The sequence below is a fragment of the Euphorbia lathyris genome, chromosome 2 (genome assembly GCF_963576675.1).
Source record: "Euphorbia lathyris chromosome 2, ddEupLath1.1, whole genome shotgun sequence".
Taxonomy (NCBI): Eukaryota; Viridiplantae; Streptophyta; class Magnoliopsida; order Malpighiales; family Euphorbiaceae; genus Euphorbia; species Euphorbia lathyris.
In genome coordinates, this window is record NC_088911.1 from 6276321 (window position 1) to 6348409 (window position 72089).

General features: G+C 34.4%; 1 protein-coding gene, 1 long non-coding RNA gene and 2 pseudogenes across 2 annotated transcripts; all 4 read left to right on the forward strand.

Moving 5' to 3' along the window:
• Positions 1-26074: 26074 nt before the first annotated feature.
• Positions 26075-27859, forward strand: LOC136220308 (cytochrome P450 76T24-like). The gene is made up of 2 exons (XM_066008116.1): positions 26075-26974; positions 27216-27859. The coding sequence occupies exons 1-2, from the start codon at positions 26099-26101 to the stop codon at positions 27807-27809; spliced, it is 1470 nt and encodes a 489-aa protein (XP_065864188.1). The 5' UTR covers positions 26075-26098; the 3' UTR covers positions 27810-27859.
• A 19475-nt stretch (positions 27860-47334) lies between these two features.
• Positions 47335-48525, forward strand: LOC136217377 (uncharacterized). Its single transcript, XR_010683474.1, has 3 exons — positions 47335-47348; positions 47436-47576; positions 48261-48525. It is a non-coding gene; the product is annotated as an uncharacterized lncRNA (long non-coding RNA).
• A 12431-nt stretch (positions 48526-60956) lies between these two features.
• Positions 60957-62733, forward strand: LOC136216630 (cytochrome P450 76T24-like; annotated as a pseudogene).
• Positions 62734-65848: 3115 nt separating this feature from the next.
• On the forward strand, positions 65849-67600 carry LOC136216631 (cytochrome P450 76T24-like; annotated as a pseudogene).
• The last annotated feature ends 4489 nt before the right edge of the window (positions 67601-72089 follow it).

A 72089-nucleotide genomic window follows, 5' to 3' on the forward strand; every position in this document is an offset into this window, starting at 1 on the left:
ACATTTGGACAAGTTTTCAAGGATTATATGTGTATTAGGCCTTTTATAAATTAATCCTCTTATTATGTAATTATCACAAACAAATCCCAAAATGAAAAATACAAAGCAAATATACCATCTTTTTTTTCTTTCTTGGGTAATTAATTTATTAGTCCCTATATTTTGACAAAAAATAATGTTTAATCCTTGTATTTTTAAAAACACATGGTAGATCCCTAACCTTTTTCTCAGTGAACTGTTTAGTCATTCCGTTTGTTGATTAGATTTTTTACCGTTTATGACTTCGGAAATGACTAAATTACCCTTTACTATTTACCTTCAAACTTCAGAAGAGGAAATCCAATTTAGAAGAAGAAGCTATTTGCATGGAGAACAAGAAAAAGAACAGACCCAATGCTTACGGATTTGAACGATTAAGAAGAAAATCTAGAAGAAGCATTCAAAGTTAATTTCAGATGCATTAGAGTTTAAAGGAAAAGAAAATAAAGGAAAAGAAGAACGCAAATCAAAATTGACTAACAGAATCTTCATGAGAGTCTAACGACAGAGACTAAACAGACTTTACTGTGTGTTTTTAAAATACATGACTAAACAGTATGTTTTGTCAAAATATAGGGACTAATAAATTAATTACCCTTCTTTTTTTAATTTCTTATTTTTCTTCTTTATCTCTCCTCTTTTTTGTTAATTTATCTCTCCAAAATCAATCGTAATCACCAATCTACAACTAATTAACATCCCACAATCCAACAAAACTAGTACTTAATCACCATCATCAAAAATTCTCAAAATCACTCAACAATGGAGAATCAATCCCCAAATCAACACCAAAACACCACCCCTTACCGATCTCTGAAAATCTGTTGTGCATTTACCGCCATTGTTATAATCTTACTAGTTCTAGTTTTCATCATCCTCTACTTCATACTCTTCAAACCAAAAGAACCAACAAATTTAACTTAATCAGCAACTTCAGAAGGATTCAGGTTAAAAATTGGCCGGCGTTTTACTTAAATGTTACATTAGGAATGGGGTTAACGATCATAACAAGAACTACGACAGATTCCGATATGAAACACGACCACTTATATTAATTATGAGGAAATTATAGTCGGGGAAGCTCCGGTTTCGGCGGACACAGTTAAAGCTCGGCAACACACATGATGTAGATCTGGGCATGGGCCGGACTGAACCGGACCTGTCGGGTTTTTAATAAAGCCTGACGAGCCCAAGCTCAGCTCAGCCCGCAAGGAATTTAATCGGGCTCGGGCTCGGATATAAGATGTGAATCCCAAGCCCGTCCGTCCAAGCCCATTTATATTTATATATAATAATTTATATATATATATATATATATATATATATATATATATATTTATATGGGGTTGTTTTCAATGGTGAGCACTAAATTATCTCCATGGATGGTGAGTGTTTAATATCTATTGGATCAAGATCTAATGGTCCATGATTTAAGTTGTGATTTAATATTAAAATGAGCTTTACCTGATGACATGTCAGTTGTAACTTGGAATATTGTGCTTTGAAAAATGTTTTCTCTTTCCTCAAGATATAAACAACTTCCAAGAAATAATTTTTTTCCCGGTTGTTTTTATTTTACATAAGAAGACGTCTTCTTTTAAGTAATTTTGTATCCGTCTAATCAATGTTATATGCATTAAATCTTAATAAATGATTATTCATTGGGAACATGAAAAGCTTGACATTGAGAATGTACAACATTATTTATTATAACTAAATTAAACATTAATGATGTTCTAATTAATGGTGTTGTCCCCCTATTTATTACCTTAGAATTGTAAGCTCAATTTATAAATTTTTAGGATTGTAAACTCAATTTGTAAATCCTTAGGATTCCAAGATCAATTTGTAAATCCTTATTTTTTTTTATTTCTTTAAGCATTCATTTATTTATAAACAATCATTAAACTTACAATCTCTATAATTCATATATTCTAATGCCACACTAATGACAATAATAAATTTCTAATGTCATTCATTTAGATGTCGTATTAAATACTACTCCCTTCATGCAATTGATTTATATTCTCACACAAACGTAATGTAAATATCACTGAACAGAAAATTTTACGGAACTCAAACATCACTGAACTGAAACATTACTGAACTGAAATATTACTGAACCGAAACATCAGTGAACTGAAATATTTTGAATTGAAACATCACTCAACTGAAACATCACTCAACTGAAACATCACTGAACTGAAACATTACTGAACTGAAACATCACTAAACTGAAATATTACTGAACTCAAATATTACTGAACTGAAACATCACGAAACTGAAATATCACTGAGATGAAATATTATTGAACTCAAACATTACTGGATTGAAACGTTACTAAACTAAAACATTATTAAACTGAAACTTGAATTATTACTGAACTGAAACATTACTGAACTGAAACACCACTAAACTGAAACACCACTGAACTGAAATATTATTAAACTGAAACATTACTAAACTGAAATGTCACTAAAATGAAATATTAATTAATTGAATATCACTGAACCGAAACATCACTCAACTGAAACATTACTGAACTGAAATATTACTGAACTGAAACATTACTGAACTAAAACATAACTGAACTGAAATACTACTAAACTGAAACATTACTCAACTGAAACATTACTGAACTGAAACCTCACTAAACTAAAACATTGTCGAATTGAAGCATTACTAAACAGAAACATTACTGAACTGAAACATTACTGAACTGAAACATCACTGAACTGAAATATTACTAAACTGAATATCACTGAACCAAAACATCACTGAACAGAAACATCACTGAACTAAAATATCACTAAACTTAAACATCACTTAACTGAAATATTACTAAACGGAAACCTTACTCAACTGAAACATTACTGAACTGAAACATCATTGAACTGAAACATTACCGAATTAAAACATTACTAAACTGAAATATTACTGAACTAAAATATTACTAAACTAAAACATCACTGAACTGAAATATTACTAAATTGAAACATCACTAAACTGAAACATCACAGAACCGTAACATCACTAAATTGAAACATTACTGAACTAAAAGATTACTAAACTGAAACATCACTGAACTGAAATATTACTAAACTAAAACATCACTGAACTGAAATATTATTGAACTGAAACATCACTGAACTGAAACATCACTGTACTAAAATATTACTGAACTGAAATGTCACTGAACTGAAACATTACTGAACTCAAAGATTACTTAACTGAAACATTACTAACTTCAAATATTACTGAACTGAAATATTACTGACTTCAAACATAACTGAACTCAAACATCACTCAACTGAAGTATTACTGAACAAAAACATTACTAACCTGAAACATTATTAAACTGAAACATTACTGAACTGAAATATCACTGAACTGAAATATTACTGAACTGAAATATTACTGAACTGAAATATTACTGAACTAAAACATCACTGAACTGAAATATTACTAAATTGAAACATTAATCAATTAAAACATCACTGAACTGAAATATTACTAAACTCAAATATTACTGAACTGAAATATTACTTACTTCAAACATAACTGAACTCAAACATCACTCAACTAAAACATTACTGAACTGAAACATTACTGAACTGAAACATTACTAACCTGAAACATTACTAAACTAAAATATTACTGAACTGAAACATCACTAAAACATTACTGAACTGAAATATTTCAGTTCAGTAATGTCTGAAATATTTCAGTTCAGTAATGTTTCAGTTCAGTGATGTTTCAGTTTAGTAATGTTTCAATTTAGTAATATTTCAGTTAAGTGATGTTTAAGTTTAGTGATATTTTAGTTCAGTGATGTTTCTGTTCAGTGATGTTTTGGTTCAATGATGTTTTAGTTCAGTAATGTTTCAATTTAGTAATGTTTCAATTCAGTGATGTTTCAGTTCAGTGATGTTTCAATTCAGTAATGTTGCTGTTTAGTAATATTTAAGTTCAGTGATGTTTTAGTTCAGTAATGTTTTAGTTCAGTGATATTTTAGTTCAATAATATTTCGCCTTTGTAATGTTTTAGTTTAGTAATGTTTGAGTTTAGTAATATTTTATTTTAGTGACGTTTCAGTTCAGTGATATTTCAGTTTAGTAATATTTAGTTCTAGTGATGTTTCAGTTCAGTGATGTTTTAGCTTAGTAATTTTCGGTTTAGTAATGTTTCAGTTCAGTAATATTTCAGTTTAGTAATGTTTCTATTAAGTGATGTTTCAGTTCAGTAATGTTTCAGTTCAGTGATGTTTTAGTTTAAAGATGTTTCAGTTCAGTGATGTTTCAATTTAGTAATGTTTCAATTCAGTGATGTAATGTTTCAGTTCAGTGATGTTTTAGTTTAAAGATGTTTCAGTTCAGTGATGTTTCAATTTAGTAATGTTTCAATTCAGTGATGTTTCAGTTCAGTGATGTTTCAATTCAGTGATGTTGCTATTTAGTAATATTTAAGTTCAGTGATGTTTTAGTTCAGTAATGTTTCAGTTCATTGATGTTTTAGTTCAATAATGTTTCGCCTTAGTAATGTTTTAGTTTAGTAATGTTTGAGTTTAGTAATATTTTAATTTAGTGGTGTTTCAGTTTAGTGATATTTCAGCTTAGTAATATTTAGTTCTAGTGATGTTTTAGTTCAGTGATGTTTTAGCTTAGTAATTTTTGGTTTAGTAATGTTTCAGTTCAGTAATATTTCAGTTTAGTAATGTTTCTATTAAGTGATGTTTCAGTTCAGTAATGTTTCACTTTAGTAATGTTTCGGTTCAGTGATTTTTCATGTCAGTAATGTTTCAGTTTAGTCATGGTACGATTCAGTTATGCTTCAGTTAAGTGATTGTTTCAGTTCAGTAATGTTTCAGTTCAGTGATGTGTCAGTTGAGTAATGTTTAAGTTTAGTAATATTTCAGTTCAATGATATTTTAGTTCAGTAATGTTTCAGTTTAGTAATGTTTCAGTTCAGTAATGTTTCAGTTCAGTGATGTTTTAATGTAGTAATATTTCAGTTTCGTGATGTTTTAGTTTAGTAATATTTCGGTTTAGTGATGTTTTAGTTTAGTAATGTTTTGGTTCAATGATGTTTCAGTTCGGTGATGTTTCATTTCAGTGATGTTTAAGTTTAGTGATGTTTCAATTCAGTGATATTTCAGTTTATTAATATTTCAGTATAGTGATGTTTCAATTCAGCTATGTTTCAGTTTATGTAATGTTTAAGTTTAGTGATGTTTCAGTTTAATGATGTGTCATTTCAGTAATGTTTCAATTTAGTGATATTTTAGTTCAGTAATATTTTAGTTTAGTAATATTTCAGTTTAGTGATGTTTTAGTTTAGTAATGTTTCAATTTAGTAATATTTGAGTTTAGTGATATTTGAGTTCAGTGATGTTTCAGTTTAGTAATATTTCAATTCAGTAATGTTTCAGTTCATTAATATTTCAGTGTAGTAATATTTCAGTTCAGCGATATTTCAGTTCACTGATGTTTCTATTTAGTAATGTTTCAGTTGAGTATTGTTTTAGTTCAGTGATGTTTCAGTTTAGTAATGTTTCGGTTTAGTGATGTTTTAGTTTAGTAATGTTTCGGTTTAGTGATGTTTCAGTTTAATGATGTTTCAGTTCGGTGATGTTTCAGTTCAGTGATATTTCAGTTTAATGATGTTTCAGTTTAGTAATATTTCAGTTCAGTGATATTTCAGTTCAGCTATGTTTCAATTTATTAATGTTTCGGATTAGTGATGTTTTAGTTTAATGATGTGTCAGTTCAGTAATGTTTCAATTCAGTAATGTTCCAGTTTAATGATGTTTTAGTTCAGTGATATTTCAGTTCAGTAATATTTCAGTTTAGTGATGTTACGGTTTAATAATGTTTCAGTTCAGTAATGTTTCATTTTAATAATGTTTCAGTTTAGTAATGTTTCACTTCAGTGATGTTTCAGTTCAATGATGTTTCAGTTGAGTGATGTTTCAGTTTTGTAAAGTTTTAGTTTAGTAATGTTTCAATTTTGTAATATTTCAGTTCAGTGATGTTTCAGTTTTGTAATGTTTCAGATTTGTAATATTTCAGTTCAGTGATGTTTCAGTTCATTGATATTTCAGTTCAGTGATGTTTCAGTTCAGTGATGTTTCAGTTCAGTGATGTGCTAGTTTAGTAATATTTCAGTTCAGTGATGTGCTAGTTTAGTAATATTTCAGTTCAGTAATATTTCAGTTCAGTAATATTTCGGTTTAGTAATATTTCAGTTTAGTATACCTATAAATTATTAGGATTGTAAGCTCAATTTATAAATCCTTAGGATTATGAGCTCAATTTGTAAATCCTTAGTTTTTTTGGTTTCTTTAAGCTTTCATTTATTTATAAACAATCATTGAGCTTACAATCCATAACGTAACGTAATAAATATAAGCTCAATTTATAAATCCTTAGGATTGTAAGCTTAATTTGTAAATCCTGAGGATTGTAAGCTCAATTTATCTATAAATAGCCATTGAGCTGTCAATCTGTAACGTAACATAACGTAACATAATGTAACGTAATTTGACACGACGTAATGTAACTTGGCATGGCATAACATATTATAACGTGATGTAACCTAGCGTAACGTAACATAATATAATGTTACATAACGTGAATAACGTAACGTAACGTAACGTAACGTAATGTAACGTAACGTAACATAACGTAACGTAATATGATGTAACGTAACATAATGTGATGTAACATAATGTAATGTGACGTAACGTAACGTAATGTAATGCAACATATACCATAACGTAACGTAACATAACATAACGTAACGTAGATCACTAACTTTCACGAAAAATATTACTTTCATGTAAAAATTTTGAACTTTACGTAAATCTCATATCTTTAGAGATAATTTACGTAAAATTGGACTTAATTAACATAAACTTGTATTTTTACAAAAAAAAAAAAAATAGTAACATTGCAAAAAATCAAGTTTTACGTAAAACATTTGAATTTTATATAAATCTTATATGTTTAGGTGACATGACGTAACGTAACGTGACATAAGCTCAATTTATAAATCTTTAGGATTGTAAGCTCAATTTATAAATCCTTAGGATTGTAAGCTCAATTTGTAAATCTTTCGGCTTTTATTTTTATTTTTTCAAACTTTTATTTATAAACAATCATTGAACTTGCAATCCTTAATGCAACGTAACGTAACATAATGTAAGTAACGTAACATAACATAATAAATATAAGCTCAATTTATAAATCCTTATGATTTGAAGATGAATTTGTAAATCCTTAGGTTTTTTTATTTCTTTAAACTTTTATGGGATAAGGTACCAAAATAGGCCTAAGGTTTTTGAGGAAGTACCAATTTAGGCTCAACGTTCAAAATAGCACCAATATAGGTTTAACGTTTACAACATAATATCAATTTAAGCCTAATGTTTACAATATAGCATCAATTTAGGACTCACGTACAAAATAGCACCAATATAAGCTTAATGTTTACAAAATAATACGAATTTAAGCTTAACATTTACAAAATATATCTAATTTAAGCCAAACGTCACAATTAAATTAACCATATTATATTCTTTTCTTATTAACTTTATATGTTTTTTTATTTAGTTCTATTTTATTATTTATTATAATAAAATTAATTAGTTTTCTTGCCCATTAAAACCTTATATTTATTTTTCATCAACCATTCCATGACTCCGAAATTCCATGACTCATGTAATATATGCAAACTAAAAGTAATTGAATATCCACAATATTTTGAACACTAGTAAATATAATATTGATACTCAATTACTTTTAGTTTGCATATATTACATAAGCAATGAAATTTAGTAGTCATTGAATCATTTATGAAAAACAAATATAAGATTTTAATGGACAAGAATACTAATTAATTGTATTATAATAAATAAGGATATAGAACTAAATAAAAAAGATAACATATAAAGTTAATAGGGAAAGAATATAATATGATTAATTTAATTATCACGTTTAGCTTAAATTGTATATATTTTGTAACACGTTAAGCTTAAATTCGTATTATTTTGTAAACGTTAAGCCTATATTGGTGCTATTTTGTACGTGAGGCCTAAATTGATGCTATATTGTAAACGTTAAGCCTAAATTGATATTATGTTGTAAACGTTAAGCCTATATTGGTGCTATTTTAAACGTTGAGCCTAAATTGGTACTTCCCCAAAAACCTTAGGCCTATTTTGGTAGCTTATCCCAACTTTTATTTATAAACAATCATTGAGCTTACAATCCTTAACACATCGTAACCCAACGCAACGTAAGTAAAGTAACGTAATAAATATAAGCTCAATTTAGAAATCCTTAGAATTATAAGCTCAATTAATAATTGAGTGGTCATCGGTGTTATAAAAGTGTAAAGTTCAGTGACCATACCGGGAAGAATTGAAGTTCAGTGGTCATAATGTGAAAATTGATAAAGTTCAATGGCCATGGGTGTAATTTACCCAAATAAAATCATTCACCAAAGCTGGAGACAACGATTTTTTTTATTGATTTATTATTTATTGATTTATTGATTTATTTATTTTTAATGTTTTATGAATTTATTATAGAAAGAGTAAGTATTTTTTGGAAAATGTGGACAATCATTTATTATAGAGAGAGAAATATGCATTTAGGTAACCTGCTATAGCAGGTCATTTATTTAGAATATAATAGTCTCCATGGATGGAGACTCACCATTGAGAACTCTTCCATATATATATATATATATATATATATATATATATATATAAATATCACAGAAGTTATAATTTATAAATTTATATAAAATATATATATTATATATTATATAAAGTATATCGGGCCGGGCCGATGTAAAATTCGTAAAGTCCAAACCCGTCCAGTTTTTAACAGGCTTATACGGGTTTGGACCGGGCCAGACTTGGCAACATTTTCATGTATCCAAACTCAACTAAATGGCCTGGGTCTAGGCGGGTTCGCCGGCCCATGCCCAGGTCTAGATATAGCTATGTATGTAACAATTATCGCTGATAAATTGTTGCTTGAGAATAAGAATTTTAGTAGAGATTTCTGAGTTCTAGTTTGAGAGGGAAAGTGATTTTGTTTAACAATTTGATTAAGGTGAAAGCTGTTAGTGAGACTAGGTGTGAGTTATCTCTCCGTATATTAAGGTTAATTCAATTGATTTTAGAGAAAGAAAAATTAATAAAGAGGAGAGAGAAGAGAGAGAAAGAAGAAAAAAAAAGAAAAATTAAAGATAGAGGGAGAAGATGGTGTATTTGATTTTTATTTTTTATTTTGGGGTTTGTTTATGATAATTAGATAATAATGAGATTAATTTATAAAATAAATAAATATAAGGACAAAATTAACTTTTTTTCCTTTTGATTTTTGACTTTTTTTTAAACTCCGTTAGTCAATTTCGACTGCGTTTGACAACGGAATGAACCTCAAGGTATCTGTTTGCCAACTTTTAAACCACATAGGTTATGTTTGAAAATGATCCAAATCACAAGGTTTATTTTTGTACTTTCCCCTAAATTATGTACATAGTGTATAATATTTGCATTATTTCATAATTTAGTGTATAATTTTCAATTTGGAATATAAAACTGTACAACCATTTCCCACTAAAATGTACAATCGGTATTTGTGACCGATCAACACGCCATGTCAGTAATTTGACCTTCCTAAAAGTCAAAGGTTGATCAGTCAACATGCCATATTAACAATATTAACTTCTAGAGAGGTTAAACTGTCAACGTATCGTGTTGATCAGTCATAATTACCGGTCGTACATTTTAATAGAAGGTAACCTAAAGGGTGTATAATTTTACGTGTAAAATTGATAGTTGTATCAAAGTGTGAAAAAAGACAAAAAAAAAAAAAAAAAAAATTCAACATCACGTATGTATTTTACCTCATTAGTTAGTCCTTAAGTCTTGATCTATTTAATAGTCGGTTCCTCCAAATTTTGAATCTATTATTATTATATATATAAAAGGAGAATACTAACTAAGCCATGTGTCAAATTCTTAGACAATTAGCTGATGTGTAATTTTCTTATAAAATTGATTGATTTATAATTTTATTAATTATTTAGAATTATTATATTTTTTATATTTTTTATTTTACCATTCTTTATAGTTATCACTTGCTAATTTTTCGCCCCATTTCTCTCAACTGCTTTGCATTCCTACTCTCTTTATACGATTGCACGATTTCCAACTCCGAATTAGCTGCCAACTCCATCTCTCGTCAGGAACACCTCCTTCAGTCTCTCCGTTGTTCTATGTATCATGCTTTTTACTGGTATTCATATTCATATTATTGTTTAGAGGATTTACAGTTACCTTGGCATTTACAATAGCTTAATTTTTCATTATAGGTTTTCTAATTCCCAATTGCATGTTCAGATCTCAATATTTACCAATTGAGAAATTGTGCAAATTACAAAAATTGTCTTCCTCAACTGTGGAAATTCATATATCTGATTGTTGAAAGGATTACAGTGCAATGAACTAAACTATACATTCATATTTCCAGGATGCCCTATCTTTTTATTTATTGAATTTATAGATACACATGTTTAGGAATTGCATATCGTGTTCATGGAAATTGAATTTTTTTTTAAGAATTCATTGCCAACCAAGTAGGAAAAATAAATTTATGAATGGTTTGTACCTGATTATTTATTTCTGTGGAAGCATCATAAATAAAAATGGTGTGGAAAGCTCATAATTGTTTGTTTCTATGTTTTTCTATTATAGTTTAGAAAACAATATGAATATATATTCAAGTTATAGATGATTTGTTATTTTTTAAAGGGTAAATTCTAAAAACAACCTCTGTGGTTTCATGGATTTCAAAAAAAAAAACATGTGGTTTGTTTTTACAAAAAAAAAAAAAAAAGAAGGACCGTGTTATACGTCGTTACTCAAAAACGGAAAATGGCTTAACACCGTTAAAAAAGCTGACGTGACACAGGGACAATTTAGGAAATTCGATTTTTTAATTTTTTGTTTATAAGATAATTCACTAATGTAAATATAATTTAATTTTTATGTTGTTATTAATAGGTAATTTTTAATAAATAATAAAATTATATTTTATGAGTTTGTACACTAAACCATTAGATTTGTATTTCAGATCTAAAACAAAACAATACGTTCATTATTAGAAAACGGAGCCAGTGAAACAGCAATGGCAATCTCGAATGCCAGAAACTTCATTCCATTACAATATTACAATTTTACAGTTGTAGCTAAAAATAAATTTATTTTATGGGTTTCATAATACACAATAATAATTAGTAATTTTAAAACACAAGACACGAGTTGTAATAATTGCAAGCAATTATAAAATTTTAAAAGGAAAAACCGTATATTTAAGTCACTAATTAATTTAATATTTAAGATTAAGCATTTGATCTTTTAAATTGATACGTTAAGTTTCTAATTAGTAATTATTTTTAGGCAAATGATATATACAGCCCTTAGGGTTGTATATAAGCATTAATTATTCACATATAACAATAAAAAAGAAAATTTTAATTCTAAAATAAGTATTTATTTGTATTGGAAATATAACAATCTATTATGAATATATGCATTTAAATATTTAAGCAATTAAGTATTTAAGCAATTAAGTATCAATAAATTTTATGTATTGAAAAACTAAATGAATACTAATAATATGAATTTTTTAGTTTTATTTACAGCCCTAAGGGCTGTAAATATCGGAACCCTTATTTTTAACACATTAAACCCATAATCTTATAAATGAAGTCTTTGCTTATTTGCTTTTTAATACATTAAGCCTCTATTGGAAGATTCATGTATGTGTGTGTGACTCAAACTCTATTGTTGACGTGTAAATGTAACTGTCAACATTTCACTATTTTATCACGTCAATTAACTTATAGACTATCACATCAGATAATTTCTTAATTGTACATTATCACATTAGATAATTTCTTAACTGTATATTATAATCTTAAGTGTACATTGTAAATTTAAAGTAACCATGATATTATGACAGTTTTATGGATACTTAAACATATTTTAAAATATTTAAAGGCTTATTATATCTATTTAAAAATCAGGAGCTTAATGGGTTGAAAAAATAATTAATCAAAAACTTAATATATTGATTTTTTTAATGAAAACTTAATATGTTGATATATTTGAAAGATTAAGGGCTAATTAATAAAAAAAATAAAATCATTAGAGATTTTAATATGAATTTTACTTTTTAAATGCGTCTAACGACATAAAACTATATATTTAATTAAATAATTTTTCTTAATAAATCCTAACAACATAAAATATAATAATTGTAAAAGTTGTGTTGTAAAAAAATATATTCAAAAAAGTATTTTTCAAAAAAAATATTAATAACATAGAGTGAATAAAAAAAACATAGAGTGAATAATTAATAATTTAGCAGAACACATTTTATTACTTCAATTTAAATTAAAAATAGTATTTGATTCCTTTTTCTAATTTATATATTCAATAATATTATACTAATGGAATCTTTATATATGCAAAATTGATAAATAATATACTAACAATATCCGTGCAATGCACGGGCCTGTATCTAGTTATTAAACAAACTGGAACTAAACTGTTAAATAAAATAAAAGTTCGTGACTAAACAATATATTATTATTTAAATACGAGGACTAAATAGATTGTTAAAGAAAAATATAGGGATTAATAAAATATTTATTCTAAAACATATGCATAATACATCTATTGCCCCCTGTATTTAATCCAAAATATAAACTGCCTCCTAAACTTTTAAGAGTTTCAAATGACTCATATTATTGTCCAACTATGTACATCAATAACCCCCTATTTCTCAATATAATTTATGTAGCAAATGCGAGATACAATCTACCACATGTCAAAGTGCTAACTACGTGTCAAATAAACAAATAATTAGGAGGTTTTCACGAGACAGTTAAAGTTTTGGAGTTATTGAATGCAATAGGATAAGAATAGAGGGTTATTGAATGCAATTGAACAAAAATATGAGGTAATTTGAATCTTTTAAAATTTTAATGGGCGGATAAAGTTTTGAGCCAAGTACATATGAGGCAACAAATGTATCAAACCTAAAAATTAGGATTAAACCCTCGTTTGGGTTATGTGGTATCTAAAATCTTATCGTTTGTTATCCGTAGTATTATTTAATAACATTTACCCTTAAAGTATTTTCATATGTGACATTTAACAAATTTCGGATAAAAAATTATATTTAGTTAACTTTTGTTACACGGCACAATTTTTAACACGTGTCACGTATGGATAACATTTATTTTAATTGTTTTTCCATATAGCTATAATATATAGAAAATATTGAATAATTTTTTTTATCCACGTATTAATTCTATATGAAAAAAATATTAAAAGAATTGTTATGTGTACATGTCATGCGTCAAAAATTGTGAAATTTGTCAAGAATTAATAAATGAGTTAACTTTTCCATCCAAAATTGGCTGGTGATGTTTGTTTACTCCATTTCCATCTCCTGTTTGCCTTTTCATGTTAAAAATAAGAGTTTTAGATGCTTGGTTAGAAGTTATTGTTCGCCTTTTCATACATGAAAAATAGTTTTTTTACAAAAGTATGGAAACTCTGCTTTTCCAACAGTAAACAACAGCAAACAGTAAACAATAACAAATAACCAGTAAACCAAGCGTACCCTAAATATCACATTTGTGAATACCTCACGAATAAATGATATAAAATGAAATACTGCAGAAGACAAATGACAATATTTTGGACACCACCAAATAAGCATTTATTCCTTAGAAAAACCTAGGGGTTTCATCATGTGAATTTTTTTTAACAAAACGACACATGTGGTTTTCAATATTACACAAAAATTAGTGACACTCTTAAAATTAAAGAGAAATTTTAATATTACTATTTAATTAATGACTTTGTATTTTCTTTTCAATTAATATTCTCTAATGCAATATATCTCTATAAATAAAAGAAAAAATAATCCACAATAAGAATTTTTTTTAAAACAATAGTTAAGATAAAACTCACGACGTGTTTGTTAGAAGGTATATAGGAGGTGAGATAAAGATAAAAAATACGAGATAAATTATCCCATATTTGTTTGGGAGATAAAAGAGTGAGACGGATGAGGGCTAAACCTCTTGTCCCTCAAATCCTATACCCAAGAGGGGATGGTATAAGAAAGTGGGATAAGCTCCTGCGATTTTAATAGGATGAAAAAGTCCATCTTATCCCTTTATGTAGTTTAAATAAGAGGTAAATTACATACGTGGTGTACAACCTTTACCCCAAATCACACTTTGGTGTACAACCAAAATTTTATCACACTAAACCGTACGAACTTCAGGTGACCTCCTACTAAAGTGTACAACCAGTTTTTGTGACCGGTCAACGCTGGTCAACTATGCCACGTTAGCATTTTTCATCGAAAACACGAGTTCCATTTCCGGATTTGGAGACAGAACTCGTCATCCGCCTGCCCTTTGGATAGGCGGGATTTTCTCCCGTGGAGGCCAAATACGAGTATAATTTTTGTTTTTCTAAATCGTCCATTTCCAGAGTTCTCGAGTTTATTTTTTTAGAATTTCGGTTTTGCTCGGAAGAGAAAAAGAATTTTCAATTTTTGATCAAAATAAAATGAGAAGGGCAAAATTGTTAAATAGGGGACGGTGATAAGTAAAACAGAGGCAGTAGATAATAACACTCTAATTTTAATGATTAGATTCTTGATTATTTAATTTTTCAAAGTAAGTCCTTATTCTTTACAATTTTAAGAATTAAGTCTTCAATTTTTAATTTGTAACACATTAAGTATTTGTTTGTTTCCATTTTTCGGAACTACCTTTCTACTATTAAAAAGAGGATTAGGGTCCTCAGCGTTAGTAAAATTAAAAATATTTAGGACGATGTTATCAATTTTAACCATTAATAACATGTAATTAGAAAACTCTAAGAATTAAAAATGTTCATATTAGCTATTTTACTTGCTAATAGCAAAAGTTTACTTAATAAAAGTTGATTAAAAAAATTCATCATAATTTTACCAAACATTAATAATTAACCAGCTAATAACAACAATGGAGTTTATACCTGCAAGTCTGTCTTTGAGGCTTTCAATCTAAATGGGACGAATCCTCACTCTGAAGTTTGGAAAATCATTTGGGCTTTAAAAATTCCTTACCGAATTAGGAGCTTTCTGTGGCTAGGTGTTAAGGATAGACTGCTCACTAATTCAGATAGAAATAGACGGCATCTGGTGGATTCAGGTGCTTGCAGCAGATGCAGAGGGCATGTTGAAACTATTTGCCATGCTCTTAGGGATTGTACTAGGAGTAAAGAGGTGTGGAGAAAAGTTCTCCCTCACCACATGCTTTTTACTTTCTTGGCTCACTCTGATCATGACTGGTTTACTGATGGAGTTAGTGGGAAAGCTATTGGCTAACCTTGAGCATGGTGATATTTTCTTTGCTATTGTCTGTCACCAGATTTGGAAGTGGAGGAATGAGGAGATCTTTGGAAGGAAAACTGTTTCTATTCCTAATTTAGTTGAGTTCTTCTCGGAAAAATTATTCAATATTACTGATAGCTTCAAAGGAGATTCTCTTGCTAGGACGACCCAGAAGAAGACTGTTCACCTCCTTGGTTGGTGCAGGCCTAGGGAAGGGGTGGTGAAATTAAACACGGATGGTTCATGCCTGAAGGACAGTAAGATTGCTGCAGGAGGTGTTCTCAGAGATTATGGGGGTGCCTGGTTGTCTGGGTTTGCTCATAATCTGGGTATGGGTTCGTCCTTCTCGGCTGAGTTTTGGGGGATTTTTTCTGGCATTAAACTTGCCAAGAGTCTGGGTTTGAAAAAATTGATTGTAGAATCTGACAACCTTGAGGCTATCAAAATGATTTCCGATAAAAATGCTATTTGTTTAGATAGCCAAAATCTAATCAAAGGTATTAGAAGGTTTTGCTCTTCCTTTGATTTCATTAATTTCAGCCATATCTTCAGAGAACAGAACCGGGTAGTGGATCGTTTGGCGGCTGCTGGTCATGAGGGGAGGTTGGGCGTCACAACCTTTTCGTATCCTCCTGATTATCTTTCCTCTCTTCTTATGGAAGATATGGTAGGGGTTAGCTTCCCTAGGCTGATCCCAGACTAGGTCTTTGGTTTTTGTTTTTTCTTTTCTTTTCCTGTTTCTACCAAAAAAAATCAGCTAATAACAACAAATAACTAATTAGAATAGCTAAATGCTAATCGTAATAACAATAATTATTGTATTATGTATTACTCCCTCCATTTCAAAATAATTGTCACTTTTGATCAAAATTTTTCATTTCATATTATTTGTCAGGTTTAGTTTCCAATGCAACTTTTTCCTATTTTATCCCTATTAATGAGCTTAATATTAATTACACTTTTTGCTATTTTAAGTTTTGAATGTATGGAGAGAGGTTCAATTTAATGAGAGACATAAAAAATGATAATTATTAATGAAGAGAGATAGAGGGTATTCTAGTCCATGTTACATAAATTTAATGCAAATCAATCATTTCCTTAATATGTGTGCTTTGGTCAAATGTGACAATTATTTTGAAATGGAGGGAGTAATTAATAGCTGAACCAAATAGACATTATATATATGTATTAATTAATTTTGAGTTTTTTAAACTATTTTTTGTTTTAAATTCGAGACAAATTAATTACTCCTCAATCAGTCCTAATAAAAATGATAAAAGTGACAGTTATAATGGAACGGAAAATAATAATATATACAATTTTTTTTTTAAAGATTGTATCAAATATTCATGCCCACAGCTCATTATTTAAGATATGGACATTAAATTTAAGATATGGACAAAAATTAGATATATCAAATTTTAGGTGATGGGACAATTAGCTTAATTCCATCCAAGAAGCTTTTGCTTAGAAGCTTTTGCTTTTTCTTGCTTTTTCTCTCCCTGTTGAGAGGTTTTCGCTTTTCTCTCCCTGTTGAGAGGTTTTGGGTTTTTCTGTCTGTAAAGATTCTTGATCCTTTGTGATTCTTTGCAATTCTTGATCCTTGTTTTCTTAAGTGTTCATGCTTGGCTGTTTGGTTTTAGTTTGTGTTTGAGTTTTTTGATTTATTTTTGGGGGATCTGAGATTGTTTGTTGGGTCTGAAGTGATGGAAAATCTTATGGATAACCTTTCAATGGAAGATGATGAGAAGGAGGAGGTTGCCATCCCGGAGATTCAATTAGACAGACAATCTATAGGATCGAATCTTTTCCTTGTTGGAAGGCTTTTGACTGATCGCTCAATTCATTTTCCGGCGATGGAACACCGATTAGCGAGTATATGGAGGCCGTGAAGGGGTCTTTGCATTCAAAAATTACCAGATAAAAGGTACCTTTTCCAATTTTACCATTCGGTAGATATTGATCGAGTAATGGAGGGAGGGCCATGGGCTTTTGATAGTCATTTGTTAATCCTTCATCGTTTAAAGCCAGGGGAGGATCCTTTGGAAGTGGAATTAAATGAAGTATCAATATGAGTTCAGGTCCATAATCTTCCAGTCGGATGTATGTCTGAGGTTGTAGGAAGGCTTCTTGGTAATTTCGTGGGATCTTTCTTATCTTATGATCCGAATAATAATGCAGGTGGATGGCGAAACTACATGCGAATCAGAATCTTGATGGATGTACGGAGGGTTCTAAAAAGGTGGAAACGAATAAAAACGATGGATGGAACTTCACATATTGTTCAGTTTAAATATGAGAGACTTACATATTTCTGTTACTACTGTGGGATGCTAGGGCATACTGATATTTTTTGCCACAAGCTTTTTAACCTTTCACCTGAACAAATGAAGAAAGATTGGGGACCGTGGTTAAAGGTCCAGCCTCGAAGACTAATTGGTGGTGGCGGGGAGCAATGGTTAAGAAGTGCTGATGGGAGTCCTTTATTAGCAGACAGAGGTGGAGTTTTCTTTTCACCAATTTCCTTGGGGAGGGGCTGTAATATGGTGAATGGTATTCAGGAAGATACATCCATTGGGATGTCAGAAGATAGTGATATCGAATTGGACGAAATTATTGACAAGAAAAGGAGAAGGGGGAAAGAGAATTCCAAGATTTCAACTGAAATTATATCGGCCGGACTCATTTCGGAGTCCCGCCGGGAATCATGATTGGCGTTTGTTGGAACTGCCGTGGGTTGGGCAATCCACGGGCAGTGCTTACTCTTAAGAATATTTTTAAGAGTATTAAGCCGGATTTTATGTTTTTGATTGAAACTTTGGTTCACCAAAATAAGTTGGAACAGTTAAAGAAGACGGTGGGTTTCGAAAATGTCTTTTGTGTTGATAGGGAAGGAAGAGGAGGAGGTCTTGCTTTTGTTTGGAATAATAATCTCAATGCTACTGTGTTGAGTTTTTCAGTAAGTCATATTGATTTGGGTTTAAAGGATAGTGAATGGAGGGTTTGGAGATGCACCGGGTTCTACGGTCAGCCGGACAGATCAAAGCACATGATGTCTTGGGATTTACTTCGTGAGCTTCATTCCCGATCCTCTCTCCCATGGTGTGTTATTGGGGACATGAACTGTATTTTGAGCCAGGATGAGAAGAGAGGAGGGTGCAGCTATCCGCAATCTTTAATACATGATTTTCAGGAAGCATTGGGTGATTGTGGTTTATCTGATATGTATATGGAGGGCTATCCGTTTACGTGGGAGCGAGGTAGGGGGAATGTTAACTTTGTTGAGGAAAGACTGGACCGCTGTTTGGTATCCCAAGCGTGGAGGGAGCTTTTTCCATTGGCTGAATTTGGTGCGTCACACTTTAGTTCTTCCGATCATTTACCTATCATCATTAATACATCACCACTGGCTAAGGGTTCGGGTTCCCCTTATGAATTCCGATTCGAAATGTCATGGTGCAGGGAGCCAGATTTTATGGCTTTAGTTAAGGAAAATTGGCAGAAATCGGTTGGTTTGGACTTGTTGACTCGTCTTGGGTTATGTAGGGAGGAGATGATCAAGTGGGGGAATGCTTTTAGGGGTCAGTTCTCCTCCAAAATAAAGAAATTGAAAGCAAGATTAGCTCAGTTGATTAGCAGGGTTCAGGGGAGTGCTGATGATGAAATTATTGAATGTCGAAAGGAGTTACATGACTTGCTGGAACAGGAAAACCTCTATTGGAAACAACGTTCGAAATCGGCATGGCTGAAGGGTGGGGATAGGAACAGTAAGTTTTTCCATGCGTGTGCGTCCCAGCGGAATAAGGTAAATAAAATCTCTAGATTAATTCAGTCTAATGGGGAATGGTGTGATGATAGCAAGGTGATTGAAGGAAAATTTTTTGATTACTACAAAAATCTGTTTACTGCTGTTGAAACTTGTGAGCTTGATATGGTGAATTATGTTCCGCCCCGTATTGGTTCTGAGGAAAACGAGAGTTTAATGAGGTCGTTCACGTTAGATGAGTTTAAAGAGGCAGTTTTCCAAATGAATCCTGATAAGTCTCCGGGGCCTGACGGTTTGGGGCCGGGTTTTTTTCAAAAATTCTGGAGAATCATTGGGATGGATGTATTCAATGCCAGTATCAAATGGTTGGAGGAGGGTTTTTTCCCTAGCGATTTAACAAGCACGAATATAGTTCTGATTCCAAAAGTTGAATCGCCTTCGGATGTGGGGGATTTTCGACCGATTGCCTTGTGTAATGTTGTTTATAAGATCATATCAAAAGTTCTTGCTAACCGGTTAAAAGGTTTTCTTCCTGGTATCATTTCTGAGGAGCAATCTGCATTTGTTCCAGGTAGACTCATTGTCGATAATGTAATTGCTGCCTATGAAACTATTCACTCAATGAAGACTAAGCAAAAGGGGAGTGTGGGCTCAGTTGCTATAAAGATTGACATCCGGAAAGCTTACGATAGTGTGCGGTGGGATTTCTTGGAGCTGATGCTGCGGAAATTGGGTTTCCATGAGAATTGGGTAAAGTGGATGCTGATGTGCATAATGTCAGTTACTTATATGGTTCGTGTAAATGGTTCCAAGGTTGGCCCTATTACTCCGGGACGAGGTATTCGGCAAGGCGATCCACTGTCGCCGTATCTCTATATTATATGCGCTGAGGGATTGTCTGGCTTGCTGGCGCAGGCTCAAAACGCGAATTTTTTGACGGGTTGCAAAGTATCTAGAGGAGCACCGGAATTATCCCATTTGCTGTTCGCTGATGACAGCATACTGTTTTGTAAGGCAAACATTAATGAGTCACATTGTTTGAAAGGTATTTTGGATCGGTATGAAGCTGATTCGGGTCAGGCCATCAATTTACAAAAATCAAGCATTTTGTTTAGTCGTAAGGTGGAAGAGGTGGAAAAAAACAGAATTTGTGGGATTCTTGGTATTCATCAACCAATGGAAATAAACAGATATTTAGGAATGCCTATCTGTATAGGGCGAAGGAAGAGGGCTGTTTTTGGTTTTTTAAAGAATAAATTATGGAGGCGTCTTTTTGGTTGGTCGGGTAAGTTGTTAGCTCAAGCGGGGAAGGAAGTTTTGTTGAAAGCTGTTGCGCAGGCCATTCCTACCTATTGTATGAGTGCGTTTTTGATTCCCATTACGCTTTGTGAAGAACTTCAAAAAATGATGAATTCATTTTGGTGGGGATCGAGCCCAACGGGGAAAAAACGAATTCATTGGGCTTCATGGGAAAAACTCTGTGTTAGAAAGGAATTTGGGGGTATTGGTTTTAGACATCTGCAGTCGTTTAACTTGGCAATGTTGGCCAAGCAAGCATGGTTTCTTGTCTATCATCCAAATACGTTATTTTGTCGAATTCTCAAAGCAAAATATTTCTCAAGGGGAGATTTCTTATCATCAAATTTGGGTTCAAGTCCGAGTATGATCTGGCGTAGTATTTGGAATTCAAGGGCTATGTTAAGGCAAGGTCTTCGTTGGAGAGTTGGTAATGGTCTGCAAATTAATATTTGGGAGGATCCCTGGTTAATTGATACACCAAATTTTAAAATTCAATCTGCTATTGCTTCGGGTTGTGAGAGAATGTCTGTGGCGGACCTGTTTCGGGAAGGCAATGATTGTTGGGATATGGATTTGATGAGGTCGATTTTTAATGAGGAGGATATCAGGTCTATTCTTCATGTAAATCGTGGGGTAAGGGGAGAAAATGATATTCTTATTTGGCATCATGATAAAAAGGGGTTATATTCTGTAAAATCCGGATATCGTGTAGCTTGGGACGAATGGCGAGGGAACTCTCAAAATGATCAGAGGATGGGTTGGTCGAGAATGTGGTCTTTCTCTATTCCACCTAGAGTAAAACTTTTGGTCTGGAGAATATGCAGGGAGTTTATTCCTCTCAAAGACGTCTTGTGGACTAAAGGTTTAACTAATGATAATATTTGTGGGTTGTGTAAAGAGGAAGGCGAGCACTCGGTGCATTTGTTTATTGATTGCCCTTATGCGGTTCAATTTTGGGATGCCATGGGGATCAATCAACATATTCCTGGTACTGATTTCTTCCTTCAGTGGTTTGGCAATTTTCTTCAAACCAGGAACCTCCAGGAATGTCAGCAGGTATGTATGGGGTTATGGGAGTTGTGGTGTCAGCGGAATTCGTGTTTGTGGGAGGGGGTCTTTATTGCCCCGGCTGTTGCGGCTCGGTTGTGTAAAGAATTTTTGCAGCAATATTCTCTGGCGTTAAAAGGAGGGGCTGTACCATTTTTTAAAACTCGAGCTGATCGCTGGTTGTGTCCACCGTCGGGTTTTGTTAAATTGAATGTGGATGCGGCCGTCAGACCGGGTGGGGATAAAATTGGTTTAAGGGGTGTTCTCAGGGACCATTTGGGCGGGTTTATATGCTGTTACTCTCTCCCTTTTACTGGTATTTTTGCTCCCAGGCTTGCGGAAGTGTTGGGCTTAAGAAAGGCGCTGGAAATGATAAAAGAAGCGGGTCGGGCTCAGGTGGTGATTGAAATGGATGCGGAAGAGGTGGTTATTGCTGTTCAAAAGGGGCTGGAGGATAGATCAGAGTTTGGGGCTGTAGTTAGCTACTGTAGGAGGCTTTTATCTGTCCTACATGAGGTGTCTATTATTTTTTCCAATAGGTCTACCAACCAAGTTGCTCATTTGCTTGCAAATGAAGCCTTGTCTTTGGTCACGCCTTGTTTTTGGCAATTGGAACCCGAGTTTATTCGGCCCTTTTTGTCAAAAGATGTAAATGCTATTCATTAATAAATTTTAGTGATTCTTTGTCAAAAAAAAAGCTTAATTCCATCCAAGTTGTTTTTTTTTTTTTTTTTTTTTTTTTTTTTTTTTGTCAAGGGTGATATGACCGTTACATAATAGTCAAATCAATAATTTTAAATTTTCGGTAGTGTAAAGAGTAAAATTAATCTTACTTGGAAACGTTATGATTAAATTTAGATCATTTCATACGTTGAAGTCAAATATACACTTTGCCAAAAATATTAGGATTAAAAATTTGACCATTATCCCTTATTATTATTTGGATTTGAAATTTGTACGAAACATACTTATCTATTTTCATTCTATTATTTGTTAAATTTCATTAATAATTAAAGTTGTCAGTATGTTGAGAAATCAGTTGACCTAAAAAGATTTAGGGTCGAAATTCTAACCATTTCATTTGTTAAACTATCAAACTAGCTCCGACGATAATAACATTTTGTATGTTATCACTGTTACAATTTAATCATCCCAGTATCATTAACATGAATCAAAATTATATAATTAACCATATTAAACAATAATTGACAAACTATGTAAACTGTTTAAATATTTCTTGTAGATTTTTAAGTATGTTATTTCGATTACTTCGTTTACAAAGAAACAACGGATAAAAGAAATAAAAAATCGAAAGATAGAATTTTGTGTTTTCTTATTAGAGAAAGAGGGAAAAAACTTACATTTTTCTAAAAGTGAAGTTATCTTTTATCGTTCTAATTTTTTTCATATTTATATAAACCATATTGGATTTGACCAGGTCGGATCCCATCAAGAATGATATGAGTGAAATATCCAGGGCCGTCTCTGAGTATGAGCAGGAGGAGCATCTGCGCTGGGCCTAAGAGATGGAGGGGTTCAAAAATAATTATTTTTCAAACAAAAAAATAATATACAGAAATTAAATCTTAAAAGATACAATGGTTACAGAAATAATTTTAGACCTAGACAATTCGTAACACACATCTAGGCATAAGGGAAGGAGGGACCCAAAAATAATTTATTTATCAATAAATACAAAAATTAAAATCTCAAAAATTACAATAAATATAATTTACAGAACTAAACAGTCACAACACTTAAATTTATAACTATATTTGCTTGTAATAATTTTTTGCATGCTGATGCATATGATATTCTTTAAGAAATGAAAGTCTTACAAATGCTTTGGCTAAAATTATTGATGTCAGCATTTGACATTCTTGAGTTTGTCAAAGCAGATTGTTATCCAAATATTTAAACTCCGTTTATGTCAGTGACCATTGTGTCATGCGGTGGTTTTCACCTGGTCAGTCACTGGTCAATCACCATTAGATCTGGTGATTGACCAAATTCACTTGATCAGTCACTGACTAGGTAAAAATTACTGTGAGAAAGAGAATATTCATGTAGACACCATTTTTAGTGATTCTGCATCTAGAAATTCTTGTAGATAATATTTTATACAAGTAATTGAGTTTTTAATGCGAAATAAAATATTTTTTATTTGAAATTCGATATTTTTTTTATTAGATCCATTGTCAAGTGTAATAAAAATGTATCATTTTTAAGTATTTTTTCACTTGTATTTAGGTCCCTCATTTAGTACTTCACCTCTAGGCCTCTAGAATCTCAAGATCGGTCCTGGAAATATCCAACAATCATATTAGTAGAAAAGGAAGAAATATATAATTTAGGCTTAATACATCATTTGCCCCCTAAAATTGTCCAAAACATTTGATTGACCCCTGAACTTTTAAAGTTTCTCAATAGTCCCCTTAACTTGCATAAAATGTTCAGTTAGCCCCATGAACTTGCACAAAATGTAATCAATTGATCACTCGGTTGTAAAAAAGTAAGTTAAATACGGAAGATGTATTACACGCGTCTTAAAATAAGTAAAACGGCAAAGATTGGAGTTATACGGTTTTAATATTAGCGGATACACGTTTTATAGTTGAACAACTAATAACTTCCTTTTTAATCTATTTTTGAATTATATGTAATAACATTATAAGATGCGTGGAATACATCTTCCGCATTTATTTTACTTTTTTTTTTTGCAACCGAGTGATTAATTGATTATATTTTATGAAAGTTCAAGGAACTAACTAAACATTTTATGCAAGTTGAGGAAGTTACTGGAACACTTTGAAAGTTCAGAATGCGAATTAAGTTTTTGACAAGTTGAGGAGTGAAATAATATATTAAGTTTTTGACAAGTTCAGAATGCCCAGAGCCTAAGAGATGGAGGGGCCGAAAAATAATTATTTTTCAAACAAAAAGAATCATATATAGAAATTAAATCTTAAAAGATGCAATAGTTGCAGAAATAATCTTAGACCTAAACAATTCGCAACACACATCTAGGCACAAGGGAAGGAGGGGCCCAAAAATGATTTTTTATAAAAAAATATAAAAATTAAAATCTCAAAAAATTACAATAAATATAATTTACAGACCTAAACACTGACAACACTTAAATTTATGTCTATATTTGCTTGTAATAATTTTTCGCCTCTTTCAGAAACGAAAGTCTTGCAAATGCTTAACCAAAATTATTGATGTCAGCATTTGACATTCTTGAGTTTGTCAAAGTAGATTGTTATCCAAATATTTAAACTCCGTTTCAAATCCTCTTAACTATGTCAGTGACCATTGTATCTGTTGAAAGAATTTTTTCGAAGTTAAAATTATTGAAAAACTATTTGAGATCATCAATGTCTCAAGAAATATTAAATGATTTAGTAATTTTATGTATTGAGAAAGAGAATATTCATGTAAACACCATTTTTAGTGTTCTTGTAGATAATGTTTTATATGAGTAATTAAGTCTTTAATGCGAAATAAAATATTTTTTATTTGAAATTCCATATTTTTATTAGATCGCTTGTTAAGTGTAATAAAAATGTGTCATTTTTAAGTAATTTTTTTTAATTGATTTTTTCACTTTATTTTTCACTTGTATTTAGGCCCCTCATTTAGTACTTCTCCCCTAGGCCTCCACAATCTCAAGATCGGTCCTGGAAATATCCAACAATCACATTAGTAGAAAAGGAAGAAATATATATTTTAGGCTTAATACATCATTTGCCCCCTTAAACTTGTCCAAAAAGCTTGATTGACCCCTGAACTTTTCAAAGTGTCCCAATACCCCCTCAACTTGCTTAAAATATTCAGTTAGCCCCTGAATTTTGATCACTCGATTGCAAAAAAGTAAGTTAAATGCAGAAGATGTATTGCACGCGTCTTAAAAAAACGTAAAACGACCAGGATCGTAGTTATACAGTCTTAAAATTAGCGAATACAAGTTTTATAGTTGAACAAGTAATAACTTCTTTTTTAATCTATTTTTCAATTATGTAATAACATTCTAAGATACGTAGAATATATCTTCCACATTTAATTTACTTTTTTTTTTCAACGAGTGATCAATTGATTAGATTTTACAGAAGTTTGAAAGAGCTAACTGGACATTTTATACAAGTTGAAAGGAATCAAACTTTTGGACAAGTTCACAACCCAAATAATGTATTAAGCCCATATTTTAACTCACATCTTCATCAAGAATCCGCCTGAAATACCAACAATTTTGATATTTGTGGACAAAGCATTAATGACAAGTAATGTTAAAAAGCTAATCTTGCCTTATCAAGTTATTGAGTTGTTAGCAATAATGAGAAAAAAGAAATTAAATGTTTGATTGGGACATATATAGCCCATACTGTAAAACTAAATGTAAGAGTTTCCTCTTTCCATTATTTAAGCATACACAAAGAAAGTATTTTATAAAACTCATCTCAATGGATTATCTGAGTATCCTGTTAGTATTTTCCTTCACATCAGCAATATTCATCTATGTTTTCAAATCCAAACCCCTCTCCCTTCCACCCGGTCCGAAACCGTTTCCGATCATCGGAAACATATTAGAAATGGGCATAAATCCACACCACTCCCTCACTAATCTCTCTAAAAAATTCGGACCTTTAATGACACTCAAATTAGGAACAATAACAACCATAGTCATATCTTCCCCTGAATATGCCAAAGAAGCATTACAAAAACATGACCAAGCCTTATCTAGCCGAACCATCCCAAATTCTGCTCTTGCACATGACCACTACAAGTTCTCAGTGGCATGGCTACCTGTTTCAGATCAATGGAGGAGCCTCAGAAAAGTCATGACCATAGAATTATTCACATTGAAAAAGTTGGAATCAAGCCAGAATCTTCGGCAGAAAAAAGTGCAGGAGTTGTTAGGGTTTGTGGGAGAGAAGTGTAAGATTGGGGAAGTTGTTGATATTGCTCAAGCTGCTTTTACTACTGTGCTGAATCTGATATCGAACACCTTCTTTTCTATTGATTTAGGGAGTTATGATTCTGATTTATGTCTGCAGTTTTATGAGGCAGTTGTTGATATAATGGAAGAAGCAGGAAAGCCTAATGTTGCAGATTATTTTCCGTTGATTCAGATGATGGATCCTCAAGGAATTCGGAGGCGGACGAAGATTTGTTTGGATGTTTTGTTTGAGAAATTTGATGGAATTATCAGAAAGAGATTGCAATCTTCATCCAGAATAGTTGAGGAGAGGCAAGATCTACTTGATTTCCTTCTTAATATGAGCCAAGAGGAAAATGATTCTGATTTGAGTCTTGTTGAGATAAAGCATTTGCTTTTGGTGAGTACTTAATTTTAATTTCTCTCTAATTTTTGTCATCTAGATGACACGTGACTGCCATCTAGCCGACTGAAACGACACGTGTTAGCTAGGTGACAGCCACCACCTATCGTTTTGATCAGCTGTTTATTATTTTTAGATTCCCCTTTTAGAAGGGAATGGGGAAAGAAGTGTCTTCATCTTGCCCCATTTGTCACCTATTTAAACAAAAATTGATGGTCTCTAATGAATTCATCTGTAGGATCTTTTCGTAGCGGGCACCGATACAACTGCAAAAACATTAGAATGGGGAATGGCAGAGCTACTTCGTAATCCCGAGAAGCTTTTGAAACTCAAAAAAGAGCTCAAAGAAGTAGAAGGAGAAATTCAAGAATCTGATATTAAGAAGTTGCCTTATCTACAAGCAACGGTTAAAGAAATCTTTAGATTGCATCCGCCAGCCCCATTCTTGGTACCCCATAAAGCTGAATCTGACGTGGAGATTGGTGGGTTTAAGATACCAAAAAATGCACAGATACTTGTCAATGTATGGGCTATGGGAAGAGATGGAAAGATATGGGAGAACCCGGATAGGTTCGAGCCAGAAAGATTTTTAGCAAGCAAAATTGACATGAAGGGAAGAGATTTCGAGTTGATCCCATTTGGAGCGGGGAGAAGGATTTGTCCAGGTTTGCCATTAGCGCATAGAATGTTGCATCTAATGTTGGCTTCTCTCGTCCACTCATTTAATTGGAAGTTAGCACATAACATTCAACCAAATGAATTGAATATGACTGAAAAGTTTGGCTTGTCACTCGCCAAAGCACAACCTCTACTAGCTATTCCTTATTTTTGAGACTTGTATTGCCTTTCATTTTAATAATATTTATTGATTTTCTATTATAACTTCTTTTTTGGATAAATAATTTATTAATCCCCACATTGTTTAGTCTTTGTTTTTAATATTACAATATTTGGTCATTAACAGTAAAAAAAGAGCTTTTAGTAATGAAAACCATTGTTATTAAAAGTCCAAATACCCTTAATAAAAGCTTTTAATAAGTAGAAACGCCTCTTATGGACCCTTGTTAAACGTTACCTTACTAATTGTTTTTAATAACGAAAATGAGTCCGTTTATTATTAAACTTACAATAATGGGAAATCTACTAATATTAATAAATGTTTATAATAATTAATTATCCGCTTTTTAAAATTAATTAGAATAATACAAAAAATTCTTATTAAGAACGAATTTAGATGATTAAAAAGCCCCTTATTACAAACTAATTATAGTGATTAAAAACTCTTATTAAAATTATTATTAATAATAAAAAAATCCCATATTAAAAGTATTTATAATGATAACTGAAAACCGTAATCATCAAGCAAACTAGGAGCAAGGAAACCTAGAGGAATCAAAGTGAGAGGAAGTAAAGGAGATACTCTTTCTAGTTTCTAAGATAAACAATAAATTTGGATGTTCAAACGAGCTCCAATAGGTGAAAGTGTTTCAAAAAGTACGTGCTTCTACATCTTCAAGTGATGGCCATCAGAGCTGATATGGTGGTCTACGTTGTGTGACTAGTCACACAGTTGAATTAGGGATTGTGAGCAGCTCGCGCAAATTGAGCAACAGTTGAGAAATTTTGAAAGGAAACAGTTTCAACTAGGATTTTGGTGTGAAATTTTGGAGCATTTAACGAAAACCAAATTTGAGGAGAAAACGATTTCCATTAGGGTTTTGATTTGACATTTTTGAAGGGAAACGAGGAGCTGGAAATGAAATTTGAGGATGGAAACCTAATTAGTGTTTGGCGGTAAAACCAAAACCTTTTATTAAGTGGTTTGTTTGTTACTCTTCCAAATAAGGGGTTTTACTTTTTGCTATCAAAAAAATTAATAACGGGTTTATTTGTTACCATTACAATTTATAATTATTTACATTTTTCTAATATAATTATTAAGAGTTTTACTTTTGCTATTAAAACGTTTTAATAAATGATTTATTTGTTACTATTACAATTAATAAGTATTTACCTTTTTTTCATGGTTTTAATTTTAATAAAGAAATAAAAATAAAAATATTTTAATTTAGAGTGAACTAATAAGGGAAAATTTTAATAAAATTTAACAAAAAAAAGAAGAAGGGTTTTTCTAATTAATAGTATATTAATAGAATTTAACATTATTATATGTATGAAAAATATACTTTTAATAAGTGTATTTTACATCTTTACTAAATTTTGCATATTAGTACTCGTTTTTTTGTAGTGTAACTTTTGTTTTATTCAACAGTTTAGTTCTTCAAATATTTAAATTATTGAACAACTTAGTCCCTTTGTAAGGGACTAAACTGTAGAATAGAACAAAAATTGTAAACTAAACAATATATTATTAAGTATATGAAAACTAAACAAAATGTTAGGTAAAAAATATAGTAACTAATAAATATGTGTTATATTCTTAAAAAAAAAATAAAAAAAAATAAATATGTGTTATATAAGGGTTTTTTTTTTGATGAAGTTATACAAGTCTATTCTTATTTTATTTTATTTTAGATATTTAAGTTGTCAAATATTCATGTCCACAAGTCTATTATTTAATATACTTTTCAAAACAAAATCTATTATTTTTAATATATGGACATTAATTAGATATCTTACGGTCCTTATCAAATATTGGGTGATGTAACAATTCACAATCACTACAGGAAAACAAATTTTTTGTGGGAGAGAATATATATATATATTTTTTTTATTTAGAAAATACAATAATAAGTAGATATGAGCCCTGAAAAGCATTTAAGGTAGAATTTTAGGTTTTTATAAACATTTTGATAGGTCCCAGTCAGAACAAATAGAATAATGTTCTTTTAGGGTAAGAATTCACCACAATTTGTTTAGTTGAATGATCATACCTTTCCATTAACTTCAAGAGATTTAAATACAAAAGCAAATAACAACTGCATCCTATTTTCTAGGAAAGTAAATAACATCAGATAATGACTTCAACAGTCATATTCTATTCACTCAACTAACTCCTTAAATCAAGGATCCCTTAATACCCACTAAAACAAACACTAACAGTTGCACTAATTAAATAACATAAACAAATACTAATAAAAGGAAATGGTCCACGTGAAACTTGACTTGTGGAATATCAGTCCATGTCTTCTTTCTTCAACTTAATCCAAATACTTAGGATTCTTCTTAGGCACCCTTTGTGATTTTTGAATCCTAACATTACCCTCCCCATTAAGAGCAACCTTGTCCTCAAGGTTGGTGACAACAAATTTTTCAAGTAATTCTTCCGTATTTTCCCACGTGGCGTCTTCAATAGGTAAGCCTTTCCACTGAACGAGGCTTTCCTCAACATCGGCACTCCCTTGCTGAACCCACCGGTTTTCAATTATTGCTGCAGGTTGAGGTGCTATTTCTCCATTAACTGTCAATAGAGGAAGAGTAGGATTGGTTTGCATATGATCGCCCACAAATTTTCTGAGCAGAGAAACATGAAAAACATTGTGAATTCTAGCTCCATCTAGCAACTTTAGTCGATATGCTACTGTCCCAATTTTGTCGATAATCTGGAATGGCCCATAGTAGATGCTAGCTAGCTTGTGACAAGCTCTTTTGTATACGAAAGTTTAGCGAAATGGATGCAACTTCAGAAACACATATTCTCCAACTTGGAAATCTATGTCACGTCTTTTCAGATCAACCCTCTGTTTCATCTGGTTGCGATCATCATAGAGGTTTACCTTTAGCTGCTGTAAGATCACATCCCTATCAGCTAGCATTTGATCCACTTCATCCATCTTAGACGTGTTGTACCAATATTCTGCCCAGGGTAGGAAGGTGGTCCATTTGCGGGGCTGTTGAGCAGTGAAGCATCAGAGGTATTGTTCAAGACATCGATTTGTGACCTCTGTTTGGCCATCAGTTTGGGGGTGGTAGGAAGAGCTCATATTTAATTTGGTACCGGAAAGGTTAAAAAATTCTCGCCAGAAATTACTAGTAAAAGTTGGATCACGATCACTTACAATTGAACGTGGCAGACCATGCAACTTGATCACATGATCAATAAATTTCTTAGCGATGGCCTTTGCAGTATAGGGGTAGGAAATTGGAATGAAGTGGCTATATTTGGTAAGGCGGTCAACTACTACGAGAATCGTATTGAAGCCATGGGAAGGGGGCAGGCCTTCAATGAAATCCATGGAAATATCTTCCCACACTGACAAGGGATAGGGAGGGGTTGTAATAGGCCGGTGGGGTGTTGGGTAAGGACTTTGTTTCGTTGGCAGATGTCACAAGAGGTGATGTATTTCTTTATAGTTTGATGCATGGATGGCCAATAAAATTGGCTGGCAATTCTTTTGTAAGTTCGCAAAGTACCTGAATGACCACCGAAGGGCGAGTCGTGGAATTCTTTCAGTAAAAGCTCAATAAGTGTGGACTGTGGTGGAATAACAACTAGGTTTTTGTAATAAACCAGACCATTCCTCCATGAATATGGTTCTCCTGGTTTCTCATGGGCATGCTTGGTAATAGATAGCATATATGGGTGGTTCTCTGCTTCCTTCTTCAACATGTCCCATATGGAAGTCATGGGTATAGAGATGTTGTTCAAACACGGGCTGCCATTCACCCTTGACAATGCATCAGCAGCTTTATTTTCTATCCCTGGCTTATATATTATTTCATAGTCGTACCCTAAAAGCTTGGCCACCCACTTTTGTTGTTCTGGTGTTGCTACTCGCTGCTCCAACAGAAATTTCAAGGCTCGTTGATCAGTATGAATAAAAAATTTCCTTCCAAGCAAGTAGGGACGCCATGTGCGGATTGCTTCGATAATTGCCAACATTTCCTTGGCATAGACCGACCAGGTCTGTTTCGCAATTCCAAGGGCGCGACTCATGTAGGCAATTGGCCAGGATTGCTGCATAAGGACTGCTCCGATTCCGCCATGGGATGCATTAGTCTCTAAAATGAAGGGCTGCTCAAAATCTGGCATGGCTAGTGTTGGGGTGCTGGTCATAGCATTTTTCAACTCCAAGAATGCATGATCTACTTCTTGTCCCCATGTGAATTGCCCTTTTTTCAATAAGTTGGTCAAGGGTCGGGCGATAACTCCATAATTCCGCACAAATTTGCGATAGTAACCTGCCAAGCCTAAAAATCCACGCAATTTTGAAACATTAGTAGGACGGGGCCATTTTACCATGGCCTGAATTTTTTATTCATCCACCTTCACACCATGGGAAGTGACAATATGGCCAAGATACTCAATTTCTTGTTGCCCAAAAGCACATTTTTTTAGTTTCACATACATCTCATTATGCCTCAAAATTTCAAAAACCTTTTTTACATGTTCAATATGCTGGGACCAATTGGGGCTATAAATAAGGATGTCATCAAAGAATACGAGGATGAATTTTCTGAGATACGGATAAAAAATGGAATTCATAAGGGCTTGGAAAGTTGAAGGTGCATTGCAAAGGCCAAACGACATAAGTAAGTATTCGTAATGGCCATTATGGGTTCTAAATGCAGTTTTAGTAATGTCAAAGGGATGAACTCGTACCTGGTGATATCTCGCCCTCAAATCGAGTTTGGTAAAGTAAGAAGCTCCATGTAGCTCATCTAACATGTCATCAATTGTAGGGATAGGAAAACGATCTTTAATAGTAACAACGTTCAAAGCTCTATAATCCGTGCAAAAACGCCAGGAACCATCCTTTTTTTAACAAGTAAAACAGGATAGGAAAATGGACTAGTACTAGGACGGATTAACCCCAATTGTAGCATATTATGAACTTGTTTTTCAATTTCAGATTTTTGAAAGTAGGAAAACCTGTATGGGCGCACGTTCACTGGCTCAGCTCCTTCTTTGAGAGTAATTTTGTGCTCAATTTCTCGTTGGGGGGGGGGGGGGGAAGCTTATTTGGTTCTGCAAAGATATCCCCAAATGCATCCAATAAATTCTGCATATCTGTGGCAATTTGTTGTTCTCCGCTGTCATGAACTGTCTAGATGCTTATGGCATAGACAGAGCATCCATATTTTGAATTCTTCAGCACTGACTTGGTAGTAGATACCCCAAGAGGAGGACTGTCCAACCCGTGGAGCTGATGTTGTTTCCCACCCCACATAAAATCCATGGTCATCTTCTTCCAATCACATGTTACTTTCCCCAATAACTCCAACCAATGTATTCCCAAAACCATATCCAAACCCATCAAAGGCAGGGCATAAAGAGTAATTGAGAATGGAATACCTTGAACAATGATCTTCACATTGTCAAAACGACGTTCACACGTCAAGTTGTTGCCATTAGCAATTTTCATAGCAAAAGGGTGTGTGGCTAGGATAGGTAATTGTAGAAATTGGGCCACTTTATCATTGATGAAGTTGTGTGTGGATCCACTGTCAATGAGAGCATTCAGCACATGTGAGCCAATCTTTGCCTTGACCCTCATAGTTCTGTTCCCTTCGCAACCTGATAAGGCATGTAAAGAAATCTCTGGCAATCCCTCCTAAACTTCCAAGTCATCAGTGCCCAGATTGTCGTTATCCTCAACTGTTAGTAGCAATATTTTAGGAGATTGACATCGATGGCCTGGTGTGAATCTCTCATCGCAATTAAAACATAAACCTCGTGCCCTCCTTTTCTGCATTTCTTCCTAAGTGAGGCGCTTAGTAGGCGTGGTTATAGCCTTCTTGAGTGGATAAGTCTCAAAGGATGCTTGGTTGAATGGTTTTGAAAATTGACGTTGTTTCTGTAGCTGTTGATCTTTCATTCTAGCATATTCAATCGCATCTTTGAGAGTTTTTGGTTTAAATAACCGGATTGGATCCGCTATTTCTGGTTTGAGACCTCCCATAAACATCCCTACCAAAGCCCTTCGTGTCCATCTATGAACCCTGTTCCCCAGCTTCTCAAACTGCCTCTGATATTCCCGCAACGAACCTGTCTGCTTTATTTTTGATAAAGCTTCATCGAAATTTTCTACCTCTGCTAGACCGAACCTCATCCATAGCTCTTCAACGAATGTTTCCCATATGACCACCCTGCCATCATTTTTGTATGCCTTCTTAAGCCACTGCCACCATTCATTAGCTTCACCTTCTAAATGATAAGAGGCCAGGGGCACCTTTTTGGACTCAGCTGTCATTTGAAAGTCGAAGTATTGTTCAGCTCTGGTGTGCCACATAGTTGGATCATCTCCTTGGAATTTTGGAAATTCTAGTTTAGCTGGTCTGGATTCGAACATCGGCCTGTGTTCGTCATATGTTCCTTCTTTTTTGAGTTACGAGGTCTCCGGGTCGGTTGCTTTTTCTTCCAATATCACGTTGGACAGTTTAGTGATAGTGGACTCCAGCCTTTGCAATCTCTTCACGAGACTATTTTCCATGGAATTGAACCATTGCTGTAAGAGCTCAATTTTCTCTTCTGCTCTCTCAATTCTTTCTCTGTTTGATGCCATAGTAACCGGCTCTGATACCAATGATAGGTCCCAGTTAGAACAAATAGAATAATATTCTTTTAGGGTAAGAATTCACCACATTTTGTTTGGTTGAATGATCATACCTTTCCATTAACTTCAAGGGATTTAAATACAAAAGCAAATAACAACTGCATCCTATTTTCTAGGAAAGTAAATAACATCAGATAATGGCTTTAACAACCATATTCTATTCACTCAACTAACTCCTTAAATCAAGGATCCCTTAATGCCCACTAAAACAAACACTAACAGCTGCACTAATTAAATAACATAAACAAATACTAATAAAAGGAAATGGTCCACGTGAAACTTGACTTGTGGAATATCAGTCCATGTCTTCTTTCTTCAACTTAATCCAAATACTTAGGATTCTTCTTAGGCACCCTTTGTGATTTCCGAATCCTAACACATTTGCCCTCTTGTTTTTTCTATAAAAGTCCTACAAACAATTTTGATATTTATGGACAAAGCATTAATGACAAGTAATGTTAAAAATCTAATCTTGCCTCATCAAGTTATTGAGTTGTTAGCAATATAATATATAAATTATAAAATTGAATGTAAGAGTTTCATTTTCCATTATTATTATTATTTTTTTTTTTTTGAAAAAATGCTTGTAATTTCATTATATAAAAATAGAAGAACAAATACAACAAACAAAATGTAAAAACCTTACACGATTACACACTAAAACAAAAACAACATCCACAAAGGGATGAAAATGACTACAAAGAGCAAAAAGAAACCATAAAAGACATAAAAAAAAAATACAAAACAACAATATATTTCGCGTAAATCCAAATCTATAGAGAGACATCTGCAATCCAAACTTCATCCTTTAGACCATTCCAAACATTCGGATCTGAGTATAAACGATAGAATAATAGAGAGCAGATATAATCAGACGGATAAAGAGTTCCGATGAAATATATAAACACAGACTAAAAAAGACTTAAAAAGAAATATAAAAATCTAACCCCATGTGAGGAGGAAGAAGGAAGATCCTTTATCCTCCTCAAAGTAGATCAACAAAATAGAAAAAGAGAAGAGAAAGGAAGAAGAAATATTGGCAGTTTTTTTTTTTTTGTTTCTGCAACTTTTGGAGAGGTTTCTGTGGTTGGGCTCTTGATAATATTGTACGTATTCTATTCATTTTCCATTATTTAAGCATACACAAAGAGGGTATTTTATAAAACTTAATGGATTATCTGAGTTTGCTGTTAATATTTTCCTTCACATCAGCAATATTCATCTATGTTTTCAAATCCAAAGCCCTCTCCCTTCCACCAGGTCCGACACCGTTTCCGTGTTAGAGATAATATCTGTATTATCTCTACGGATAATTATCCTCACAATAAATAGAATTGTAGTCTGTACACAAGTCTATTTAGTGTGCAGAGATAAGATTCCATTATATCTAGGATTAAGTCTTAGAGTTGTATCTAAACTATACAACTAATTAGGGTTCAGAAAACCTAATTAGTATACATTCATATGTCTATCATATATATACCTGTGATCAATACGAACCCTAATCAAGGAAATCATTATTCATTCAATTTATCTCTCTCTCTCTAAGATTCGGCCTCTCTCTCTCTAAACATCGAATCATCCAACATGGTATCACGAGCAGGAAACGGTTCAAATCTGTCTGGCTCCACTTCCGCATCAATCCCTCCCAATTCCCTCAATCAATCCGCACCTCTATCTCAAGAACAACAGATGTCGTCAATCTTTCTATCCGAATCAATGCCAATCGCGGCTCACAATCCGAACGCAGGAAACACGTCGCCGTCTGCGATTATGTCAATTGCAGAAACAGGCGAAGCAACCAGCTTCGCGACTCCGCCACCTGCTGCCGCGGCCGCTCGGTCGAACAGCAGAATCAGAAGTTTCAACACGGAATACACCGTGGATATAGCATCTGCCTCGTCGCTTCAGCCGTCGTCTAGCTGGAGATTCGAGTCTCCTTTCACGACGGCGCCAATGTCGTCGGTCACCTCCTCATATCTATTCGAACAACATGATGGAGGACTCTTTCCTCGACCGCGATAGCAAGAACAGCCGCAACGGACAGCGGTTCAGTAGCAACACCCACCGCTATTTCATCCTCTAGGTAATTTTTCGCAACCGCCTATCAGACCTGGCTTTGGACCTCCCCCGTCCTATCATAGTTTGCAATTACCTTCTACTTTTTACACACAGTCCAATGACTCGTTGTATGCAAATCCACCTCAAGTTCGTCCCACCAATCAACATCATAACCACATTGGCTCGTCCAATTATCAAGCTTACTCCACACCTAATAGTGAATTTGTTAATCAGCCTCGCTCTCATCCTACGCATACTCAGACTCATATTAAATTAACACCACACAATTATAAAGCATGGAGGATGGCCATTGTGTCTACCCTCAAATTTTATCATTACTTTGATCACATCACAAGCAATATACCACCACCACCCAAATTTCTATCTAGGGGAGGTTTTCTGTCCAATAATGATAATGTTATTCTTAACCCAGCCTACACTGTGTGGGATGAGTTAGAAAATGCTGTGATGTCCTTGCTATTACATTCTATTACAGAGGAAGTTTATGAAATTATCACTTGCTTTCACTATTCACATGATATCTGGGTTGCACTTGAAAACGCGTATGGCATTATTACTGATGATAAACAGTTTCACCTAAGCATTCAGTTACATGAGTTTGAACAAAATGAGTTACCCATTGGTGAATATATGCAAAAACTCAAGGCTATTCTTGATGATCTGGCTGCATCTGGCAATCCATATCCCATGCACCTTCTACCGTCATTACTTTACAAGAATGTTGGGGATCCTTTCAAGTCATGCATTCAAAATTTAGTAACTCACAAGGGTATTCATATTGATTATTATCAATTGTTGAGCAAGCTGAAAACTGTTGAAGGGATGATTCAATCCACAAAGAAACCCACTTTCACACTTCCGGTACCACAATTAAGCTCTCATGAAGCAAATGTGTCCATAGTCTCTTCTTCTACAAATGCAAAATCCAAAACAAAAAAGAGGAGAAGCGGTAAATGCTTTAACTGCGGTGATCTTAACCATTGGGTGGACAAATGCAAGAGGCCTAAGGGGTTTGCAACACAGCAATCGCGACCTAGTGCACAGGAAAATGTTGCATGGCACACTCCTATGGATCCATTCAGTGGGCCGCCGCAACCCTGGTACCCGGACACAGGAGCCACAAATCATATGACAGCTAATTCAAACCAGTTACAACAAATGCATCCCTACCCTGGGAATGATACGGTCCACTTTGGCAATGGGCAAGGTTTGAAAATCTCTCATCTTGGTCAATCTCATATCAATAATCTCAAAATTTCTGATATCTTGCTAGTACCAAAACTTACAAAGTCATTATTGTCTGTTCAGAAATTTACTCGTGATAATGCTTGTTTCTTTGAATTTTGGTCTAACCATTTTCTTGTGAAGGATCAAACTACTGGGGAAATCCTGTTACACAGTCCGAGTAAGGATGGGCTTTATGTGCTTTCACCCAACTTGAAAGAGGCGCTAGTCGGAGAGAAGGTTTCCTTTGAGCGGTGGCATGCACGACTTGGTCACTGTCAGAATCAAACAGTTAGTAGAATTTTAAAAGACAATAGTTTACTATCATCCGCACCTGCTAGTACTTGTTCCTTTTGTCCCTTAGGGAAATTATCTCAGTCTTCTTTACCTTCAATTGTTCGTTCTAGTACTTTTCACTTTGAAAATTTGCATTTGGATGTTTGGGGTCCTGCCCCTACTCTTTCTTTTAATGGACATCGTTATTTTTTGATTATCATTGATGAATTCACTCGCTTTAGCTGGTTATTTTGTCTCAAGAATAAAAGTGAAGTAGCTTTAACATTCCAAATTTTTTTTGCCATGATTAGAAATCAATATGATGCTAAAGTTAAAAACTTCTACTCCGATTTTGGGGGAGAATTTCAAAAACTTCAGCCTTTTCTCCATGAAAATGGAATTGTGCACAAAATTGCTTGTCCACACACACATGCTCAAAATGGCATAGCCGAACGAAAAATTAGACATGTTGTAGACACGTGTTTAACAATGCTTGCTAATGCCAATTTACCTCTAAAATTCTGGAATTATGCTATGATTCACAGCGTACGCATGATCAATATCCTTCCTACCAAAACACTTAGGAATCGCTCTCCCTTTTTTATGTTTTATCAAAGACAACCTGCTTACTCGTTCCTTCGAATATTTGGTAGTGGCATTTATCCGTTACTACGGCCTTATAACAAAAACAAGTTTGATTTTCGTTCCAAACTTTGTGTTTATCTTGGACCTTCATCCAATCATTCTGGCGAGTTATGTTTAGACATATCCACATGCAGAATTTACATCTGTAAATTTGTCAAACATGATGAAGGAGTCTTCCCGCCAGCTCAACCGGTCATCACGCCTCTCTCCACTAGCGCAGGGTTGGATGCGACGACATTAGAACTACCTTCCATTGTTGGACCGTATCCAGGTAATCCTCAAACTTTCATCCCTGTCTCTCTTCCATCCTCTTCTCCTCCACCTGTGCTACCTGTTCAGTCATCCGCGAATCCGACCAACGCGACTCACCAAACACATCAGTCCGCGTCGTTGGAACCGCAAGCCACAAATAGCGATGAGGCTGCAGCAATTAGCGAGACAAGTGACAATCTAAACTATGCCTATAGTGGCACGCAAGTTTGTGACATCACATTACGGGTTCCTCTTGTTGATCATAATCACCACAGCTCGCCAGCCCCCCTGTCCAGTACAGCGATAATGGTGACAGCCGACACTCGGCATGGTGCGGCACAAGAGCTATGCACCACTACGGCAACGATACCCACACCGAAAATCGAACCAGATACATCCAGACGTCATACAATGCAATTACGTCACTCAACACTGCACTCACGTGGCAGATTTGAAGCACTTCTAGTGTCACATGAAAATGGGGTGATTGATTCTACGTGTTTTAGCAAAGCACACAAATTACCAGAATGGCGGCAAGCCATGTCAGAGGAAATCAAAGCCCTTCTTGACAACGGAACTTGGAAATTTGTTCAACGACCCCAAGGAAGACATGTTATTACTTCTCGCTGGCTCTTTCGCACAAAACGAAAGTCGGATGGATCAATTGATCGATACAAAGCTCGGCTTGTGGCACGTGGATTCACTCAAAAATCGGGCATTGATTACAAAGAAACATTCAGTCTAGTAGTAAAAGCAACCACTATACGAACAGTTATGGCTATTGCTGCAGCAAACAGGTGGTTCATCAATCAGCTTGACGTCTCGAATGCATTTCTCCATGGAAACCTCACTGAAACAATTTACATGGAACAACCACAAGGGTTTCATGATCCAGATAAAGCTGATCATGTGTGTCTACTCCAGAAGAGTCTGTATGGGCTAAAGCAGGCTCCGCGGGAATGGTTCACTCGCCTACGAAATTTTCTAATTTCTCTTGGATTCCGCATGTCACTGGCTGATAACTCCCTATTTGTTCACCAAAATAGAAGACTTCAGACATACATCTTATGTTATGTGGATGACATCCTTATCACATGTAACTCACCGGCTCACATTGTTAGTGTAATCTCTTCAATTGAAACTGAATTTCCCATTCGCAATTTGGGACGTGCGGAATATTTCTTGGGCATTGAGATTCAGTATTCAAAAGATGGTATTCACCTGTGTCAAGCAAAATATGCAGCCGACATCCTTGATCGTGTAAACATGGCGGATGCCAAACCAATCACGACACCTATGAGTACCACTCCCACGTTGTCAAAAAGTCTTGGCACTCCGCTTGCATCAGGGGATGAATATCAGAGTGTTGTCGGTGCTCTTCAATATCTTCTTCTCACTCGACCTGACATTGCCTTCTCGGTCAACAAGCTATGTCAGTTCCTTCACTGTCCCACGGATGAACACTGGAAGAGTGTAAAGAGGGTGCTTTGGTATCTTCAGGGAACTCTTGAGTTTGGCATCCTTATGTCACCTAAACACATTTCGCATATGCATTGCTACTCGGACAGTGATTTGGGGGGGGGGGGGGGGGGGGTGCCCGGATGACAGACGATCAACTGGAGCTTTCTGTGTATACATTGGGAATAGCATTGTTTCCTGGAAAACGCGAAAACAACCCACCATTGCAAGATCGTCCACTGAAAGTGAGTACAAAGCAGTTGCAAATGCAACAGCGGAATTACTCTGGCTCAAATCATTGTTGAAAGATTTGGGATTTCACATACCACCCCCTGTACAATTATGGTGTGAAAAAGTAGGTGCGATTTATCTCACCTCAAATCCTGTGTTCCATGCTCGCACAAAACACATTGAGCTGGATTATGACTTTGTCCGTGAACAAGTCACAAATGGTTTTCTCAATGTCAGATTCATTCCTACTGATGATCAAGTAGCAAACATTTTAACCAAGCCGCTACCCAGTCTTCGCTTCACGCAGTTACACTCTCGACTGTTGGTTTCTCCGCGACATCGGCTTGAAGGGGGTGTTAGAGATAATATCTGTATTATCTCTACAGATAATTATCCTCACACTAAATAGAATTGTAGTCTGTACACAAGTCTATTTAGTGTGCAGAGATAAGATTCCATTATATCTAGGATTAAGTCTTAGAGTTGTATCTAAACTATAAAACTAATTAGGGTTCAGAAAACCTAATTAGTATACATTCATATGTCTGTCATATATATACATGTGATCAATACGAACCCTAATCAAGGGAATCATTATTCATTCAATTTATATCTCTCTCTCTCTAAGATTCGACCTCTCTCTCTCTCTAAACACCGAATCATCCAACATTCCGATCATCGGAAACATATTAGAAATGGGCATAAATCCACACCACTCCCTCACTAATCTCTCTAAAAAATTCGGACCTTTAATGACACTCAAATTAGGAACCATAACAACCATAGTCATATCTTCCCCTGAATTTGCCAAAGAAGCATTACAGAAACATGACCAAGCCCTATCTAGCCGAACCATCCCAAATTCTGCTCTTGCACATGACCACTACCTGTTTCAGATTAATGGAGGAGCCTCAGAAAAGTCATGACCATAGAATTATTCACATTGAAAAAGCTGGAATCAAGCCAGAATCTTCGTCAGAAAAAAGGGCAGGAGTTGTTAGGGTTTGTGGGAGAGAATTGCAAGATTGGTGAAGCTATTGATATTGGTCAAGCTGCTTTCACTACTGTGTTGAATCTGATATCGAACACCTTCTTTTCTATTGATTTAGGGAGTTATGATTCTGATTTATGTCTGCAGTTTTATGAGGCAGTTGTTGATATAATGGAAGAAGCAGGAAAGCCCAATGTTGCAGATTATTTTCCGTTGCTTCAGATGATGGATCCTCAAGGAATTCGGCGGCGGACGAAGCTTTGTTTTGATGTTTTGTTTGAGAAATTTGATGGAATTATCAGAAAGAGATTGCAATCTTCATCCACAGTAGTTGAGGAGAGGCAAGATCTACTTGATTTTCTTCTTAATATAAGCCAAGAAAATGATTCTGAATTGAGCCTTGTTGAGATAAAGCACTTGCTGCTATCTAGATGATACTTGACTGTCATCTAGCTGACTGAAACCACACGTGTTAGCTAGGTGACAGATACCACTTATGTTTCGATCAGCTATTATATATATTTAGCTTCCCGGTTTAGAATGGAATGGGGAAAGAAGTGTCTTCATCTTGTCCCATTTGTCACATATTTAAACATAAATTGATGGTATCTGTAGGATCTATTCATAGCGGGCATGGATACAACTTCAAAAACATTAGAATGGGGAATGGAAGAGTTACTTCGTAATCCCGAGAAACTTTTGAAACTCAAAAAAGAGCTTAAAGAAGTAGAAGGAGATATTCAAGAATCTGATATTAACAAGTTGCCTTATCTACAAGCAACGGTTAAAGAAATCTTTAGATTGCATCCGCCAGCTCCATTCTTGGTACCCCATAAAGCTGAATCCGACGTAGAGATTGGTGGGTTTAAGATACCAAAAAATGCACAGATACTTGTCAATGTATGGGCTATGGGAAGAGATGGAACTATATGGGAGAACCCGGATAGGTTCGAGCCAGAGAGATTTTTAGCAAGCAAAATTGATGTGAAGGGAAGCGATTTTGAGTTGATCCCATTTGGAGCGGGAAGAAGGATTTGTCCAGGTTTACCATTAGCGCATAGAATGTTGCATCTAATGTTGGCTTCTCTCGTCCACTCATTTAATTAGAAGTTATCACATAGCATTCAACCAAATGAATTGGATATGACTGAAAAGTTTGGCCTGTCACTTGCCAAAGCACAGCCTCTACTAGCTATTCCTTATTTCTAAGACTTGTGTTCTTTTCAATTTAATAATATTTATTGATTTTCTATTTATAACTTTTTTTGGATAAATAATTTATTAATCCCTGCATTTTTACTTAACACATTATTTAATCTTTGTATTTTAATAATACAATATTTGGTCCTTAACACTAACAAAAGTGCTTTTAGTAATGAGAAAATGTGTTATTAAAAGTCCAAATACCCTTATTAAAAACTTTTAATAAGTGGAAAAGTCCTATATAAACTCCTTGTTAAACATTGTCTTGTTAATTGTTTTTAATAGTGAAAATGAGTCCATTTATTATTAAACTTATAATAATGGGAAATCTACCATTATTAATAAATGTTTATAATAATTAAATATCCGCTTATTGAAAGTTATTAGAATAATACAAAAAAAAAACTTATTAACAACGAGTTTCGATGATTAAAAATCTGCTTATTACAAACTAATTATAATGATTAGAAAGCTTTACTAAAAATATATTATTAATATTAAACAAATCCCTTATTAAAACATATTTATAATGATAACTGAAATCCTAAATTCATCAAGCAAACTAGGAGCAAGAAACCCTAGAGGAATCAAAGTTAGAGGAAGTAAATGAAATATTCTTTCTAATTTCTAAGATAAACAATAAATTTGGATGTTCAAACGAGCTCTAGCGGGTGAAAGTGTTTCAAGAAGTACATGCTTCTACAGCTTCAAGTAATGCCTATTGGAGCTGATATGGCTGTTTGCATTGAGATGTAGTTGCACAGTTGAATTAGGGATTATGAGCAGCTCACGCAAATTAAGCAACAGTTTAGAAATTCTGAGAGGAAACAGTTTCAACTAGGATTTTGGTCTGAAATTTTGGAGCATTTAACGAAAATTTCCATTAGGGTTTTGATCTGATATTTTGGAAAGGAAACGAGGAGCTGGAAATGAAATTTGAGGAGGGAAACCTAATTAGTGTTTGGCGATAAAGACAAAACCTTTTATTAAGTGGCTTGTTTGTTACTATTCCAAATAAGGGGTTTTACTTTTTGCTATCAAAAAATTTAATGATGGGTTTATTTGTTACCATTACAACTTAAAATTATTAATATTTTTCTAATATAATTATTAGGCCTAATACACAAATAACCCCCTGAACTTGTCCAAATGTTGCAACTAGCCCCCCCAACTTTCAATTGTAACAAATTACCCCTCAAACTTGTCAAAACGTAAGACATAACCCCAACTTTCGAAATGAAAACGCAGTTGATGACCACGCGCTGCCACGTGGATTAGGTTGAAAAGTCAGACAATACATGTGGAGACACACGTGGAAATTGATGTAATTATTTATATAATGTAAAAATAATGCCTTTTTGATCCCCAATCCCTAACGAGACCCTTCGATTCTCCGTTCTTCTTCTCAATGGAAAATCCAAAACCGTAATCCCCAACCCTTAATCTCTTAATCCCTTGTGACTGCTTCAATTCTCTGTTCTTCTCTTAATCCCTAAGCCAAAACCCTAATTGATTTAATGAATCGAAATAGAGGGAAATTAACAATTCGAAGGAGGAGATCATCAGATGAGATTGAGGTGAATGAAGAAACTGCAACATATAATCAAGAGGTAAGCTTATTTTAATGCTTTAATGGTACAATGACAGGGCAAAAAGTTAGATTATTTTAAGCATTTGGCATTTTTGTGAATTTTGGTTAAAAGACAGGGCAAAAGTTCGAGTGTAGTATATTAGGGTTTTTAACTTTATGCTTTTGGTTGAGTATCTGAAAGTCATTGTCAATGTTTGCATTACTTTGTTGAGTATAGTATAGTATATATTTTTAGATTAGATTCCTTATTGTGATTTGAGCATTAAAATTCACCATGGAGGTAAATTAGTGATAGGCAATTCTGGAACTTGGCATTATGTTGATGGGTTGGTATATTTCAAGTCAAAGATAGATGCTGATAAGTTTGGGAAATTGGATATACTGTGGAGTCTTAGGGATTTAGGATATACAAATTGTGGCCCTATTTACTACTGTCCTAAAGATACATATAATTATATAGAATTAAGAGATGAAGTTAGTGTATTAAATATGTTAAAGGATAAAGACAAAAGTGCTTGGTTGGATGTTTATGTGGGTTGTTTGCCTGATGACTTTGTTAGAGATGCTGAGGTGGAATCTAGGGCCGAGCTGGAAGCGGTAGCTAACATGGTTATAAAAAGGACTCCATTGTATGCTGTTGCTGACTTTACTCCAAACAAAAATATCCAGCATTCATTTGAAGCAGCATATCTTTATGGTGGGAATGAGGGTGATGTAGAGGAGGTTGGGTCAGAAAGTGATAATGAGTCTAAAACTACTGATGATGAACTGTATGATGTGGAGATAGATGATGACAATGGAAGTGATAATGATGCAGAGGCTTTAGAAATAATGAAAAACGTATCAAGCTATAGGAAAGAGAGGTCAAGATGGAACAGACCTGCACATACAAGTGTAATTGAGTTAGGGGAGGTTGGTATAGACAAGGGATGAGAGAGTTATATCAAAGAGGGAAATAAGTATGCTGGTTTACTTGGAGGTGATGAAGACTATATAGGAAGCTCAGATCTGGATAGTTTTGCTTTAAGTGATGATCAGGAGGATGAGTTCGAACATAGACGTATGAGAAGGACTTTGAAAAAAGTGCATTATGATCCAGAATGTGAAGAACCTTTATGGGAACTGGGTATGGTATTTAAGAATGTTTATGAATTTAGAGAAGCAGCGGGAAAGTATGCAGTGAAGAGGGGCATAAAATTGGATTATGAAAAGAATGATTTCCATAGAGTAAGGGTGATTTGCTGTGAGAAATGCCCATGGCATATCTATGGGAGTTTGGAGAAGAAGACAAAGAATTTTGTTGTGAAGACATATTATCCGGTCCATAAATGCATGAAGACAAACAGAAACAGGCACTGCAATTCTCAGTTTATAGCTAACTATTTTAAGGAGAGAATTCTGGATCAGCAAAATATCAAGTTGTGGAAGTTGCAGGATTTGGTTAGAACCAAATTGAAGGTTCATGTTGGTAAACACAGTTGTAGAAGAGCAAAGATGATAGTACTTAACCAATTCATTGGTGATTACAAAGAAGAATATGCTAGGTTGTATGACTATAGAGATGAACTGTTGAGATCCAATCCAAGCAGCACTGTGGTTATTAATGTTGATAGGAGATTGGAACCTGAGAGACTAATTTTCAGGGGGTTTTATGTATGTTTTAGTGCTGTTAGGGAAGGGTTTAAAAGGGGATGCAGAAGATGTATTGGATTGGAACAGTTGATGCTGAAAGCAAGCATACATGGCGGTGGTTTCTGGAACAGTTGTTATCAGACTTGGAGCTTCAAAATGGTGCAGAGTACACTATCATTTCAGACATGCAGAAGGTATGTTATTATGTTGTTTGTTAGAATTTAGGATGCCTAGTAGTATGTTATGGTATTAATGTGATATGTTAAAATGATTTTTTGATTGTAGTATGTTATTAACATGTTAGTTGTTTATGATTGATATGTTATTGTATTAATGTAGGGTTTAGAGGCAACAATAAAGGAATTATTGCCACAAGCTGAGCATAGAATGTGTGCAAAGCATATTCTTGCCAATTGGGCAAAGAAATGGAGAGGGGTAGAAGCTAGGAATGCATTTTGGAGAGTGAGTAAGGCTACATTTGAAGCAGAACTTAAAGACAGATTGCAAGAGATGAGCCAATTGGGAACAGGGATTGTAAATGATCTTATTAATTATGAGAAGGAAAGATGGATGAGGACATACTTTTCCACAAGCACCAAGTGTGATTCTGTTGACAATAATATCTCAGAAACATTTAATGGATGGATATTGGGGGCAAGGCACAAGATGATCATAACAATGCTTGAGGAGATTAGGGTTGAGGTCATAGAAAGGAGAATGGCAATGGTTAAGTTTGCTGAGAAGTGGACAGCTGATATTTCACCTATGGCATTCTCAATTCTACAAACTAATGCCAACACAGCAATGAACTGCCAAATAGTATGGAATGGAGATGCTGGTTTTGAGGTGACAGAAGGTCAGTACAGACATGTGGTGGATTTGAAGTTGTTGACCTGTTCATGTAGAGCTTGGGCTCTCAAAGGAATCCGCTGCCTACATGCAATTGCAGCTATGACTAAAGTTAACTACGAGCATATCAATTATGTGAGCCATTGGTATCATAAGCAGACTTACCTACAAGCATATGGAAGCTTCATACAGCCTGTACTCAATATGAAGATGTGGCCTCCTAGTTCACATCCCGCAATCCAACCACCAGAAGTAAAACCATTGCCAGGAAGGCCAAAGAAGAACAGGAGGAAGTCTAGAGATGAAGTAAAAAAAATTGGAAAGTTGTCAAAAAGAGGTGTGCACATGACCTGTTCATATTGTAAAGGTTCAAATCACAACAAGAAAGGCTGCTTAGCAAGGAAGAATGATTTAAGACAGGTTTTTTGTACTCATTTTGTATTTTTATTATTGCTGGTAATAGCATTTAGGGATGTTATGTAAATGGGATTTTTATTTTCTGTGCAGGGTATTTCAAGGGAAAGAATACCTGAAACTGAATCTCAACATCAAGAAGAGCCAGCAAGAAAAAGAAAGTATAGTGCATCACAGGCCAGTAACAACAATTCAATTCATGGGAGAAAGCAAAATGCATCACAACCACAAGAGGTAATTTTAAGTTTAAGTTGTGCAATGGAGAGATTTTTAGACTATTTCTCAATAAATTAATGATACTGATGCTGTTCTCAATAAATTAATGATACTGATGCATCCATTCATTTCGTTTAAAGAAAGTCTATATTGATATTGATGATACTGATGTTGTTCCAAACATGTGAAAAAAGAAAGAAAGAAAGTCTATATTGATGATGATGATACCAATTTTAACATGTGAAAAAGGAAAGAAAGAAAGTCTATATTGATATTGATGATACTGATGCTGTGGTATAGAAAGTATAAACCTTGATCTGTTTATCCCATTTCCATAATATCCTCTTTCCATAATATCCCCTTCCCTAATCATCCCATTTCCATAATTATCTCATTTCCTAATTATCCCATTTCCTGATTGATATTGATTGATTGATTTATTTGATTTACATTGTTTGTTCTTTAGACTACTTTCAAATTGATTTTTTTTGGGTTGGGGGCTGAAATGGATGTTATGCCTAAATTATTACTAGGTACCAAGAACCTCTAAGAAAAAGAATGCAAAATATGGATATGGAGTTTTTATATCAGAGAAAACTAGATATACAGTTCAATAGGTATAATAATGAAAAGTCCATATTCATTATTACAGTGTGTTTACAGGTTTTTATAGTATTCATGATCTTATGTTATTTACTGCAGTGAAAGTTCTGCACACATTACAGGGGATATTGGATTTGGACCTACTAAGGTTAAATCCAAGGGAAAAGGCCATATGTTACCTAATGAGCTCCAAGAAGAGAGGGTGCTGAGAAGCAGGGGAGTAGGAGAAGGGTGTACAAGGAGTTCTCCCGCATATGGCCTCAAATTTAAGAGGGCCTAATTTTTTTTATTATACAAATCTAAACAAATTATTGTTATTAATTATTATTTGAAAAATTAAATGAATGTTAATTTATCTAGAAAATTAACGCTCTAAGAGTCTTAAGAGGCCCAATTTTATTATTATTATTATAAAATATCTAATTTAATTATTTTTATTATATTTATTATGTTAAAATTCAAGTTAAACGTATTTTGGTGTTTCATTTTGTAGAAACATTATATGAAAACATTAATTTTTTTAATGAACATTGTCCAATTTTCCATTTAGCACAGGCCCCAAAAATGTTTAAGACGGCCCTGCTGAGAAGGGCTATGTATGAAAGCAGGAGGATGCATACCACTTAAAATGGGGTTCTAGCTCTCCATCATACCACTTAAAATATCCACAACTTGGCTCTTTCCTCTGAAGAAAAATAGACATAATTCATCATGAATGCATTTACTTTGTTTTATTCAACAAAAACAGTAATCATCATGTAAATGCATCATATTTAAGATTTGAAATTTTTTTACCCCGTAATTGAAGCAACCGTAGAAACGTCTCCCCGGATTCGTATCACGCCACGAAATCTTCAATGGAGCTATTTCTCCACATAAACACCTTTTCACTGTCATAGTGTCACAAAACTTGGAATTGAGAAATCACTCGAAAAAGAACAGGAAGAACAAAAAGAAGAAAAAGAAAAAGACCAGTGCTTCCTATCCTATTCACCCGCCATACGTGCCTGGAAGAGAAAATACTATAATGTTAATGTGAAGGAATCAATGACTGCCTATTCTTTGCTTCAGATTCCATTCATGAAAACAATTATTTGCCCCATAGAAACCAGAGGAATAAGATGGAGGAGAATGGAGGACGGAGGATTTGGGATTTTTTTACGGTTTGAAGATAGATTGAAGAATTAGGGATTTGTTTATTTAAATATTGATTTTTTTTTGTTCCAAACATCTTATTATCACGCTTCACGCGCCTTGTAGGGTTTGTGTTTCACTTGTTTGTCCATGTCAGCAATTTGGGGTTATGCCTTACGTTTTGACAAGTTTGAGGGGTAATTTGTTACAATTGAAAGTTGAGGGGGCTAGTTGCAACATTTAGACAAGTTCAGGGGGTTATTTGTGTATTAGGCCTAATTATTAAGAGTTTTACTTTTGCTATCAAAACTTTTTAATACGTGATTTATTTTTACTATTACAATTAATAAGTATTTATTTTTTAATATAATTATTAAGGGGTTTTAATTTTACTAAAGAAATAAAAATAAAAATATTTTAATTTAGAGTGAATTAATAGGGGAAAATTTTAGTAAAATTTAACAAAAAGGAAGTGTTTTGCTAATAAATAGTATATTATGAAGAATATACTTTTAATGTTTAAAAAAAGAATATGCTTTTAATGTTTAGAACTCTTCAGAAGGAGTTGGAAGCTGTGCTTAGACAAGAAGAGTTACTTTGGTTTCAAAAATCTAGGAAAGCCTGGATTAAAGATGGAGATCGCAATACCAGGTATTTTCATCTATCTACTGTTATTAGAAGACAGAATAATAGGATTGATGCTATTAAAGATCCGAATGGAGGTTGAGTTTATGAGGATGAGGACATTCGTCACTTGGCCCTTAAATTCTATAAAGAGCTATTTAAAGAGGACCTTGTGGTTCTGGATAAAGCTTTGTCTGTTTCTTCTTTTCCCGTTTTGGGAGATGATAAAATTCTAGAAGCTTTCCATCCTATTACCCAGAAAGAGATTGATCAGGCTATCTTTAATATTGGGGCTACTAAAGCTCCTGGAATTGATGGTATGCCTGCTGGTTTTTATCATAAACCTTGGAAGGTTGTCAAAGAGGGCATTTATAGTTTTATCATTGGAGTTTTTAATGGTTCCAAGGATATTAGGCTGGTGAACAAAACTCTTTTAGTTCTTATTCCTAAAGTGAAAAAGCCGTCTTCTTTCTTACAAATGAGGCCTATTAGTCTTTGTAATGTGCTTTATAAGACTATTACTAAAATTGTGGCCAATAGACTCCGGTGTATTCTTCCTGATATTATTAGCCAAAATCAAGGAAGTTTTGTTCCTGGAAGACAATTGATGGATAATGTGGTCATTGCCCAGGAAATGGTCCACTCCATGAAAATTAAAAAGGGTAAGAGGGGTATTGTGGCTCTGAAGTTGGATATGGAGAAAGCTTATAATCGCCTCAACTGGAGTTTCCTTCTTGATAGTCTAAAGAGAGCGGGGATTCCAGATAATTGGAGGAGTTTAATTGAAGCTTGCATCTCTTCGCCTGTTTTTCAAGTTTTGATTAATGGGATATGTCTGAGGAGTTTACTCCTTCCCGGGGCATCCGTCAAGGGGACCCTATGAGTCCTTTCTTATTTGTTATGGCAATGGAAAGACTGACTCACCTGATCCAAGATGCTGTTGGTAATGGGAAGTTCCATCTGGTGTCCATCAATAAATTCTGTCCCCAGGTTACTCATTTATTCTTTGCAGATGATGTTTTGATCTTCGTGGAAGGCAATGAGGAGCAGATTAGAGTAATTATGGATATCCTTAACTGTTTCTGCTTTGCCTCTGGTCAGAAGCTTAATATCCAAAATCCCAGATGTTGTGTTCTAAAAATATGAACCCAAGAGTCTGTAAAAGGTTGAGTGAGTTATCTGGTATTCCTCTGACTAATTCACTGGGTAAATATCTGGGGATTCCCCTCCATAGTGATAGAGTTTCGAAAGATTCCTTTAAGGAAAAATTTGATAAAACTAATAGGAAGTGTGCCAATTGGAAAGCCAAAACTCTTTCTTTTGCGGGCCGCCTTACCTTGATTCAATCAGTCAATTGTGCGGTCCCTAATCATATTATGCAGGCTTATCGTTTGCCTGAGCCTATTCTTAAAGACCTTGATAAAATCAATCGTCGGTTCCTGTGGGGGGAAGCTGAGGAGGGGAGGAAAATTCACCTTGTTCCTTGGGATGAGGTTTGTCAACCTAAAAATATGGGAGGTCTGGGGATTAGGAAAGCCAGAGACAATAATAAAGTGTTATTAATGAAACTTCTGTGGAGAATGTGGCAACTTCCTTCTTCTCTTTGGGTTCAATTATTGTGCGGGAAGTATAGAAATGATAGGACTTTTGGGGGTCCTAAGGAGAGAGGGGCTAACTGTTCATTTCTTTGGAAAGGCCTTAGTGCTGTGTTTTCAGAGTTTTGCTCTGGGATTGGGTGGGATGTGGGTAATGGTAAATCTATCAGTTTCTGGAATGACATCTGGATTGGTAAAAAGCCCTTATTAGAGGTTTGTGTTTCCATGCCGCCTTTAGATATTCGGAACTGGAGGATTGCGGATGTGGTGGATGTTGAGGGTGATTGGATTTGGACGAGGTTCGAATCTTACCTTAGTCTGGAATCGCTCCTGCAAATCAGAGGTATTAAAATTAGTAGCAAGGATGAAGACAATGATAGTTATCGTTGGTCTTTGACAAACAACGGGGCTTATTCTTGTAAATCTGCTTTTGAGGCTTTTAATCCAGGATTGGAAACTACGCACCCTGAGGTGTGGAAGACTATTTGGGCCTTGAAAGTGCCTTACCGTATTAGAAGCTTCCTGTGGCTTGGCGTTAAAAATAGGCTGCTTACTAATTCTGACAGAAAAAGAAGGCATTTGGTGGAGTCTGGAGCGTGTAGTAGATGTAGAGGGCATGAAGAAACCTTGTGCCATACTCTTAGAGACTGTGCTAAGAGTATAGAGGTGTGGAGAAAAGTTCTCCCTATAAGTGTGCTTCCTTCTTTCCTTTCCCATTCTGATCATGACTGGTTTGTTGATGGGGTTAGTGGAAAGCTTCTGGCTGATCTAAAGCATGGTGTTATCTTATTTGTGGTTGTATGTCATCAGATTTGGAAATGGAGGAATGAGGAGATTTTTAGAGGAGAATCGTTTGTTATTCCTAATGTTTTTGATTTCTTCTCTAAAAAGATTTGGACTTTTGTGGAGAGTTTCAAAGAGGACTCCTTAGCTAGGGCTATCCAGAGGAAGGATGTCCATCTCTTAGGCTGGTGTAGGCCGAGGGAAGGCGTGGTGAAGGTTAACACTGATGGCTCTTGTCTTAAGGATGGGGGAATTGCTGCTGGAGGGATTCTGAGAGATGATGGTGGTGGTTGGATTTCTGGTTTCTCTCAGAATTTGGACATGGGCTCTTCCTTTTATGCAGAGCTTTGGGGGATTTTTTCTGGCCTTAGGCTAGCTAAAAGTCTGGGTTTGAAAAATCTTCTTGTTGAATCTGACAACCTCGAAGCTGTCAGAATGATCTCAGAGAATAATGCTATTTGTTTGAATAACAAGAATTTAATCAAAGGGATTAGAAGGATTTGTTCTTCATTTGATTCTCTTAGTTTCTACCATATTTATAGGGAGCAAAATCGGGTGGCGGACCGTCTTGCGGCTGAGGGTCATGTCAGGATGTTGGGTCTCTCAATCTTCTCTTCTCCTCCTGAGTTCATCTCGTCTCTTCTTTTGGATGACATGGTGGGGGTCAGCTTTCCCAGGCTGATCCAGGGTTAGTTTGTTTGTTTGGTTTTTGTTTGTTTTTTCTTTCCTTTCCTACCAAAAAAAAAAATCAATTTCAAATAAACATAATTAATGAGTTGTTCGTGAGTGAAGTTTATGAACAGAATTCATGAGCTACTCGCGAGCAAATCTCGTGAGTAAACTCGTGAACAAGCTTGTGGCTAGCTCGCGAGTAGCTCATTAACAAGATTTCTAGCTTGAGCTCGTCAAATTTCTAACAAATCGATCGTGAAAATACTAAGATTACGCTCCGCTCGACTCGATTATATATATATATATATATATATATATATATATATATATATATATATAGAGTGATGTTAGTTGAATTCCATTTTCATACACGTGTGTTTTTTCTATAAAAGCCTACAAACAATTTTGATATTTTTGGACAAAGCATTAATGAGAAGTAACGTTAAAAGCTTATCTTGCCTTCTCAAGTTATTGAGTTGTTAGCAATAACCAATTAATGACAAAAAAAAATAAAAATAAATGTTTTTGATTGGGACATAATTACCGTCATAATCTTCTTTCATCTTACTGTATATTGAATTTTATAACACCAAATATCTTGTCCAAACTCAATTCAGCCCGCATTATATTTACGTTGGGCTCGGAGCAGGGTAGGTCAAGGTAAGAAAACTAATCCTCAAGCGCATTCAATCTGCGCAACTAATATATATTTATATGAAAAAATTAATTAAAAATAATATTGAACTATAATATAAACAATAAAAATACAACATATTAAAATTTTAGTTAATTATTTTGATAAAACCAACAGATATAATTTTATGTAACAAAATCATATTTAACAAAGTAATAAAAATCAAATAGAGGTAATATAAACATATAAAATGTATATAATATAAGGGTGGACCGGACCGGGTTGAATTTCGGCTTTTAAGGCAAATCCTTAAGCCTAACCCATTCTATGTGTACTTGAGCGGGTTCGGGCTGGATCAGATGAATTCTCAAATGTACATGTCCAAGTCCAATTCATGAGAGACGGAGCGTGGGTGAACGAGCATGCTCATAAACACATGTCTAAATTTCATTAACAAATATAGTTGTCAAGTACTTAAGGTCGGAATATGTTAAGAAACCATTTGACCTAAAAAATAGTTTAGGGTCAAAATCCTAACCAATTCATTAGTTAATGGAGACGATAACATTCTGTATGTTATCACATTAGAACATCTCCAATACAAGCAACTTTAAAAGTGGATATTTTAACTCAAATCTTGGTTATCTTCAATCTCTATAGTAATTTTTTTTCTTAATCCATTGCTCCATCTTTTGTCAAAAAGAATATATTTTACTTTATTCATTTTCGTACAATACATTTATTAACCCGCAAATAAATAAAATGTTCATGTTATTCCGATAGGGTTTGTACGATTTTCGTGGTCATGTTCATGACTCACGAGTAATTAATGGTGACATTTTAAGAATAATAATAAAAGGATTAGTAGTAGTACGATTATTTATATCAACACAGTTATTCAGTGTTCATAGTTAGGACTGAAAGTGAGAAGTGAACTCAAACTGGTGGATCTATCCAAACGGACAACCTTCCCCCTTCTTCTCTGCTAACTCACCCCGCGTTCCTCCTTCATGTCTACGGCTCGATCGCAAGATTAGATTTGGTTTCTAAGGTGGATTGGTTGAGGCTATTTCATGGTGTTGAAGTTTAGTGGATTCGATAGGTGGATTGAAAGAGGAAAACGGCTATTTCATCGCGTTGAAGAGGAAAGCCGCTATTTCGTCGTGTTGAAGAATATTTAGTCTGATATCTAAAGTGAATAATATATTTGGATTGTTAACATTCTGGATATTGACTTTTGGGTTTTTTTAGTTACAGTCCATGAGACACTTTTAAAAAGTGTTATTAAAAATGTGTTGGCAAAAACCCATTTTTTTATATTGAAATATTGCATCAACGCGATGTGCCAACCGTTTCCCTTTCAAAATCGGCAAAACCTATGTTTAATTCAAATATACAAGACTGTATCAAAGCTTATCTCTAAGGGGGCGTTTGGTTCGGGGTCTTTAGGAATGGGAAAGGGAATGAGAGGGTTTCATTGTTGGACAAGAAAACTGAAAATATTATTCACTTTATTTAGTAAAAGAAATTACAACAATCAAAACTCTCAAAACAATGACACAAAAATAACAAAGCCTTTTGTTTGATTTTTTTCTTTGGCTTTGCACTCACTACTCACACATTAAACTTATCATATATATATATATATGATTGAAGACCAAATTTTCGTTTTCTTTTTTTTTTGTCAAAGTATAATCACTTCTTTTACACTTTGTCCCTTTTCTAGCAAGCATATAGCCTCCACTTTTTTTTTATTTTAATTTTTTTATGATCTTCCCAACTACAACTTCTTGTCTCCCCCATGCCTTTTTTGTCTTCTTAATTAAAGAGTATGACACTCTCATTTTTCTTCTTTGACTTTGTTTTTTTTTCTTTTTTTTTTCTTTTTTTTTATTTTAAATAATTAAGTTTATTTTTTATTTAACATGCCCCCGTAAACTTAATTTTTCATGACTCCCAGTTGATCTCTCAATTGACTGAACACGTCATACTTCAATGGCTTTGTAAAAATATCTGCAATCTGATCTTCCGTCTTTACGTACTTCAGTGTCACCTCCTTTTGCTCAATGCACTCCCGAATAAAATGATACCTCGTGTCAATGTGTTTACTCCGATCATGAAACACTGGATTTTTTGCTAATGCCAACGCAGACTTATTATCGATAAAAATCTCTGTTGGATAATTTTGAGTCATCTGAAATTCTTCTAGCAATTTTCGGAGCCAAATCGCATGACACACACATGAGGTTGCAGCAACATATTCAGCTTCACAGGTTGACAGCGTCACAATTGCTTGCTTCTTTGAACTCCAAGTAAATGTAGTATCACCCAGAAAAAATACAAAACCAGTTGTACTTTTTCGGTCATCCTTGTCACCAGCCCAATCACTATCACAGTATCCAACTAATTTGAAATCGTCAGTTTTTGAATAAAATAATCCCAAATTAGTTGTACCTTTCACGTAACGGAGAATTCTTTTTGCTGCATTCCAATGTGACACCGTCGGGGCTTCCATGTATCGACTTACTAAGCCGACTGCATAGAGAATATCCGGTCTCGTACATGTCAAGTATCTGAGACTTCCGACCAAGCTTCAGAATAATGTCGGGTTGACTTTGTCTCCACCTTCATCTTTTGTCAACTTGATTCCACATTCGACTGGCGTGCTGACGGAATTGCAATTTTCCATCTTGAACTTCTTTAAGATCTCCTTTGCAAAACCACTTTGAGAAATAAAAATTCCGTCGTCATTCTGCTTCACTTCAATGCCAAGATAATATGACATTAGACCAATGTCAGTCATCTCGAACTCACGAGCCATTGTCTTCTTGAACTCCTCAAACATCTTAGGATTGTTCCCTGTAAAAATAAGATTATCCACATACAAACAAACAAGTAACATATCTCCATTTTTCACTTTTGCATACATGGCATATTCATGTGGGCATTTGACAAAACCATTTTCTTGAAAATATTTGTCAATGCGACTGTTCCAGGCTCGTGGTGCTTGCTTAAGACCATAAAGTGCCATTTTTAATTTTAGCACTTTATTTTCTTGACCTTTCATAATATACCCAGGTGGTTGCTGGATATAAATTTCCTCTTCCAGATATCCGTTGAGAAATACGGATTTCACGTCCATTTGATGGATTCTCCACCCGTGTTGAGCAGCTACAGAAATTACCAGTCTGATACTCTCCATTTTGGCAACAGGAGCAAAAACTTCATTGTAGTCAATTCCGGGTCGTTGACTGAACCCTTTCGCCACCAATCTTGCTTTATGTCGGACAATTTCACCGTTTGCATCTTTTTTTGCTTTGAACACCCATTTAACTCCAATGAGTTTTTGACCGGCCGAAAGTGATGTCAGCTCCCATGTTTTATTTTTCTCGATCGAATGAATCTCCTCTTCCATGGCTTTTCTCCATTTTTCATCCTTCATTGCTTCTTCTGGATCTGTTGGTTCATCATTAACAAAATGACAATAAAGAGTTAATTCATCATCGAGATTTCTTGTTACATTATAGAGATCTTTAATAGGTATGAATTTTTTAGGCTTTCCGGGCGGATGTTCATCTGAACTGTCTTCATTACTCGAGGACGAACTCGAACTGGATGAGTTTGCTGATGTCAAACTGGTTGCTGGTGTTGTGGCTGGTTCTTCCTGATCATTATCTTCATCCATGAAAGGATAAAAACTGTAGTTGTTTTCTTTTTCACCGGTCCAGTCCCAAACTGCTTCTTCATAAAAAGTGACATCTCTACTGATGAAGATTTTCTGAGTTTGAGGATCGAACATTTTGTACCCTTTGGAATGTTCTGAATAGCCCACAAATAAATATTTCTTGCTTTTATCATCTAACTTCTTGCGTTCTTCATCCGGTACATGGACATGAGCAACACTGCCAAAAATACGCAAATGAGAAATACTGGGTTTTATTCCGCTCCATGCTTCTTGTGGAGTTTGATCCAAACACTGACAGTTGGCGATCTGTTCAACAGGTAGACAGCACAGTCTACTGCTTCGGCCCATAACTCCTTCGGTAAATTTTTGCTTTTTAACATGCTCCTCACCATATTGAGCACCATTCTGTTCTTTCTTTCTACTACGCCATTTTGCTGAGGTGATCTGGGGACTGAAAGGAAATGACGGATTCCATGCTGTTCACAAAATTGCTTGAAAGAGGTGGATATGTATTCACCGCCTCTGTCTGATCTGAGTGCCTTAATAAAATGACCACTTTCTTTCTCCACTTGGACTTTGAATTTTTTAAATGTCTCAAATACTTCTGTTTTTTCCTTCAAAAAATACACCCAAGTTTTTCTACTATAATCATCAATGAAAAGTAGAAAATATTTATTTTTACCAAGAGACTGTGGAGTGATCGGTCCACACACGTCTGTGTGAACTAGCTCAAGTGGTGCCTTTGCTCTTGACATGGACTGCTTTGGAAAAATGGTTCTGAATTGTTTTCCAACAAGACATCATTGACACAGTTGATGAGGCTGGTCAATGTGAGGCAATCCGTTTACCATATGCTTCTGTCCCAACTGCTTCAATCCTCCAAAATTGAGATGTCCATACCGTAAATGCCAAAGCTATGGGGGACTTTGCACACAAGCTTTCAAATATTTGGCCACATCCGTCTGAATGTTAATTGTGAACATTCTGTTTCTCGCCATGGGTACTCGTGCAATCAGCTCCTTTTTCTCATTCAACAGGAGTAGTTTCCGGTCCACCATGTGAACTTCATAATTTTTCTCCAGTAATTGTCCCAAACTCAAAATATTGCTTTTCATGTTGGGAACATAATAAACATTATCAATAAACTCGTGAGCGCCATTTTTGAGCCGAATCAGAATGGTTCCTTTGCCTGTAATAGGAACCTTAGAGGAATCTCCAAATACAGCATTACCACGAACGGATTCATAGAGCTCCACGAACATCTTCTTGTCACCACACATATGGTTACTTGCCGCATTGTCAAGATACCATATATTATTTTCGTGATTTTCTTCACCTTCGTAGGTAAGTAACACTGTGTCAGTTACTTCCTCATCTTGAATATTATTGGAAGTCTCCTCTACCTCCTTAGGCGGACTCCAACATTCCACCGCGTAGTGACCGTACCTAGAGCAATTGTAACATTGAATGTTGGACTTGTCACGTCCTTCATTCGGCCTCCAGTTTCCTCTTCCTTGACCGCGTCCTCGGCCTCTTCCTCTGCCTCTAGTGAATTGAGTGCTTCTGTCATTGTTGTTGTTGCCGTTTTCATTTCTGCCTTGATTTCTGCCACGTCCTCATCCTCTACCATTTCCTCCTCGACCTCTTCCGCGTCCTCTGCCGGACTGACTGCTTTCGCCATTTTTAAACACAGTCTTCGTTGCTAAGACTTGTTCTGCAGAATCTTCTCTTCGTTTCTCAAACCGCTCCTCGCGTGCTTGTAATGACCCTACAACTTCATCAACGGACATTTCACTGATGTCTCTGGACTCCTCCATAGCCACCACTACGTAATCAAATTTTGGTAGTAGTGATCGCATAATTTTTTCAACAATTCTGGACTCTTCAATTTTTTCTCCATACTGCCGCATCTGATTTACGACAGATTTTACTCGGGATGAGTAATCACTAATGGCCTCCGTCTCTTTCATCCTCATCGTCTCAAATTCTCCTCTCAGCATCTGCAAACGAACCTTTTTAACTTTCTCCTCCCCTTGAAGAGAAACTCGTAGGATTTCCCACGCTTGTTTGGCGGTGGTAGCTTCGGCTACTTTCTCGAACATTAATTCATCCAAACCTTGATGGATGAGAGTAAGCGCCTTTTGATCGCTTTTGCGATTTTTCTGCAGAGTATCTTTTTCTGCCTGTGTCAACGCTGCCTCGTTGCCTGGAACTACGTAGCCTTTTTCGACAATATCCCAGACATCTTGACATCCGAGTAACGCCTTCATTCGAATACACCAACTTGAATAATTGGTTTTGGTGAGCTGAGGGTATTGATAAGGAAGTTTGAGACCGTCTGACATTTTTATAGGGTCTGTTTGGCGGAAGACTGACTCTCGTAATCTGGCTCAGATACCACTTTGTTGGACAAGAAAACTGAAAATATTATTCACTTTATTTAGTAAAAGAAATTACAACAATCAAAACTCTCAAAACAATGACACAAAAATAACAAAGCCTTTTGTTTGATTTTTTTCTTTGGCTTTGCACTCACTACTCACACATTAAACTTATCACATATATATGATTGAAGACCAAATTTTCGTTTTTTTTTTTGTCAAAGTATAATCACTTCTTTTACACTTTGTCCCTTTTCTAGCAAACATATAGCCTCCACTTTTTTTTATTTTAATTTTTTTATGATCTTCCCAACTACAACTTCTTGTCTCCCCCATGCCTTTTTTGTCTTCTTAATTAAAGAGTATGGCACTCTTATTTTTCTTCTTTGACTTTGTTCTTTTTTTTTTTTTTTTTTTTTTTATTTTAAATAATTAAGTTTATTTTTTATTTAACATTCATTCCCTTTGTTCTTGTTTGTTTAAGAAAAAAACTCATTCCCTTTACCCATTTTAGATTATAAGATTACCACACTTTAGGTTAAGCCATTACCCCAAGTCCTATAGGGAATTGGATTCCCTTTACCCCATTCCCTTTCCTAAACATATCCAAACACCTAGGGGAATTAATGCTTATTCCTTTCATTTCCTTTAGTTTCCCTTTCTTGATTCCTTTTCCCTTACCCCTTGTGAACCAAACGCCCCCTAAGTAATTGTATATTTACAATAGTAATCTTATCACTATAAAGGATGAAATGTAAAACAATGTAGTTTTGTGTGTACTTTTATTTTGTAGGTTTCAAAATTATGTAGTTTTATGTTAAATCAATTTCAAATAAACATAATTAATGAACATAATAAATGAGTTGTTCGTGAGTGAAGTTTATGAACAGAATTCATGAGCTACTCGCGAGCAAATCTCGTGAGCAAACTTGTGAACAAGCTTGTGGCTAGCTCGCGAGTAGCTAATTAACAAGATTTTCGAGCTTGAGCTCGTCAAATTTCTAACAAGTCGAGCGTGAAAATACTAAGATAACGCTCGACTCAATTATATATACACGTGTTTTTTCTATAAAATCCTACAAACAATTTTGATATTTTTGGACAAAGCATTAATGAGAAGTAACGTTAAAAGCTTATCTTGCCTTGTCAAGTCATTGAGTTGTTAGCAATAACCAATTAATGACAAAAAAAAAAATGTTATGATTGGGATATACTGTAAAACTAAATGTAAGAGTTTCCTCTTTCCATTGTTTAAGCATACACAAAGAAAGTATTTTGTAAAACTCAATGGATTATCTGAGTATTCTGTTAGTATTTTCCTTCACATCAGCAATATTCATCTATGTTTTCAAATCCAAACCCCTCTCCCTTCCACCGGGTCCCAAAACCGTTTCCGATCATCGGAAACATATTAGAAATGGGCATAAATCCACACCACTCCCTCACTAATCTCTCTAAAAAATTCGGACCTTTAATGACTCTCAAATTAGGAACAATAACAACCATAGTCCTATCTTCCCCTGAATTTGCCAAAGAAGCATTACAGAAACATGACCAAGCCCTATCTAGCCGAACCATCCCAAATGCTGCTCTTGCACATGACCACTACAAGTTCTCAGTGGCATGGCTACCTGTTTCAGATCAATGGAGGAGCCTCAGAAAAGTCATGACCATAGAATTATTCACATTAAAGAAGTTGGAATTAAGCCAGAATCTTCGGCAGAAAAAAGTGCAGGAGTTGTTAGGGTTTGTGGGAGAGAAGTGTAAGATTGGGGAAGTTGTTGATATTGGTCAAGCTGCTTTTACTACTGTGTTGAATCTGATATCCAACACCTTCTTTTCTATTGATTTAGGGAGTTATGATTCTTATTTATGTCTGCAGTTTTATGAGGCAGTTGTTGATGTAATGGAAGAAGCAGGAAAGCCGAATGTTGGAGATTATTTTCCGTTGCTTCAGATGATGGATCCTCAGGGAATTCGGCGGCGGACGAAGCTCTGTTTGGATGTTTTGTTTGAGATATTTGATGGAATTATCAGAAAGAGATTGCAATCTTCATCAATAGTAGTTGAGCAGAGGCAAGATCTGCTTGATTTCCTTCTTAATATGAGCCAAGAGGAAAATGATTCTGATTTGAGTCTTGTTGAGATAAAGCATTTGCTTTTGGTGAGTACTTAATTTTAATTTATCTCTTATTGCTGCTATGCAGATGATACGTGACTGTCATCTAGCCGACTGAAACGACACGTGTCAGCTAGGTGACAGATACCACTTATGTTTCGATGAGCTGTTTATATATATTTAGATTCCCTATTTAGAAGGGAATGGGGAAAGAAGTGTCTTCATCTTGCCCCATTTGTCACCTATTTAAACATAAATTGATGGTCTCTTGTAGGATCTTTTCATAGCGGGCACGGATACAACATCAAAAACATTAGAATGGGGAGTGGCAGAGTTACTTCGTAATCCCGAGAAACTTTTGAACCTCAAAAAAGAGCTTAAAGAAGTAGAAGGAGAAATTCAAGAATCTGATATTAACAAGTTGCCTTATCTACAAGCAATAGTTAAAGAAATCTTTAGATTGCATCCGCCACCTCCATTCTTGGTACCCATAAAGCTGAATCCGACGTAGAGATTGGTGGGTTCAAGATACCAAAAAATGCACAGATACTTGTCAATGTATGGGCTATGGGAAGAGATGAAAAGATATGGGAGAACCCGGATAGGTTCGAGCCAGAAAGATTTTTAGCAAGCAAAATTGACGTGAAGGGAAGAGATTTCGAGTTGATCCCATTTGGAGCAGGGAGAAGGATTTGTCCAGGTTTGCCATTAGCGCATAGAATGTTGCATCTAATGTTGGCTTCTCTCGTCCACTCATTTAATTGGAAGTTATCACATAGCGTTCAACCAAATGAATTGGATATGACTGAAAAGTTTGGCCTGTCACTCGCCAAAGCACAACCTCTACTAGCTATTCCTTATTTATGAGACTTGTATTACCTTTCATTTTAATAATATTTATTGATGTTCTATTTATAACTTTTTTTTGGATAAATAATTTGTTAATCCCTACATTTTTACTTAACACATTGTTTAGTTTTTGTTTTTAATAATACAATATTTGGTCCTTAACACTAAAAAAAGAGCTTTTAGTAATGAAAAAAAAATTGTTATTTAACAGTCCAAATACCCTTAGTAAAAACTTTTAATAACGTTACCTTACTAATTGTTTTTAGTAACGAAAATGAGTCTGCTTATTATCAAACTTATAATAATGGAAAATGCACCATTATTAATAAATGTGTAAAATAATTAATTATTCGCTTATTAAAATTAATTAGAATAATATAAAAAAAACTTATTAAGAACGAATTTAGATGATTAAAAAGCCCCTTATTACAAACTAATTATAGTGATTAAAAACTCTTATTAAAATATATTATTAATAATAAACAAATCCCTTATTAAAAATAGAGATAAGGTACCAAAATAGGTCTAAGGTTTTTGGAGAAGTACCAATTTAGGCTCAACGTTCAAAATAGCACCATATAGGCTTAACATTTACAACATAATATCAATTTAGGCTTAACGTTTATAATATAGCATCAATTTAGGCCCCACGTACAAAATAGCACCAATATAGGCTTAACGTTTACAAAATAATACGAATTTAAGCTTAACGTTTACAAAATATATCCAATTTAAGCTAAACGTCACAATTAAATTAACTATATTATATTCTTTTCCTATTGACTTTATATGTTATCTTTTTATTTAGTTCTATTTTCTTATTTATTATAATATAATTAATTAGTTTTCTTGCCAATTAAAACCTTATATTTGTTTTTCATCAACCATTCCATGACTCCTAAATTACATGGCTCATGTAATATATGCAAACTAAAAGTAATTGAATATCAAAGTGAGAGGAAGTAAAGGAGATACTCTTTCTAATTTCTAAGATAAACAATAAATTTGGATGATCAAACGAGCTCCACTAGGTGAGAGTGTTTCAAAAAGTACGCGCTTCTACAACTTCAAGTGATGGCCATCGGAGCTGATATGGTGGTCTACGTTGAGTGGTAGTCACACAGTTGAATTAGGGGTTGTGAGTAGCTCGTGCAAAATGAGCAACGGTTGAGAAATTCTGAGAGGAAACAGTTTCAACTAGGATTTTGGTCTGAAATTTTGGAGCATTTAACGAAAACCAAATTTGAGGAGAAAACGATTTCCCTTATGGTGTTGATTTGACATTTTGGAAGGGAAACGGGGAGCTAGAAATGAAATTTGAGGATGGAAACCTAATTAGTGTTTCGCGGTAAAGCCAAAACCTTTTATTAAGTGGTTTGTTTGTTACTGTTCCAAATAAGGGGTTTTACTTTTTGCTATCAAAAAAATTTAATAATGGGTTTATTTGTTACCATTACAATTTATAATTATTTACATTTTTCTAAGAGTTTTACTTTTGCTATTAAAACGTTTTAATAAATGATTTATTTGTTATTATTACGATTAATAAGTATTTACCTTTTTTCATATAATTATTAAACGATTTTAATTTTACTAAAGAAATAAAAATAAAAATATTCTAATTTATAGTGAACTAATAAGGGAAAATTTTAGCAAACTTTAACAAAAAAAAAAAAAAGAAGTGTTTTGCTAATTAGTAGTATATTAATAGAATTTAACATTATTATATGTATGAAGAAACATACTTTTAATAAGTGCATTTTACATCCTTACTAAATTTTGCATATTAGTACTCGTTTTTTTTTGTAGTGTAATTTTTGTTCTATTCAACAGTTTAGTTCCTCAAATATTTAAATTATTGAACAGATTAGTCCCTCTGTAAGAGACTAAACTGTTAAATAGAACAAAAATTATGAACTAAACAATATATTATAAAAAAATATGAAAACTAAACAAAATGTTAGGTAAAAAACTATAGTAACTAATAAATATGTATATAAAATTCTTATTTTATTTTATTTTAGATATTTAAGTTGTTAAATATTAATGTCCACAAATCTATTATTTAATATACTTTTCAAAAAAAATCTATTATTTTTAATATATGGACATTAATTAGATATCTTACGTCCTTATCAAATATTGGGTGATGTAACAATTCACAATCACTACAAGAAAACAAATTTTTTTTTTTGTGGGGAAGAAAATATATATATATATATATTTAGAAAATACAATAATAAGTAGATATGAACCCTGAAAAGCATTTAAAGTTGAGTTTTAGGTTTGTATATACATTTGCCTCTTATTTTCAGAGTGATGATAGTTGAATTTCATTTTAATACAAGTGTGTTTTTTCTATAAAAGTCCTACAAACAATTTTGATATTTATGGACAAAGCGTTAATGACAAGTAATGTTAAAAAGCTAATCTTGCCTTATCAAGTTATTGAGTTGTTAGCAATAACCAATTAATGACATATATAAATGATAAAATTAAATGTAAGAGTTTTATTTATTTATTTATTTATTTATTTTTTGAGAAAATGCTTGTAATTTCATTAGATGAAAATAGAAGAACAAATACAACAAGCAAAATGTAAAAACCTTACACGATTACATGCTAAAACAAAAACAATATCTACAAAGGGATGAAAATGACTACAAAGAGCAAAAAGAAACCATAAAAGACATAAAAAATACAAAACAACAATATATTTCTCGTAAATCCAAATCTGTAGAGAGACATCTGCAATCCAAACTTCATCCTTTAGACCATTCCGAATATTTCTGAGTCCTTTTTTGTTGCAACCATGTAGATTTATTGATTTACGGACAAGATAAACCATTTTCGTTCTTGCTAAATCTGAAAAAAGCATAAACGATAGAATAATAGAGAGCAGATATAATTAGACGGATAAAGAGTTCCGATGAAATATATGAACACAGACTAAAAAAACAATAAAAAGAAATATAAAAATCTAACCCCATGTGAGGAGGAAGAAGGAAGATCCTTCATCCTCCTCAAAGTAGATCAACAAAATAGAAAAAGAGAAGAGAAAGGAAGAAGAAATATTGGCAGTTTTTTTTTTTTTTTTTGGTTTCTGCAACTTTTGGAGAGGTTTCTGTAAACATTAGGGTACCATGAGAAATTTTACAGTACTCCTGGAGTAATACTCCCGACTAATTAAAATGGTTTTAAATTCTACTACATGGACATGATTGGTGGAAAGAAAAACTATATATGCATGTGTCAGTGAATTCATTGATCCGGAGTATTTCTCCATTTTCCATTATTTAAGCATACACAAAGAGGGTATTTTATAAAACTCAATGGATTATCTATGTTTTCAAATCCAAACCCCTCTCCCTTCCACCCGGTCCGACTCCGTTTCCGATCATCCGAAACATATTAGAAATGGGCATAAATCCACACCCCTCCCTCACTAATCTCTCTAAAAAATTCGGACCTTTAATTAGGAACAATAACAACCATAGTCATATCTTCCCCTGAATATGCCAAAGAAGCATTACAAAAACATGACCAAGCCTTATCTAGCCGAACCATCCCAAATTCTGCTCTTGCACATGACCACTACAAGTTCTCAGTGGCATGGCTACCTGTTTCAGATCAATGGAGGAGCCTCAGAAAAGTTATGACCATAGAATTATTCACATTAAAAAAGTTGGAATTAAGCCAGAATCTTCGGCAGAAAAAAGTGCAGGAGCTGTTAGGGTTTGTGGGAGAGAATTGCAAGATTGGGGAAGTTGTTGATATTGGTCAAGCTGCTTTATCAAACACCTTCTTTTCTATTGATTTAGGGAGTTATGATTCTGATTTATCACTGCAGTTTTATGAGGCAGTTGTTGATATAATGGAAGAAGCAGGAAAGCCTAATGTTGCAGATTATTTTCCGTTGCTTCAGATGATGGATCCTCAAGGAATTCGGAGGCGGACGAAGATTTGTTTGGATGTTTTGTTTGAGAAATTTGATGGAATTATCAGAAAGAGATTGCAATCATCCAGAATAGTTGAGGAGAGGCAAGATCTACTTGATTTCCTTCTTAATATGAGCCAAGAGGAAAATGATTCTGATTTGAGTCTTGTTGAGATAAAGCATTTGCTTTTGGTGAGTACTTAATTTTAATTTCTCTCTAATTTTTGTCATCTAGATGACACGTGACTGCCATCTAGCTGACTGAAACGACACGTGTTAGCTAGGTGACAGTCACCACCTATGTTTTGATCAGCTGTTTATTATTTTTAGATTCCCCTTTTAGAAGGGAATGGGGAAAGAAGTGTCTTCATCTTGCCCCATTTGTCACCTATTTAAACAAAAATTGATGGTCTCTAATGAATTCATCCGTAGGATCTTTTCGTAGCGGGCACCGATACAACTGCAAAAACATTAGAATGGGGAATGGCAGAGCTACTTCGTAATCCCGAGAAGCTTTTGAAACTCAAAAAAGAGCTCAAAGAAGTAGAAGGAGAAATTCAAGAATCTGATATTAAGAAGTTGCCTTATCTACAAGCAACGGTTAAAGAAATCTTTAGATTGCATCCGCCAGCCCCATTCTTGGTACCCCATAAAGCTGAATCTGACGTGGAGATTGGTGGGTTTAAGATACCAAAAAATGCACAGATACTTGTCAATGTATGGGCTATGGGAAGAGATGGAAAGATATGGGAGAACTCGGATAGGTTCGAGCCAGAAAGATTTTTAGCAAGCAAAATTGACGTGAAGGGAAGAGATTTCGAGTTGATCCCATTTGGAGCGGGGAGAAGGATTTGTCCAGGTTTGCCATTAGCGCATAGAATGTTGCATCTAATGTTGTCTTCTCTCGTGCACTCATTTAATTGGAAGTTAGCACATAACATTCAACCAAATGAATTGAATATGACTGAAAAGTTTGGCTTGTCACTCGCCAAAGCACAACCTCTACTAGCTATTCCTTATTTTTGAGACTTGTGTTGCCTTTCATTTTAATAATATTTATTGATTTTCTATTATAACTTCTTTTTTGGATAAATAATTTATTAATCCCCACATTGTTTAGTCTTTGTTTTTAATATTACAATATTTGGTCCTTAACACTAAAAAAAGAGCTTTTAGTAATGAAAACCATTGTTATTAAAAGTCCAAATACCCTTAATAAAAGCTTTTAATAAGTAGAAACGCCTCTTATGGACCCTTGTTAAACGTTACCTTACTAATTGTTTTTAAAAACGAAAATGAGTCCGTTATAAACTTACAATAATGGGAAATCTACCAATATTAATAAATGTTTATAGTAATTAATTATCCGCTTTTAAAAATTAATTAGAATAATACAAAAAATTCTTATTAAGAACGAATTTAGATGATTAAAAAGCCCCTTATTACAAACTAATTATAGTGATTAAAAACTCTTATTAAATTTATTATTAATAATAAACAAATCCCTTATTAAAAGTTTTTATAATGATAACTGAAAACCGTAATCATCAAGCAAACTAGGAGCAAGGAAACCTAGAGGAATCAAAGTGAGAGGAAGTAAATGAGATACTCTTTCTAATTTCTAAGCTAAACAATAAATTTGGATGTTCAAACGAGCTCCAATAGGTGAAAGTGTTTCAAAAAGTACGCGCTTCTACAGCTTCAAGTGATGGCCATCGGAGCTGATATGGTGGTCTACGTTGTGTGACTAGTCACACAGTTGAATCAGGGATTGTGAGCAGCTCGTGCAAATTGAGCAACAGTTGAGAAATTTTGAGAGGAAACAGTTTCAACTAGGATTTTGGTGTGAAATTTTGGAGCATTTAACGAAAACCAAATTTGAGGAGAAAACGATTTCCATTAGGGTTTTGATTTGACATTTTTGAAGGGAAACGAGGAGCTGGAAATGAAATTTGAGGATGGAAACCTAATTAGTGTTTGGCGGTAAAACCAAAACCTTTTATTAAGTGGTTTGTTTGTTACTCTTCCAAATAAGGGGTTTTACTTTTTGCTATCAAAAAAATTAATAACGGGTTTATTTGTTACCATTACAATTTATAATTATTTACATTTTTCTAATATAATTATTAAGAGTTTTACTTTTGCTATTAAAACGTTTTAATAAATGATTTATTTGTTACTATTACAATTAATAAGTATTTACCTTTTTTTCATGGTTTTAATTTTAATAAAGAAATAAAAATAAAAATATTTTAATTTAGAGTGAACTAATAAGGGAAAATTTTAGTAAAATTTAACAAAAAAAGAAGAAGGGTTTTGCTAATTAATAGTATATTAATAGAATTTAACATTATTATATGTATGAAAAATATACTTTTAATAAGTGTATTTTACATCTTTACTAAATTTTGCATATTAGTACTCGTTTTTTTGTAGTGTAACTTTTGTTCTATTCAACAGTTTAGTTCCTCAAATATTTAAATTATTGAACAGCTTAGTCCCTTTGTAAAGGACTAAACTGTAGAATAGAACAAAAATTGTAAACTAAACAATATATTATTAAGTATATGAAAACTAAACAAAATGTTAGGTAAAAAATATAGTAACTAATAAATATGTGTTATATTCTTCAAAAAAAATAAAAATAAAAAAATAAAAAAGTGTTATATAAGGGTTTTTTTTGATGAAGTTATACAAGTCTATTCTTATTTTATTTTGTTTTAGATATTTAAGTTGTCAAATATTCATGTCCACAAGTCTATTATTTAATATACTTTTCAAAATAAAATCTATTATTTTTAATATATGGACATTAATTAGATATCTTACGTGCTTATCAAATATTGGGTGATGTAACAATTCACAATCACTACAGGAAAACAAATTTTTTGTGGGAGAGAAAATATATATATGTATATTTTTAGAAAATACAATAATAAGTAGATATGAGCCCTGAAAAGCATTTAAGGTTGAGTTTTAGGTTTTTATAAACATTTTGATAGGTACCAGTCAGAACAAATAGAATAATATTCTTTTAGGGTAAGAATTCACCACAATTTGTTTGGTTGAATGATCATACCTTTCCATTAACTTCAAGGGATTTAAATACCAAAGCAAATAACAAATGCATCCTATTTTCTAGGAAAGTAAATAACATCAGATAATGACTTCAACAGCCATATTCTATTCACTCAACTAACTCCTTAAATCAAGGATCCCTTAATGCCCACTAAAACAAACACTAACAGCTGCACTAATTAAATATCATAAACAAATACTAATAAAAGGAAATGGTCCACGTGAAACTTGACTTGTGGAATATCAGTCCATGTCTTCTTTCTTCAACTTAATCCAAATACTTAGGATTCTTCTTAGGCACCCTTTGTGATTTTCGAATCCTAACATTACCCTCCCCATTAAGAGCAACCTTGTCCTCAAGGTTGGTGACAACAAATTTTTCATGTAATTCTTCCGTATTTTCCCACGTGGCGTCTTCAATAGGTAAGCCTTTCCACTGAACGAGGCTTTCCTCAACATCGGCACTCCCTTGCTGAACCCACCGGTTTTCAATTATTGCTGCAGGTTGAGGTGCTATTTCTCCATTAACTGTCAATGGAGGAAGAGTAGGATTGGTTTGCATATGATCGCCCACAAATTTTCTGAGCAGAGAAACATGAAAAACATTGTCAATTCTAGCTCCATCTGGCAACTTTAGTCGATATGCTACTGTCCCAATTTTGTCGATAATCTAGAATGGCCCATAGTAGATGCTAGCTAGCTTGTGACAAGCTCTTTTGTATACGGAAGTTTGGCGAAATGGCTGCAACTTCAGAAACACATATTCTCCAACTTGGAATTCTATGTCACGTCTTTTCAGATCAGCCCTCTATTTCATCTGGTTGCGATCATCATGGATGTTTACCTTTAGCTGCTGTAAGATCACATCCCTATCAGCTAGCATTTGATCCACTTCATCCACCTTAGACGTGTTGTACCAATATTCTGCCCAAGGGTAGGAAGGTGGTCCATTTGCGGGGCTGTTGAGCAGTGAAGCATCAGAGGTATTGTTCAAGACAGCGATTTGTGACCTCTGTTTGGCCATCAGTTTGGGGGTGGTAGGAAGAGCTCATATTTAATTTGGTATCGGAAAGGTTAAAAAATTCTCGCTAGAAATTACTAGTAAAAGTTGGATCACGGTCACTTACAATTGAACGTGGCAGACCATGCAACTTGATCACATGATCAATAAATTTCTTAGCGATGACCTTTGCAGTATAGGGGTGGGAAATTGGAATGAAGTGGCTGTATTTGGTAAGGCAGTCAACTACTACGAGAATCGTATTGAAGCCATGGGAAGGGGGCAGGCCTTCAATGAAATCCATGGAAATATCTTCCCACACTTGACAAGGGATAGGGAGGGGTTGTAATAGGCCGGCGGGGTGTTGGGTAAGGACTTTGTTTCGTTGGCAGATGTCACAAGAGGTGATGTATTTCTTTATAGTTTGATGCATGGATGGCCAATAAAATTGGCTGGCAATTCTTTTGTAAGTTCGCAAAGTACCTGAATGACCACCGAAGGGCGAGTCGTGGAATTCTTTTAGTAAAAGCTCAATAAGTGTGGACTGTGGTGGAATAACAACTCGGTTTTTGTAATAAACCAGACCATTCCTCCATGAATATGGTTCTCCTAGTTTCTCATGGGCATGCTTGGTAATAGATAGCATATATGGGTGGTTCTCTGCTTCCTTCTTCAATATGTCCCATAGGGAAGACATGGGTATAGAGATGTTGTTCAAACACGGGCTGCCATTCACCCTTGACAATGCATCAGCAGCTTTATTTTCTATCCCTGGCTTATATATTATTTCATAGTCGCACCCTAAAAGCTTGGCCACCCACTTTTGTTGTTCTAGTGTTGCTACTCGCTGCTCCAACAGAAATTTCAAGGTTCGCTGATCAGTATGAATAAAAAATTTCCTTCCAAGCAAGTAGGGACGCCATGTGCGGATTGCTTCGATAATTGCCAACATTTCCTTGGCATAGACCGACCAGGTCTGTTTCGCAATTCCAAGGGCGCGACTCATGTAGGCAATTGGCCGAGATTGCTGCATAAGGATTGCTCCAATTCCGCCATGGGATGCATCAGTCTCTATAATGAAGGGCTGCTCAAAATCTGGCATGGCTAGTGTTGGGGTGCTGGTCATAGCATTTTTCAACTCCAAGAATGCGTGATCTACTTCTTGTCCCCATGTGAATTGCCCCTTTTTCAATAAGTTGGTCAAGGGTCGGGCGATAACTCCATAATTCCGCACAAATTTGCGATAGTAACCTGTCAAGCCTAAAAATCCACGCAATTCTGAAACATTAGTAGGACGAGGCCATTTTACCATGGCCTGAATTTTTGATTCATCCACCTTCACACCATAGGAAGTGACAATATGGCCAAGATACTCAATTTCTTGTTGCCCAAAAGCACATTTTTTTAGTTTCACATACAACTCATTATGCCTCAAAA

Bases quoted from the DNA above. Each gene is read 5' to 3' on its own strand.
- LOC136220308 (XM_066008116.1), top strand. From the start codon at position 26,099: ATGGATTATCTGAGTATCCTGTTAGTATTTTCCTTCACATCAGCAATA. The intron at 26,975-27,215 runs GTGAGTACTTAA...ATTCATCTGTAG, and splicing joins AGATAAAGCATTTGCTTTTG to GATCTTTTCGTAGCGGGCAC.